The following is a 72,089-nucleotide window of genomic DNA, read 5'->3' as shown; positions in this document are numbered from 1 at the left end:
ACACAGTGAGAGGAACGGAAAACAATTCTTTTTTTTTGCAGGGAAAGATTCACTCTAAGTTTACATCTATTGCCAATCTTCCTCTTTGTTTTCCTCCCCAAAACCCCACTGCATGGTTATATATCCTAGCTGTAAGTCGTTCTAGTTCTTCTATGTGAACCACCACCACAAGATGGCAACCAACAGATGGGTGGTGTGTTTCCAGGACTTGGAAATGAACCCGGGCCAGTGAAGTGGAGCACACCACACTTTAACCATTAGGCCATCAGGGCTGGCTCCACAATTCACTTTAACTGAGTGGAGACACATTAATTGCTATGAAAATGTGTGAGTGTGTAGCTGATTTATAAGCACATCGTAGAGCAATTATGAAACCCAAAGCCATGCTTGAGGATATATGTGCCTCAACCATTGTTATCTGTTTCTATTAATTTAATAGAATGGATTAGCTTGATTGGGTGCATGTAGACCAAAGTTTTAACTCTATGCCCTACAACTAGCTTTGAAGTCCAGCTCCTCGTGCCAGCTCCCGGTACAGGGCAGTGGCCCTGAGAAGCCTTACCTGGTCCACAGTCTAACTTCTGGCAAGTGTGGTTGGTGGGCACTATGAAGTGGCTGCCCATGCATCACGAGCTGATGTACTCACTGTGGCAAAGCTCACAGCTGTCTGGGCTGGGCACCCAGGCATGCCCCTTGGCAGTGTGGTGGTCCACTGGACAGCTCTCACAACACTCCCCCCGAGGCAGGTAGCGCACCTGGCCATGTTTATCTGAACAGATGGAGGGGCAAACAAAAGAGGGAAAATGTGCCAAATTAACCATGAAGCTAATATAATGCAAGATATTTTATTAAAAAACCACGTAAATGTGTGCTTTGCCCCCAGGGGACCAGATGTATAAGAATGGATTTAATGAAAAGTACAATATCCAGATAGCCGTAGTTGAATGGGGAATCAATTTCCAATATTTAATATATTGGAGTGAACAGCAACTAATCTATGGGCTGTCACAGCAAAAGCACGAACCACGCCCTGCGGATAACTCAAGTCAGAATGTGCGTGACTTTCCCAAGGGCTCATTTCCGTGTCTGTGGAAGCTTGCGGACTTGGGGGCTATGGAGATCCCATGAGAATAAACAAATGCTCACTGATAGACATGTTTTTATGACAGTGCAATCTTTTAGACTGGTTTTGAATTCTGTTCTCAAAAGCACATGCTGTGTTAACTGTCTTAGGCCTGAATTTTGGCACGGCTGCCAATTCAGATGATGACAGCCTACTGAAGCTCTAGACCAAGCACACCTCTCTGACTCCTTTACATGCATTCTGGAAAGTTCCTGAGCTTCTGTCAACATTAGACTCTACAAGGAAATAATCAGCAGTACCTCCAGAGTGAGACTATGGGAATTTGCTCCTGGAGGGAATGGAAAACTCTAATCAATACAAACTATCACAATTAAAAAAAAGGATTATAATCAGTTACACACATAGATCAACAAGATGAACATAGAGGCACCTAGAGGTCTCCTACCCCCACCACCTCCTGGAGCTGTTGTTTGTGCTGCATGTGTTTAGGGAACACGTCTCCTTTGAATCAGGTCTCTAGTGTGCCCCTGCCTCTGAAGAGCAGCTGATCTGTGTTACCCAAAACAACTGGGATCCAGTGTTTACGCACCACGTGATCTACCACATGAACATCCAGAACCACTGACCTTCAAGATGCAAGGCTGCTGACTGTGGGGTTAAAGGTAACACTAACCCCGTGTTGCAAGTGCAGAAACTCAAAGTCAGTACAATATTAAATTGAGCTACGTGAAATTGCCAACAGTCGACTATTTTTTCCCCACAAACTCAGCAGTCTCCAATGGTCTAACCTAATGTTTCCTATTTAATTAAAGCCTAGTTCAAATGTGATTTAAATAGCACACCCTTGGATTAGGGCTCTGAAGCTACCTCTTTTCTATTTGTGATTTCACGCCAGAAGTCTGCTGGTTCCCGTGGGACAGAGAAAATAAAGGGGGCTTCCATAGAGGTGGGGAAACAGTGTCTGCTGTCTCCAAGTTTGACTTAGAACATCATCCTCTAAGAGGAGAGTGTTCGGGAGGATGTAATCACCACAATGTCTGGTGACTCTAAAGCTATAGGTCAATGCTGTAGAGGACGAAACCCTGATCTGGTGGAACCTGGAATCTAGGAGCCCAAGGAGGATCAAGCTCCCAAGTTGTGTTCTTCTCAGGCACGTTATGAAACCCTAGACAGCCCATTTCCACCAAGACTCATTCGGAAAAGACCCTGTCCTTCAGAGGGCAAACTTCTCAGACGTCAGTAGGAAGATCTGAGGGACAGCAGGGGGAGTCCTCCCCTCTCCTCCATCCAGCAGTTGCTGTGCCTCCCCCACCCCCTCACATGACGTCAACTCAGGCTCCAGAGGCCAGGGGCAGCCTGGCCTAGAGCGAACTCTGAATACCCATCTGATGAATGATTGAGTGAAGGAGTCAGTGAGTGAATTACTATTTGGCAATATTCCTATTTTTCACACATATCCAACTGGTTCAACAATCTTAAAATAAAAATGAATGACGATGGGTTCAGATATCAGAGGAAATGTTCTCCAATTACATTTTTATTGTTCAGCTGTGGCTTTATTATTTGACCTCTTTGGGTATTGTCATTTGGATTTGAAGGACAGAGATTGTAAGGGTCTTGGTATCTAAAATACAAGGACCCTACAAAGGGAGGTCCCTTCGATGCCTTGACCATGCCAGCTTTTCCCATGGTCCAGGATTATACCAAGGTTTGGTCGTATTTCTAATAGCCTGTGTAGTATGGCAGCTCACTTGGTTTTGGCTGATAATTTGGGTACCCCATCAGTTTAAATACCATGCACAAGTTATTGTCTACTTGCCCAGAGTCTCGGAATTTAAATTACTGCAATGATCTGCAGGAGAAGCTGGCTCTAGTAGTAGAAGGACTGATATTTTGTTAGGTGCCAACCCTTCCATGTGATAATATGAGACAAGAGTTAAAATGTAAAGAACTCCAAAAGAGGGTCAGATTGGCTTCATTTATACTGAAGAGTAATTAACTGTTTCCAGAGGATTTCTTGGCAGCTGGTTTTGTTAGGAGAGAAGGTGGACTGATGTGAAGGCATTGGATGTCTGCAGGAGGAAAGGAGGGATGAAAGTGGAAGGCAGGAGGGGAAAAGCATTGCTGGAAGGGATGAAAGAAAGAAAGGCCGAGGGACCCTGAACAGAAACTTGAAGAATTTACTTCACCATTCTGCTTACTGTAGCTGGTGTGCAATTGGTAGAATTTAGTTTTGGGTTCAGGTTGGTAGAGAATAAATCAGGAAGAGAATTTAGGGTGAATCTTCACCAGCATAGCTGGAGATCAGCATTTCCAAAAGGATTTGGACCTGAATCTTAACCAAATTACGATTAAACAGGAGGGGAAATTCCTACTGATGGGAGAGGCGTATGTGTGTAGATGGGATTCCCTCGCCAGAGGATTCAGCCTTTGATTAAAGCCTGTTGATGTGGAACTGCCTCATTCAGTAGTCTTCTTTAGCGCTGGCTGCTGTACGATAGCTGTGCTAACACATGACCTACGGACATCGTGCTCTTAGGAGGAAAGAACCCTGCTAATCGGAGCTTCTCAGCAACACCCTCTCCAGGAAGCCTCCTCTGCTCACTACAGCTGAAAGCAATGTTTCCTCTCTGACCTGCCGTAGGATTCCCACCATCAATTTTATCTTTTATATTTTCTTATTTTATAACATGAGGACACACCCCTCTCTCAGACTGTAAACTCCTTGACGCAAGTTTCATGTTATCACTTATTGCATTTTCCATGGCAACTGTTTATAGAACTTGTACATGGGAGCGGCACAACAAATTTTGTCATCAGTGGATTAGACGCATACTTGCAAAGAGAAAGTACAGAAGAAGTGTCAAAGCATGTATGTGAGGATTGTCCAAGTAGGTGTGGGATGCCTAGAACATTTTAGATATGTGTTTAGCATTCAACCCATCCCTTAATTTTGTCCTATTGATACTGACCCTGATATCAGTTTCCCCACATTAAACCCAGCATATATGGGGTTAAAAGCAAAACAACCATTCCCTGCTTGCTCTCTGGCTTCCTGGCTCCAGAATCCACTATTCTCCATGGAGACAGACACCATCAAGGACAAGCACCTGGACTATCTTCTCCCTCAAAGAGATACAGGCTGGTGGGAAAGCTGATGACCAGCAAGGTCATGAGCTCCCTCCTGTCTGCAAGGAGTCTCAAGGCCAAAGACAGGCTGGTGGGAAAGCTCCAACCAGCAAGGCCATATGCTCCCCCTCCCCTACCTAAAGCCCCAAATAAAAACCCTTCCTTCTAGCTTTTCGGGGAGTTTGGGATTTCAGCGTTAGCTGCCCTCTCTTCTTGCTCAGCACTGTGCAAAAATAAAATTTCTACTTTATTCCACCACATCCGGTGTCAGAGATTGGCTTGCTGCACAACGGGTGAGCGAACTCACTTCAGGTTTGGTAACAATTTGGCAACCCAGATGGGACAATGTCCCAGGTGGACGTCTTGCCTGTGGCACACTGGCCTCTGGCTAAAGGCCTCTCTTGGAAGCTGTCCTGCAGCTGCCTGAGCCCCTTGTCTCAGGGACAGCCCCAAGCAGCTGGCTGCTAGCCAGACGTCCTTGGCCCATGGCACTTTTGCTTTGGTGGTGGAAGAAACTAGGTTTAGGACTTAGGAAGACGTCTCTTGTAAGTAGCTGGTAGTTTTCGTCTTTGTGTTAACCTTTTCCAACAGGACCGGCCGGAAATAATGGGTACCTTGGCAGCCCTCTGGGCTCCGTTTGTTTTGAAGTCACCGCGACGTCCTGGCCAGATTTTGGTAAGTCCCCTGGGTGTGCACAACCAAGGTCCCTTGTCCTTGCTCATCTGGGAAGATCTGCATGGCGCATCTTCATTTGTTGGGCGCCCCCAAGTGTAGGACACGGACTAAGCTGGGACTGGAAGCACTTTGGTTTTTGGTTTTGGTCTTTGTTTTGGTTTCCGTTTGTGGCCAAGGGTTTCTGGGAATGTGCCCTTGTTTGGTATCTGTTGTTGTTGTCTGTTTATCTGTCCTTTTAAAAGTGTCAACATGGGAGATGCTGCATTTATCCCACCTAAGAGCCCTTTGGGAAAAACTTTGGCTGATGGGTGACCTGTAGCTATAAGCCAATGTCTAAAGAGGGATGATTTTCTTTTGTAAGACCATGTGGCCACAATATTCTTTAGACTCTGGAGGGGAAAAAAAAAAATGGCCAAACGATGGATCCTCAAGTTGGGAAACTTTTTAGAGAGCTCTTATGATAAACAGCTGTTTTATTCGTACCTATGAAAAGACCAAATTAAGAGGAAACTATAATGACCAGTCTTAAGAACTTAATGAAACTTGGGGTCTCAGCTTCTCGTAGTCTTACAGATGCTAATGAAAATGTTAAGTTAGCAAAGAGAAATCAGAAAGGGAAGAGTCACAGTACTCATCCCAACGGGATAAATGGAACAGATATGGATGAAGTTAAAACAAAGGTTTTAATGAAACACTGCCTAAGGTTGGATGGGCTAAAGGGACCCCCCTATAGGCTCCCCAACATTAAAGGACATCAGACAAACCTATTCTATTTACCCCAGTTTGAAAAATTTAAAAGGTCAGGAGGCAAAAATCAGAGTGAGAAACCTGACCAACAATTTTTTGAGGCAACAGTTAGGTTACTAAGATTAATAAGGCTATAAAGATTAAAGTGTTTAAGTTAATATTATATGAAGGGGTTATGTCAACTTTGCCTGGATGTTTTCTTTGGGAATAAATGTTGTGTCTAACTGGGAATGCTTCCGCTGAACAATATTGTAATACCAAAACCTTTTAATAGAATTCTAATGTAAGTTATAATTAAAAGTATAAGGGTTAGTAAAACTAAGATAAAGTTTTGTAAAAATTTATATACTTAAACGGGTCAATTACAGTTCACCCAAACTGATGTATGCAATTGGAAAAGCCAGCTGCAACAATGGGGAGCCTGTTTTAATCTTTTGAGGCTTCTAAATAAAATTAGAAATACTTTACTGCCTCTTTAAGAGAAAATAATTAAATAATTAAACATGTCAGCAGCCAACCCAAATCTGCTGCTGTTGTCTACTCTTTTGCCAAGCTTCCCAGCAAGCAGAGCTGAGCTTCAACTCCCCCAAAATCCCTGATCTAAAATTGAAGAAGTAAAAATAAGTAAACTTTTGAGATAATTTGAATTGTAATGGCCATTCTGAAAACCTGTTTCAGAAGAGGATTCGAAATCTCTCATAATGGAAAGCAGTCTTTAATGAATATGCAAAAACTTCTAGAGACAAAGTTATTTAACATGATATAAAATGATCTTTGATGAATAAAAGCCTGTTTAAGTTTGCTGGTTTCATTTAAAATGAACATGTCCTCAAAGTTATCAGCATTGGCTGTGATGCAGACATACAGCTTGGGTTTACTGGTCAAATGAGCTCATGTCATCTCTGTTACAAAATTTATCAGCAAAACTCCTAACTCAGTATAATAGCTAATTTTGTTTAATGTCTCATGGAGTTTTTGTAGATGATCTAAATATAATTGTTAAGAATGGGTAAACTAAATAAATGTAAAAAAATAAAAGTTTTTAGAAAAACTTTTTAATTATAATTATATATATAATTATATGTATAATAATTATATTATGATATATGCACTTAAAACAACTGAGGATAATACTTCACTGCTGTAATGTCACATGAAGTTTTTAAGAGTAATTGTTAAAACTGGGTAAGAGTTTTAAGTACAATAATTATGTTTTATAGTCTGTATACTTAAAAACAGCTTCCAAAATCTTTTTGGAAACTTAAATTTTATAACTTTACTAAGTTAAGTTAAATAATAATAGTTTATTGGGTATCTAGGTCATTTCCACATAAGACAAAATATTAAAGGTTAACTACTAAGCATTTATTTGTCTGCCTTTGGTTTCTTATATCAAAGAGACTAAAAAGTGCTTAGGTTTATTAATAAACATGTTTTATGTATGCTGAGAAATTTTCTATGAGGAAACATATATTTCTAAAAGGTCTGTATACAAGGAAAGTAAAATATATGTTTTCAGTAAAAAGATATAAAGAATGGAAATATTTTTGTTTCTTGAGTTGAGAAAGATAAATTTGTCCTAAAGTGCTGGGACAAATTCTGAATGTAAAAAAGTAACCAAAGGTTTGTAAAAGTAAAGCCCTAAAGAAATGTATATATGGTCAAGTTGTCCAGGATTAAAGTAAATCCAATTAAGTAAATAAACTTATATGTCAAAAGTAAACTGATACAAAATTAAAACTTGGTTTCCTCTTTCTTAAAAGGTTAATTTTCCTAAATTTTTAATCTGCTCTTGATAAAAAGATTCTAAAAGTTTTTTTTTTACTATTTTAACTCTGTTTCCCCTTGACTGTTTCTGTTGTCACTTCGAATAGATACCTGAGCATGGTTTTGCAGTGAACTTTGTATCCTATCTAAACAAATGTTTTAAAGCTTTTAATATTTTTGACAAGCTTCCCCCCCCACACACAAATATTCAAGTCTTGAATAAAAGCTTTCTTTTGACCTGGAAGAAGAGGGAGAGTTTCCCTGGGGATTTTCAGAGGGCCCCTGGGACTTCTTGGAGAAATTTGCTCTCTTCCTATAAGAAAAGAATGCTAAACTAATAAGGCTTATTTTGTATGTTAAATTACATGAAAAGCATTGTCAAATAAGTAATAATAAACTTTCTTAAATGGTATTATGTAAATGAGTGTTATTGATATAAGTATTTTCAAAATTATCTGATCTGCTCTGATTGTCAGCTAGAATCCTGGTTATTATCTCAAAATGTTGTATATCACAGACATGGTCAAATGCCTCTGTCAACTACCATTTTTGAATGTTTTGTTATTTATAAACAGTGGCTGTTTTACTTTGATGTTTTTGCAAATATGTTTCATCTTCAGAGAAATTCATGGAAAGGACTCTGACACTCTAGAATACAGGTTTCTAATAAACGTTCAGGTTGTAAAACTAAACTGGGTAAAAATTACAGAACTCCAACAGAGAAACCGATGACCTCACAAACTGCTGACAGAAGATTAAGATCAAGAACCAATTACACAGGACAGAATAAACTGATAGGAATGATTATAACTTTTATGACTTTTTAATTGAGATATTACTATTTTTAATGTTTTGCTTTTTTTCAGAGTTAAGAAAACCTTTTTCTCTATTCTCTTAAAGAACTATGACTTACAGCAATTTATAAACAAAACTGAAACATTTGTCTTTTCCTCCCTATCTGAGCCCCCCAAAACACAAAAACTTCTGATAAGTAAGTATTCTTATTCCTATGGCAATATAGTTGTTTGCATAAGTACAATAAGAATCTGTTCTTCTTTTAACAGGACACAATTGGAAACAGTGGTTATATTACCAAGGCTTTGACTGGAACATCATGTTTGAAAAAACATACGGGCTTGGATATAACAAGACAGCTTTTGAGGAATGAAGGTTGACATTCTGGAATAAAGCCACTTGGAAATATTGGCCTGGTACTGTACTTATGGGTTCTGTAACCTGGTAAGGTTAAGCAAAGAATGTCGCTCCCTCTGGCAGGTACAAGGAACCTCAATATTTTGGGAAGCCTCATGAAGAGAGGGATTCACCCAAATCTGTAGGTACTGCAGGCAGAATGTGATAACAGGTCCTTTGCTTGGCTTTCTTTGAGAGACCTTTAAAATTCAACCTGAGATTCCTTATAAGGTTTCAGCAAAGCAGATTTAAAAGAGCCTATATGATCAATTACTATTCTTGCTGTACTTATGTAAATAATTATGCCAAATTTATTAAAACTGGACATTTTGCAAACCAGTTAGTCTTAATTTGGCTATGTCTAGTGAAATTGAAGATGATTTTAGGGAGGAAGATTATATTTCAATGGAAACTATAATACATATTTATAAATATTGGATTTTAGTTTTTTCAATTATCTTTGAAATTTTTGTTTTACTTCTGTTAACTGGACTGGATCTTGAATTCTTCATCTCCTGAAATATCTGGCTAAAAACCTCCAAACTAACATTTTCAGGGTTTTTTTTCTCATTATTTTCATTTGGAGTCATTGAAAACTAAATCTGCCCTTTGTCCTAAAGCCTTACAAACTGAAGCCGGAGGACCTAATATAAACTTAAGAGAGATTCATGTTTACTGCTGTGTAAGCCACTCAAAAAGCTACCTGAGTGCCCAATGACATCATCAGAGACATTTCAAACTGCAAAAGATGCTTCGACCCTGACTTCTAGGAATCTTGATTGGCTGGCCCCCAGGCTCAGAAACTGGTTTATAATTTGCTCCGATCATTAACCTTGTTTTTCTCTTTTTGTTTCTCTTGAAAAACTTCTTAATAAATACCTGGTTACCTACTTACATGATACAGGCCTACCTTCAGGAGCCCACCAGCATCACTGCCTTATTAAAAGACTGGTTCAATGAGATGAAACGACCTACGCCCCATTTCAGCAGGAAGTAGCTAGATCGGTCGCCACCCCAAATCCCTCAAGACTGAGGGATGGACATAAAATAGGGGGGAAGTTGACACCGATCCTGATATCAGTTTCCCCACACTAAACCCAGCATATATGGGGTTAAAAGCAAAACACCCATTCCCTGCTTGCTCTCTGGCTCCCTGGCTCCAGAATCCACTATTCTCCATGGAGACAGACATCATCAAGGACAAGCACCTGGACTATCTCCTCCCACAAAGATATACGGGCTGGTGGGAAAGCTGATGACCAGCAAGGTCATGAGCTCCCTCCTGTCTGCAAGGAGTCTCAAGGCCAAAGACAAACTGGTGGGAAAGCTCCAACCAGCAAGGCCATATGCTCCCCCTCCCCTACCTAAAGCCCCAAATAAAAACCCTTCCTTCTAGCTTTTCGGGGAGTTTGGGATTTCAGCGTTAGCTGCCCTCTCTCCTTGCTCAGTGCTGTGCAAAAATAAAATTTCTACTATCTTCCACCACACTCAGTGTCAGAGGCTGGCTTGCTGCACAACGGGTGAGCGAACTCACTTCAGGTTGGGTAACACTATGTATGAAGATTGAGTTGTTTTAAATGTGAAAGAGATTTTAGACGCCATCTGGTTTATGTTCCCCTTTCTACCCTCAAGGAGAGACTTAAAGAGGCAAAGTGACTGGTTTGAGATAGATATACTTTGTTTACATAAGAAAGACAATAATTTTAATTTATACAAAACAATATGTTCTCTCCCATTTTTCTGTAAGTGCCTGATACTCTCATTTTGTTTTCCATTTTTCTGGGTTTTATTACAAAAAGAATAAAGATAAATAATTCTCCTCCACCAGAAAAACCATGTAAGTATGATGACAGTGGTAACTGACAGCCTCAGGATCAGTGAGACAGCTGGGAGGGGTAGGGACTGCGGAGAAATGGAGAGCAGCCGCCTCTGGTCTCCAGCTAACCATTTGGGGCGTGTAGGCCCAGCTGCAGATCTTCCAAGTTTTCAAGAGAAATGAAGACGCAGGTTTATATTTGAAATTTCCCAATTTATAAATTTGGTTCAAATTTTAAAAGTACTGTGTAGTTCAAATGAAATATGAATCTGTCCCACATGAGGTCAAAGTAGGGGACAGGCATATGAAGGGACGCTGGAGAGGAGTCAAGGGTCAAACTACAGTGGACATTTAAGATCATGGAATATAATCCAATGACAGCAGAAATTTTTAGAGATTTTAAAACTGGGACAGGGCTGGCCTGGTGGTGTAGAGGTTAAGTTAAGATGCTCTGTTTTAGTGGCCCAGGGTTCGCAGGATTGGATCCCAGGCAGTGACCTACACTGCTCGTCAAGCCACACTGTGGCTGCATCCCACATACAAAATAAAGGAAGACTGGCACAGATACTAGCTCAGGGACAATTTTCCTCAAACATGAAAGAGGAAGATTGGCAACAGATGTTGGCTCACGCCTAATCTTCCTCACCAAAAATATAAATAAATAAAATAAATAAAGAATAAAACTGGCAGGGCCTGGCTCCTGGTGGAGTAAAGTTCTGTGTGCTCCACTCTGGCAGCCCAGCTTCACAGGTTCAGATCCTGGGTGCAGACCTACTCCATTCCTCAGCCATGCTGTGGACATGTCCCACTTACAAAATAGAGGACAATTTGCACAGATGTTATCTCAGGGCTGATCTTCCTCACCAAAAAAGAAAATAAAAAATAAATAAAATAAAACTGGGATATAAAAGGACATATTTGTGTTTTGAGATGATCACTTTGTTCCCATAGGGCTCTGATAATTTCTAAATGGCGTAGCTCAGGGCTGAGGAGACGCTGACACAGCCTCTATTACGATATTTCTATTAAAGACTGAACAGGTCTGCCTTAATTCCCTAGCTTTTCACTTTTACCTCAACCAGTCTTAGCTTTACTGTCTACCTCCTGTCTGACATCACGTTTGCCTGCCCTTTCTTTCTCCTTCTCTGGAAAGACAGCTCTTAGCTCCTCTCTCATCTCCTAAGGGGCTGCGAGTCTGTGTCCACAATAACGTGAACTTGTATCCTGACAACAGGCAGAAACGTCAAGGTTGTACACACTCTCTAATGAACAGCTGTCTAATCTCAACCCCTCGTCCCCAGAGGTGAAGCTCTGAGATAAACCAAATGAGCTTCAGCGGGAGAACAGGTTTGAAGCAAGGAAGGACGAGCGAGCACCAGACTCCCTCACCTGCTCCACTGGAGGAGCAGCTGGAAGGCTCATTTCCTTGGCATCCTTGGCAGGTGTAGTGGCATGGATGGCATGGGCTCTTCAATTCATATTTGCCTGAGGGACAGTTCAAAACACAATGGGCCTCATCAAAAATCCTAGGGGAAAGGCAGACTTTTCGAGTTTGTAAGGGTGACTTTCTGGAATGGCCTTAAGTATAAACACATGGTGCTATGTTTTGCTGTAAAGACTTGATTTCATTGTTCCAGGATCAAGGTGAGTGCCTGGGACTGACCATCCCAGAACATGTGGACTCTTAGTCACGTGTCCATCCTTGGCCCAAGACTTGGACCCACCAGCAGGCCTGCCAGAACCGGCTGGGGATGCAGTCCTGACTCTGGTTCCAGAGGAGCTAACTGGTGCCTGTGGGGACTGAGCCCATACTGTAGGCCGCAGCCACACACAGCGACAGGCAGATGGAGGCCTATGACCTTTCAAGACACTGAATGGGCTTTTGAATCCAGGGGCCTTGGAGAAAATTCTTCCTTTAGTTATCAGCAAGCCTGCACTTTGCAAGGGCAGTGTCAACTCCAATGGCTTTTGAAGGGTAGAAGGAAGCGGCATCCTGTAGCTTAGGCACAACTTATAAACCTGGCCTGTGCGTTGGCAAGTAATCAATGAACTGGGGTTTTTAGGGTCATTTTTGCAAGTGTTTCCTGATGTGTGGGGTACCACAGCCTCTATTTTCTGACCACATTTGCAGTCACCTACAATTGCACTGCAGAGGAATTAACATGTGAGTTTATAAATCTTTGGTATTATGTACATACTATATCTATCATAATGTTATGGTTAGTGTTTTCACAGTTTAGCTTCTTTCCTTCCTTTCAAAGTAATTCCAACAGCAAATGTGATTAAGTAAATTGTATCTAAGAATTTTGCTCAGAAAAATACCAACTGCTTACCAAGTGCAAGAGTCAGATAGGTAACGTGAATAGATGGATGAGCTGGGGAGCTGCACCCCCGGAGTTCCTAATTCAGTAGGTCCTGGGGGGAGAGAGCTGGGAATTTGTAGTTTTGACAAGTTCCTGGGTGATGCTCATGCTGCTGGTCCAGAGAACACACGTTGAGATCCACTGCTCCACCTTCTGCGCACTGACAGTCTGGATTACTGTGGAATTCCCTAAATGATTCCTGAGTGATGCAGCTGGTGCCAAATTGGTGTCTTCTAGAGCTTCCTTAGAGTAGTGGTTACTCTATCAGTTGAGAGGTTAACTGAGCACTAGCACCCACGTGCCCCTGAGGGCATATGCTGCTGTCCAGGCCTGGGAGAGCTGAGGCCTGCAGACAAAGGCAGGGCTTCCTTCTCTCTCTCCCTCCTCTCTCCACTCAGGCTGGACATCACATGGAAGGCCGGGTGTGGGCTTTGAGCAGATTCGTACTGGGGTGCCCCTGGCCTGTCCTAACCTTACTGTTTCCATAGCTAGAGCCAGCCCTAAACTGGGGAGAGGCATCTCAGTCCCAGGTCTGGAGGAAGTGGGGTGGGGAAGGCGTCCTGGAGAGTGTGCTGCTTGCAGTCTTCCATCTCCTTCCCTCCTGAAAGTCTGTCATTTTCACCTGCTGGAGACAGAATGGGGTTAAAGCCAACAACATAAGACAGAAGGTCACTGCATTCGTGGAATCTCAGGCCCTCAGGTTCTGGTCACCACACCCAGTACCACTGGAGGGAACAATCCTTTTGGCCCCTGCAGAGCGTGGAGTCCCTGCCCTGACAGACACACCCATCTGGCTGTCCTTCAAGACAGATCCCTGCTCCATGGTGGATAATGAGCAGACTGTGTGTCCAGCCCTGACTTTTAGCTGATAGCGCTTTCGCCAACTGGGAATGTCCTGGCCCCACCCTGGCTCTGCTTCCTGAGCTAGAAGACTTTTCAAGGAATGATTTATATGTGACTAATTAAAAAAACAAAACTGTCCCTTTAAGAAAAACTGTTAAGAGCTTCCAGAGGTTTCTAAACAGGGAAGATACTTGATGTTCTGATGAAAGAGAATGGGGCATGTTTGTGAGGGTTCATTTTCTTGCTGAGTTCAGCTAAAAAGAGGAAGAAAGTATATCATCATTTTGTCCTTTAGAAAAAGATAACACATTGTTTTAAGGGGAAGTTATCTCTCTTGAGAGAGGCGATCTGGAACTCTCAATGATGGGAACATTTAAAACCATCCATAAACTTGGGGTGGGCAGGGGCGAGGCAGCTGGTGTGATACTGCCCTGTTTCTGTAGGGAAGGCACTGCCCTTCCCACTTGAGTGCCTCATTTTAAGAAAGTACAAGCACGTGATTGAGCTTGAAACCACCTCCCTCCACCCCTACCCTGAGGAAAGCACAAGGGACATACCGTGTTTTCCTAAGAACATGGTTCTTTCTAAAGATTGAGAGATAGGGAAAAGAGTCATGCTTAAGTGGAGGAAGTGAATTCCATCATCTCTTGCCCTCCCATCCCTCTCGAGAAAAATTGTTAAGGAACATGAAGAAAAGTACCATTTCAGGTGGCACAGATTTCCACCAACACCAACAAATCTTCCCCAGTGGAGGAGAATAGATACCTTGCTCTGGGCAACTTGGGATGATGAAAACTTTTCTTTAAAGACAATTCAAGCCAGCTCAGGGTCACTAGTCATCCAACTTGTGGATTTTTTTTTTTTTTTTTTTTGAGGAAGACTAGCCCTGAGCTAACTGCTGCCAATCCTCCTCTTTTTGCTGAGGAAGACTGGCCCTGAGCTAACATCTGTGCCCATGTTCCTCTACTTTATACGTGGTATGCCTACCACAGCATGGCTTGCCAAGCAGTCCCATGTCCGCAATTGGGAACCGAACCCGCAAACCCCAGGCTGCTGAAGCAGAACAAGCGAATTTAACCGCTGTGCCACCAGGCCTCCCCAAGCTTTTGGGAACCATTCCAGGTCCACTGGGGCTCATGACAAGGAAGAAGGTGGCTGAACCAAGTGCAAAAGTGCTGGCAGGGGTGACGTTCTCAACACTGGCACAGAATATTCCAGAAGCCCCAGCGTGTGTGTGTGTGAATGTGCGTGTGTGTGTGTGATGTGAACTGGAATGGAAGAGATGGCAAGTCAGGGTTAGCTGGTCCTCTGTGCTGATGGGTGGCTGGCCCCCGTAAAGCTATCACAAGGGCACTTGATGTAATTTCTTGGAACTTTAATGTTGTAACAGAATGAAATCCAGCAAAAAGTCTTTTTTTCCTGAATTCCTTGAAACAGATTGCATCAAACATTTGAGGATGGGTCAGAACAGAGGTAACTTTTAAATGCTTTTCATTAGTTCGTTGACTCGAACTCCTCCAGGACTGGGTCGGGGAATTAGCTTGGGCAACGAGGACCACGGCATTGCAGAGCTCCACACGTTAAATGGCCGGGGCAAAGGGGCACTTGCTTCCTCCAAGGTCAGTTCTCCTTAAGGAGCTAAACCCAAGGGTTTATGGAAATGTAAAACAAAAACTAGAAGATGAAGAGAGGGCTTTTAAATTTCCTATAAAACAACTTCAAGGTTAAATTATTATTTTTCAATTTTATTATGGAAAAATTTAAACTTACAGAAAATAAATATATATACAAGACAAAGCAGTACCCGCCACTGTATTCATCACTGAGCTTCAACAATTATCAACACATGGCCAATCGTATTGCATCTATGTCCCACTGGTTTACTTCCCTCCTGTATTGTTTTGAAGCAAATCTATAAGTTTAATGTTAACATTCCCCTCTCAGTAAAAACTCCTTTAGGGATGATCTTTTTTCTACCAGGACTAGAGATATCCAAAAGCTGAAGAATAGGAAGAACCTCGGAGAGACCAACTGTCCTGGTTACTGTCTTTCTCCCCTTACCCTTACCCCGCCCCAGATCCATTTGTGCCATTCTCTGTCCTGCTGGGTCCTGGCAGTGTGCCCACTTGGGGCCGCATCCCCAAGCTCAATTCCCTCCCTTGTAAGTGGTGTTTCCCATTGGCCTCTGGTTAGTTTCAGACAAGGGGAAAAACCTGCAGGAGGTCTGAGGCTGGGAGGAGAGAGAGACTGGGGTATTTATTCCTCCCAGAGCCACAACTCTGCTCCCTCCTTCCATGGTTCTGGAGGGGCTGTGTCCCCACAGCTCCAGTTTCTGTCAGTTGTCCCCTCTTCCATGATTGAGGCTTGTGCTTCAGGCCTGGGGTGTTAAAGCTGCACCACTGCTGCCTGTCCCTGAGCACTTCACCATCCCTTGACTCTGACCTCCTGAGTCACCTGTAAGAAGTCATGTACCCTGCACCTAACTTGGACATGACAGAAAGCAGATGCTTACGACTCTTGAATGGACCTGATCTCACCCAGAAAATACTTAAGGAAAATACTTTGCTGCCCTTTCAAGACAAAGAAGTCATCATCACCATCTTTCAAAGTTGTTTCTTTCTCCCCATCTTCTCAACCCTGTTCCAGGAAAATGCAGATAAGAAGTCACGTAGTTCATTGCCACCATATGATGCCCTTTCTTGGACATATTTGTAAGTAATGGACATCAAGGAAGAGAGATGGGGAAAAAAATGGAGTGCTCAGGGAGATGAGAAGAAATTGTCTATAAGCCATGCAAAGAACTCCCTTTTAACTCAGAGCACGTAGAAGGCCACTGCAGTCTGATGTGGCCAGGTGGTCCCAGGAGGCCTTTCGTGTCTTCTCTCTACATGGTAGGCAGGATGGAAAGACTCACTGGAGCTGCCCTAAGAGGGTCACCTGAACTGAGCTGTCTAAACCTATAATGTTTGCTTGCGGCCAAATTCTGGCTGTGTGTATGTATATGTGTGTGTGTCTGGCCTCTGGGATATCTGGTATTTATTTCCTCTTCCTCTCCCATCCTGGGCCAATTTGCCTTATCATGTTGATTGCACATCTTTGTCATTATTCTGGAAATTAGGCCATCCCAGCTGGCTCAGACAGAGACCCCTCAGCTCTGAGTTGTCCCACGATTGTTTTCCTCAGGGGCACAGAGGCAAACATCTTCACAGGCATCTTCCTTCCGAGACTTTCCAGTTGCACTCGCTTATAGGATTGACAAATTCAGGTTTTTCCTGCTGTCTTAAATACTGTGCCACTGTCACCCTGAAAAAGCAAACGGTACAACACGTACCGTGCGTGGCTAGCAAGACCACCAGATCACATTTGGGCCCCTGTCCCTTGTTCCAGGTGCTGGCGGCTGCCTGATGGTACATGTACCTGAGAGGGCCCCATCTGATGTCCCCTATGTAGCAGTGAACTCAGCAACCACAGCTCAACCAGCATCCTCACTGCATGGGGTCATTGTCACAAGGTCACTGGCCCCAGGATGGAGAGTGAGACTATAGTGGGGAGCTAGGGAGACGGGATCAAGGTCCCTGCTGTTGCCTGTGGCTGTGACAGTACCCAGCCCGTGGGACTGCAGCTGAAGCGGGAGCTTAGATCAGGCTCCTCTGGGGAGGATTAAATTCGGTTCTCGTTTCTGAAGAACTTCCAGGTGTGAGCCTGGCATTGTCACTTTGACCAATGAGTGTTAGAAGAGAGATCAGAACCCTGATCTTCTGTGAAGAGCTCTTCAGGAAAAGAAATTACATACCACCCGGAGCTGACTGTATTGTTGTTTAGTCCCACTGGAGTCCCTGGAGCCTGCGAGCTCACGCCAAGCTTCACTAACGTCTGTCGATGACTTTGGAAAGTGGAATCACCGTGATGGCGGTGATCCTCGCTCCTCCTTCCAGCTCCGAGCACGAAGCAAGTCTTGGCTTTGCTCCTGCCACTTGCTTCCTCTCCCCTGGCTCTTGGTCTCAGACTTGTCCAGTTTGTTCTTCCCTATTTACTTACGGTTTGGTTTGGAGATCAGGATACTGGCTACAAAGGTTTAGAGTCTGGGAAATAATTTGCCAAAGTAACATCCCAAAGGCTACTTCCTGGCTGGTTGGATTAAGCTCTCGTCGCCCTAATACAGTAGGCAATGGTAGCATCACTAATGGTGGGCGACCAAGTGTTTCGTGTCCCTGATGTGGCGTAATAGGAACTGTGCCACATCTCCTCTGATGGATTTAGCCAGGAAAGGACTGAAGCTAATCTTTTGGATCTAATTTCCAGTGTGCAGGGAACGTGGGAATGTGAGAACAAGCTTAAAGACACATAGTGTGACGAAGGAACAAGGCAAATAAATCCAGAGGATGGACCACAGCTGGATAACTAGTCTGCTCTCTGCAAGGACTCAATGATGTGCATAAGAGAGGCGGTCTAGGTTAAAACTTAATGAACATAACAACTCGATATAACGTATGGTCCTGGATTGGATGCTGGTTTAGATATACTAGCAATAACACACATTTTGGGGACAACGGGGGGATTTTAAAAGTATTAGATTAGGAGAAAATTTATTGACATGGACAGATGACTGATTATATCAGTCTATACATGTGACATATATGTGTATGTGCAGAGGGAACATGTGGAAGGATAGACACACAGGTGTTAACTGTGGTGAGCTTGGGGGATAAGAATATGATGTTTTAATTTTCCTTTTTTTCCTTACTGACATTTTCTAATTTTTTCTTGCTTTATTGAGATATAATTAACACATGACATTGTATAACTTCACGGTGTACAGTTTGATGATTTGCTAAACATAAAGATTGTGAAATGATCAAATTTTTTTAATTTTGAAAAGATATTGCTTTTATAGTGACAAAAAGTTGTTAAGCAAACAAACAAACCAAGAAATACCTTTTCTGGCAGCAATAATGCAAAGGGACCTGGGTGTGGGGTCAGCCCAGCTGCTCGTGGGCTGACACAGAGGACAGGCGAGCACCTCCCCGCCCTGCCAGCCTGGGCCTCATGGGGAAGACCCCAGTGGGGACCATGAGTCTACAGCCACGTAGCCCCACGTGTTTCATTTTGAGGTGCAGGTGAACTGTTTAAAATTGGCCACGATATAATTGAACGTGCAGAGTGGCTTCCCACTGAGGATGGTTTTTGAGGGGCGGGAACTGTCGGGATGGAGGCACAGGACACGCTCCTGGGAAGAGCAGGCAGTGAAGCCAGCCCGTTCCTGCTGGGCCACTCTTTGTTCTAGATCGGAAGCACCCTCAACACAGGTCTTGATAACTTTGCCCATCACCTGGCAAATCCCTCAGGGCCAGGTTTCATGGGTGACATTTTCCTTGGTCAAAGCTTTTCCTGAGAGAAGTATTATGTAAGAGGCAGATGGATGGCACAGAGTTTTTCTTCAAACAATAAAAGATATTCTATGCTGAAATAATAACCAGAAAGTTCTGTGCTGAAACCAATGGGTGCCTTCTCTCAGGCAGGTTAGAGATGCTGGATGACTCCTGAATACTCAGATGAATGGATGAGGGAGCAGCTTCTCTGATCATGTTTTGATGGTAAATGCAGGATGAGGAGAAACAAAACCAAAATCCGGGCGAGGAAGAGACAGAGGGGAGATGGCTTGCAGCACAGTGACTTCAACCAGGACTTGCAGGGTCACGGCTGCCCTGCGGGAGGGAGTGGGAAGGCCCAGGGTGCACTCTGTTCTTTAGCCAGTCGGTTAAGTTCAGCTCAGATCATCCGGCATGTCCCGCTGACTCCGGGACCCAGAGAGACCAGGTCAGCAAAGCTGCTTCCACATGTGCGGATTATGGTCATGACATGCAGATGGTCACCTGGGAGAAGACTGATGTTTCCTACAGAGCAGCCCTGTTTGTGAAAGGCCGTTTGCTGATGCGCTTGGCAGGCTTTTTCACCCTTATGATGTGCAGTTTAAATTAGTTAGTGAAAAAAACCTAAATGTGGAAAAAGTAGAACTATCAGGGAGAAACTGACGTTTACCTCTTGTGAGGTCGTTCAGCATCATGTGCTGGGGCATTCTCTGGCAACTCAGTACTGACCTTCAGGATCGTCCGACTCAGCACGGTGATAGCACTTAACACCGTGGACTCCTTTTCACCACCGTGCTAAAAGAGTAAGATGTCAAATGTATTAGCTTGAAACATGATTTTTGTAGGTCGAATATGGCAAATGGCAGCAATTAGACTCAACCTAATAAGTGTCCTTTCCCTTAGAGGGACTTAGACATGAGTTGGGAGACAGAACAGTAACTATCAACCTATGCAAAATAAATAAGATCTGCAATTAAGAAGACTTTACTTGAAGTCAATAACACACATGTTAGTAATTCTTTAAGATTTTTCCTGACTGACTACATGACAGTGAATCTGTTCCCCTAGATGAACCATCTGGTCCAATTTGTAAGTCACAGGGGAAATGGACTCACTGACTATATGCAATTCAGTTTTATCCCAGAATATTATTATCTGCCTTAACCACCCACCTTATTGCCGAGAGTTGATGCTGGAGGTTTTCCAGAAACAACTCTACCATCACATGACCAAGATCTACACCTACGGTCAATATTTAGCAGAACATGCTGAAGCTCTGAAGGCGAGTACTGGAGAAGGGTGAACGGTGGAGCTGCTGCAGCATCTCAGACGAACAGGCAGCTTCCCAATGCGGCTGCTTTGGGGCACACGGGGCTCACTGGGATGTGTGAGCTCTGGTTGTGGTTCCTTAAAATCAGACACCTTACCTGACAGTCACACCTTGTAAGACGGCGCTCAGGGTCTCCAGAGTCCCGGGAGAGGTATTTGGTTCTTCTGCCTGAGTCTTTTCAGTCTCCTGCCCTAGTTGTCTGTTCCTGCCAGGTTCTGTTCCAGGTTCTAGAGAGACTTCCCCTGGATCATCTGTTAGGATTTTTATTTTTTGTTTTCTGGGCCTTTCTATTGTAGTAATCACAGTGCTTTTCAGACAGTTTTGTCCTAATCACTGCTGACTCTCTCATGCAGAGTCCGCTGAGCTGCTGGAGTCACACGGCACAGTACTGGCCTGGTATTTCTCTCCCAGTTATTGGTTTTTCTATTCAATAGGGTAGAGGAAAATCATGACATTCTGGACGGTGAATAAAAGATCAAAATTAGTCTAAACTGTCCTGAAAGTCAGATAACAAAAGTTCAGGTCTCAGTTCTGAACTGATTCTCTGTGTTACCTTGGGCAAGTTCATTAACTCCTGGTAATACTAGTTTCTTCCTTGGGAAAATGAGGGCATCAAAGTAGATGTTCTCCCATTACCATTGACCCTAAAACAATACGTGTCCATGAAAACCTTGTATATCATTAAGCCATTATTTAAATTATTCTATAATCCTTAAACATTCACTTTTGTAGAGAGTGAAAGAGAGAAGACAGCTCAGAAACACATAGGTTGGTAAGAAAATCCAGGTTTTAAAATGTTGATCGTAATTGAGTTATATAGAAATAATTTAGATTTCACCTTTTTTAAAGATATTTTTATTTTTATAAGAAAAAATTGTAATAATATGGTTCAGGGGATTCTGGAGTGTTGCTCCCTAAAGTTTCTCAATTCCTTTCTACATTTGAAATTCTGCAAACGGAAGTAGTCATTTGTTTTGGAATAAGTTCGTGATCACCTTGAGGTTCCCTTTGGTGTGTGAAGATTGAGGAGGTGCCCATTTCGCTGCCTTGAATAAGAGACAGAGAGCTTTAGGCAGAGGAATGGCATCTGCAGAACTTTGGGCACTAATTAGGTTTAAGATTGGTAGGAATGTCTCAGTTTGTGGTCTTCGGCGTCAGACATCATCAGTGCCCTGGCCTGATTTGCTCCAGCATGAAGTTTGGGCTTGAGCATCCTTGCTGGTGACCTCCTGCTACCTTGTGGCCAGTTTGGGCTTCAGCGTTGTGCATTGTCCCCTAGGTGCACAGGCCACCCTAGGCTGAGTCTGGGCGGAGAAGCAATATGTGGCAAGCATTTCCAGGCTTCGGGAGTCCAAGCACAGTTCTGTGGTTTCTGTTCATTATAGAGTCTTCTCCTGATCATCAAATGTTTGCGTTGCATCCCAGCCCCAAAGGAGAGTCAGCAATCCTCTCAGTCTTTCAGAGCGCTCTCCTGCTGAGGGGCTGGCAGAAATGGGAAAGGTTAAGTGCTGGGAATGTCCGATCTTGGTTCTGCTCCTAAATCAATTCTCACCTCAGGTAAGGCCCAGGTTCTTCCTGGGTCTGCAGATTAATCTGTTTGTCCTTGGGAAGATCGACTCACCCCTCTGTCCTCCACTGACAGCTACAGTGTTTTACCGGGTTACCACATGCCTGTTACTGCTTATCAAAGCGTCCGGATGTGGTAGGTCCTGTTTTTATCCTCATTTTATAGATTGACTGAGGTTCAGAGACATTAAGTAGTTAGTCCAAGGTCACTCAGGTGATACACGGTAGAACTGAGACCCAAATTAAGTAACTCGACTCCCCCGGTAACCCCTCTGCCCTGTGTCTGTGAAATGAAGTAAAAACACCTCCTGTACTGCACACAAAGCAGATGCAAGATCAAAGGAGATGAGGATGCAACTGAAAGCATTTTGTACTGCAAACGATCTACCCAGGTGTTGGGTTGACTTTTTTTTAAATTACCATTGTTACTATCATTATGCATGCTGTGGAGATTATTGCCAATGGCAGGCCACAGTTTTCTATTTCCTAAATGGAAGAGAAGAGCAACTTCTTGGAGAGACATATCCAGATTGATTTAAAGGTTATTTGCATTGCTATTAATGATGCTTTCTAATCTTCTCATTCTCCCATTTACTGCACAGTTTCAAATGAAGCTGATCCTAATTAGAGATCCCATTTGTGGAAAACTAATTTGTTTGTGAATTCAATATATAAATGAAAAGGTGGCTTTGAGCCATTGGGGGACAACAACTACATCAGAGTGATAAAGTTTTGAGACTTTGGTGTGTAGTTAGGTAAATGGGAAGGTTAATTTAAATTAAAGGGAGAAGAAAAGGTGTTCGGTGACCCTCTCCAAGGGATAAAGGGGACTTCATGTTGTGTCCTGTGTCGTGAGACTTGAGTTACTGGGAATGACTGGGTCTCCCCCAGGCATATCCTCATCTGCATTTTACAATGTAAGTGCAGTATTTGCATCATGAAATGCAATAACGCTCGGGGTAGAAACCAACCAAACAAAAGACCATGTATCCTTGTTTTCTGAAAGCTAACATTGGGTTTTAGGGAAGCGTACGTCAATAAAACCCAGCTATAAAGTATAAGAGACCATGTTGGATGCAAAATATGTGATCCTCTGGTTTAGGTTTTGCATACTTGCCACTCATCTCCCACAAATCATTCTTTCAACAGCATTAATCCAGAAAGAGACCCGGGTTGACTAGCAAGTCTATGGAGGGCAAGAGCATGCTTGAGGCAATGGTGCAGACATGAGGATCCATCTGTAAGCACCTCACTAGAGAGTCTGAACATGTATCCTTGTGGCTTCACGGGTGCCTGCCTTGCTGCCCCAGTACAGGAATGGTGTGCTGGAAACCACTTTGTTTTCCTCTGTCAGATATAAATTGCTTTTTTTGGTTCTGTTTTTGATGAGGAAGTTTGGCCCTGAGCTAACATCTGTTGCCAAATTTCCTTTCAGTCACATGTGCTACACTATCACAACAGGCAGCAGCCATGACATCCTTCCTCTGAGAGGCAGCAGGAGCCTTTTCTCCAGCCCCAGATCTCTCTCTCTCCAGCCCTTAGAGGATTCCTCCTGAACAGACCTTTCAGCTGCTGTGGCTTCTGCTCTGAAATGACGTTTTTCACCAATCCTTGCCTCAAAATTAAACAGAGAGCATCTTTTGTTTTCCTGAGCATCTCTGCACAGAATGTGAGTCAGATTTTTCCAGCAGGAAGAGGATTTTGTCTTTACTCACCTCAGACAAGGAGAGGACCCCGAAAGTTTGTAATTACCTTGCAAGGAAGCCTGTGACCCAAGCTCCAGAGAGAGGGGACCAATCGTGCAGACTCAGGTAGGAGTGAATACGCGCAGTCTTACTGTTAGATTCTAGGCTCTGGCACTTTCCTCCTTCCTGTCCCCCCTCAAGCCCTCCCCTTCCTCATCTGCAGCTGGAGAGGGCAACTTTTAAAAGGCAAGCTAGCATGATGACAAGTTCTAATCATCCAGCCAGAAAGGGCAACTGTTTTCACTTCAGTTCCAATCCTTCAGAGCAGCTCTTTCTTGTCTAACTGGAAAAGCCAATCCTCCCAATAATGTTGTCCTTTATCATAATGAAGAGGACGATGAATGTGATAGAAGCTATTCTGAAATCTTAGAGAAAATAATAGTTGGGCCATTTCCCTATATGACTTTCTCTACATGCTCCAAGTTCTACTCCACCCAGGTAGAAACTCAAGTGGCCAGACCAATTGTACGTTGCCCTATGGATTTTCTCTCCTGGCCAAATGCCAACCAAACACAGCCTCCTGCCCTCTCCCACTGTGAGCCTCAAAGAGGCCCCAGCAGTGGCCCAAACTTGATTCTTGCTCCAAATTTTGTTTCACTGCCCAGGCTTCATTTCTTGGAGATCCCAAAGGCAAGGCTTAAAGGAGGAAGGAGGCAGGGAAGACAGCTAGTCACCTGGATCTCTCCTTGGGAGGCACATACCATTCCAGAATTTTCCTTCCACCTGGATCTGGGCTGGACCCCCACAGATCCCATGCAGCAGCTTCTGTCCTTCTCGGCAGCTGCTGCACTTGTCATAGCCAAGACCTGTGCAGGTTTCCCAGGCTCGGTGGCAGGGCTCACATTCTCCCACCTCTGGGTCCCCATGGAGGCCAGGGCCACATTTCCTCACACGCTGCTGTCTACCTAGGAACACATAGAGGAAGCACAAAGGCAGAACTCTGGCTGGCTTAGCTCAGTGCTCTATGCAAGGCCACGTTCTAAACAGGCTGAAGAGAATCTCAGGAACACTTTTATTTGAGTTTATTTTAAAGATACCCATTAGCATTAGTTTATTTCATCCAACAAATCTGTCTTACCAAGTCCAACACTTTAACTCCTCTTTCAACCAAGAATTTAAATTGACTATCAGCTCAAAGGAGTAAGAGCATAAAGAACTTTACATTCTCAAGGCCTTGAAAAACTACACATAAAATGAATCTCTATACAGAGAACCACTGGAGATGATCGTGGGCTGTCTGCCCCACTCTCTCCCACAAACATTCACAGCACTGGGCTATTATTCTTCAACTGGGATACTCACAGTATATTTCTTTCCCAACCATGCATTTCCATCAAAGTCAATGAACTGACCAAAACCTAAGACAAATGATCTTTGTTTAACTTTTACAGTGCTCAGGAACATACAACAGGGACTAAGTCCCAAGGAAAGAGTCATAGTTCTGAATATTCCAGGTGACTTCAATTCCAAAGTATTTTTCCTCAGCGTCCCTCACCTCATCCCCCATTTGGCTCTTGTTTCCATCAGCTGGAGGGTATTTGAGGTTCATTAGTGAAATGCGAGCTGTGCTTCGGTAATAAAAGCAGAAGGGAGTAGTCCTGGCTAATGCTTATTTTTTGGTTTAATTAAAGTAGACTTTTCCACACAGTTATCAACATGGGATGGAATGGAAACATCAGCCTTTATGAGTCAGGCAGACTCATGTTGTCTCCGTTACAGAATTTGTCAACAAAGATAACTTAAACTCCTAGCTAATTTTGTCTGCTATTCCATAGAGATTTTATAGGCAGTGTAAATAATTGTTGTAAACAACTAAACTAAATAGATGTAAAAAGGTAAAAGGTTTTGGGAGAACTTTTTAATAATAATCATGTGTTCCAATATATATATACATACAACAGCTTAAAATGGTGGCTAACTGCTTTGGTCTCACATAAAATTTTTCTAGTAATCTAGATATGATTGTTAAAAACAAATGGCTTAAATATAAGTGAGATAAGAGTTTATGGATAAACTTTTAACAATAATTATATTTTGTAACACATGCATTTAGAATAACTTCTAAACTCTCTTTGGGTAAGTTAAAACTTTGAAGTTTTACTCGATTAAATTGTGATAAAAATTCATCAAATAGCTAGATAATTTCTAAGTAAGATAAAATATCAGATAAACGTTAATCTACTTTTGGCTTCTTATTACAAAAAAACTAAAAGATGTTCAGGTCTATTAGTAAACACATCCTATATTTTGTTAAAAGATTATAATATGAAGAAACATGTTCCTAAAAATTATAAAAAGTATTTATAAATATGCCAAGCTACAGAATACTAGTGTAAAACACAGTATATAATTACTTCTTCATTTTCACAGACAAAATCAAAGTCCATGAGGGCTAAAAATTCTAATTAATATATGTGATTAAAGCTACTAAAAGTTAATGAGGGAAAGATCTTTGTATTCAAAGAAAGTAAAATGTATGTTTTCAGTAAAGGATACATAAGGACTACAGATATTTTTATTCGTTTTGTTAAAAAATATAAATTTGTCTAACAGTACTAGAAAAAAAAAGGGAAGGAAGACATGGAACAAATTCTAAATGTAAGAAGCAAGTGACAGAAAGTTTGTGAAAGTAAAAACCACAAGAAAAGAGTTTCATACGTAGTTAGTGGAGGTAGCCTTCAGGGTGCTCAACACCTGAGATATGACAAAAGAAATGAAAGATGACCCAGAGACGCAGTTGCAAGATACCCTGCTCATGGTGATCCTCCAGTCTGCTCAAGGTCAGCCAAGGGAGAAGGAGAAGATGCCATGGGTGAGTGACCCTGGCCCCTACCATGAGACCAGAGGCCACCAATGAAGTTGGGGCCTAATCAGTGGCAAGTGCAGACAGGAGGGACATGGGGATTGTCCTAACCAACCCAAGAGAGGGAAGGGATCAGACAAGACCAAGCCATGGCAACTTCCCATGACTACAGATGATATGTAATGGGCCATGGGGCTCCCCAGTTGGCTCCAGGCAACCAGTCCTCATCTCCCCAGAAGGGCCATGGGTAACCTTAGCAGTGGGAGGAGAGCATGTTGAATTTTGCTTGATAATGGCGCCACATTCCTGGTGTGAAATACCCGGAAAGGAACCCTTTCAAAAAAGAAAATGTGATAGACAAGGAGTATCAGGTAGAGGAGAGACCAGAAGGTTTCTGGAGCCCTTGACCTGTGACATAGGATCCAAAACATTAAGATGTGCTTTTCTATATCTGCCAGAATGCCCTCTCCTCGGAGGGACATATTATGAAAACTAAGGACCTCAATAAACTGGGAACAAGACAAAATAGAAATCCAAGTTCCCAAAAATTGGGAAGTTGAGCTCATGGCCTTGTTACAAGACAACCAGTACCTGAAAAGGAAGAAATTCCCTCAAACATTCTAAGCTGAATCAGCTCAGAGTTACGGACACAAGGACAAATGGGACAGGCAGCTGGTGCCATACCTGCAAAGGTGGACTTAAAGCAGAATGGTCACTGGCCTCTGGGAAAACAATATCCCCTAAAGTCAGAAGCCATAAGAAAAACCCTTCCTGTAACTGGCCAACTGTTAAAACAAGGAATAATCTGGCCATGTAGATCCCCATGTAACACTCCCATTTTACCCATTCAAAAGCCAGGAAAAGGGGAGTACAGATTTGTTCAAGACCTTACGGCTGTCAACAAAACAGTCCAAGACCCACATCCTGTAGGACCTCATCCTTACACCTGCTGGCTAATCTCCCTGGGACAGCGTGTTTCGTACAGCACTAGATTTAAAAGTTGATTTATTTTACATGCCATTGGACCCCGAGTCCCAAGAGTAGTTTGTGTTTGAATGGGAGGAACCAGACTCCCTCCAGAAACAACAGTGCTACTGGGCTGTCTTACCCCATGGATTTAAAACCTCCCCTACAATTTTTGGGGAAATCCTGGGCTGAGATTTAAGGGAATTAAAATTAAAACTAAGCACTGTGTTATGGTATGTGGATGACATCCCAGTAGCTAGTCCTTCTAAGAAAATCTCTGATGAGAACACGGTGACCATGTTAAACTTCTTAGCCAGTAAGGGATATTGAGTGTCTAAGGGAAAAACACTGGTATCTAAAGAGACTGTAAAGTATTTGAGGTTTATTATATCAAAAGGGCAGCACCACCTTTCTCAAGAGAGGAAAATGGTAATATGTCAACTTCTCCACCAAGAACATGTAGGCAGCTATGAGGATGCTTGAGATGGCTGGGTTCTGGCACATGTGGATCCCTAATTTGGAGTGATTGCTAAGCCTCTCTGTGACAAATTACAGGGGCCAGAAACAGAGCCATTTGAAAGGGATGAGCTATGTGACTAAGCTTACAATAAGCTTGGAAACTTACTAATAGAAGCACCTACACTGGTCTTTCCAGACCTGAGCAAACCATCTGACTTGTACCTTCATGAAAGAGAAGGAATAACTCTGGGAGGATTAGCCCAAATGTTGGGACCTTTAAAGAGAATGATAGCCTGTTTCTCAAAGCTGCTAGACACCTGTTGGCAACAAGACGGCCCTCATGCCTGAGAGCTGTGACTGCCCCCTGCCTGTTAATCAAGGATATGAACAACTTAGAGCCATGCCTGGTGACCCACAAACTTACCTTAGACCAGCAGGAAAAATTCTACTCCTTTACTGGCCCCTATGACAACGCCTACACTCAGGAGAAAGTAGTTACAGAATATGGACCTTTGACCCACGCCCTCAAGAATGAGGAGCAGGATAAAAGTAGAGGAGGGATTCTGTCACCAGCCACGGACTCCAACCCTCTTCTCTTGTCCTGCCTAAACTCTAAACTTTTGTGTTTGACCTAATTCTTTTGTCTTCTTGAAAGTTGCAGACATTCTTCTCTCCAGCAACTTTGGGGTCTTGAGCTTATGTGGTTTCAGCTATGCACGAGGAAGAAGCTCTAAATGACAACCACCCTGGACCCGACCGCTTTGAACTGGACCAGACCCGCCGAGACCGCAAGCACAGGAATGCCACCTATGCCAAGAGGCGAAGAATTGTACTAAAGTAACCTGCCCTCATTAACATTGTAAATTCTCCTCTGGGAGGGGCAAAGCAGCTGTTTTGAGATCATGCGTTGCATGTAAAAGCAGGATTTCAAACCATGCATGTGCAAGCTTCTGCCACCTCTACTTATGATGATAAAACTTCCCCTTTGAATATTAATTCCCTACTCCAAATAAATGTACCCACCTCCCTGTGGTCAAGGAACCATAGATTTTGTGAGTTATTTCCTTTGGTTTCCATTTTCTTTCCTGCATGCCACAAACAAAATTTCTGCTTTGTGTGACAACTACTTCACATGTAGGTTGATTAACTTGCCAAGAAGGACACTCATGTTTCATCCAGTAACATACCCACCACCCCATAACAAAACTCTGAAGAGAAACAAAGACATGCTTACAATTCTAGAACTTTCGGAGAAAGCCATATTACAACCTGCTGGTTAATAGCTCTCAGATCCACAAAATCCTACTTTACTTTTCAAGCACCCAGTGAAGTCTGTCAGCCTCCCACTGAAAAATATGGCGGGCGAGGACAGGGAACCACCAGCTTACTCAGACTTTATGGAACTAGAAGGGATGACAGTTCGTTGGATTTTTTTTTTTTCCAAATCAACCTTTAATAACAGCAGCTTGAAAGCTAATGGAGGCCCTCATAGTCCAGTGAGAAACACCCTCGTCCTATGATTTATTTCCAGCTTTTGGTTAGTTCTCCATCTCCCCTGCTCCATTTCCAGGAGCACATTTTCTCAGCTCTGTAACCCCTCAAGGGCTGGCACATGCAATTCACCAAATCACATCCGTTTGGCAAAGACAGATAGAAGCGATGACTGGTTTTAGTCTAAAATGAAAAGAGTTTCCCGCTTCTATATTGTAGGACATGCACTTATGTGTTTGGTTGTTTGCTTGCCTTAGTTACAAAGCCCCATCCAGCCTTAGCTGCCAGTTTAGTTCATGATTTTGGTGTTGACTTCTGCCTGCCTTTTGGTTTTTGTCTTCTTACAGGTATCTGGAAAGGAAGCATGGCAGATTTCAGGACTTTTCTCAGAAACACAAAACCAGCTTTCGGTACATCTTCTGGGGCATCTTATTAGCTGGTAAGTAACAAAGGGGATGGAATCGAGTGTCTCTTTTTGCCGATACCTCAAATATGAGCTTTCTGTGGAAAGAAAATAAGTCTGCCCCCTGCCCTGGACCTCATGGAATCATCCAGAGAGGGAGAGAATCAACCAGGAAGCCACTGGTGGGGGCTCTCAGTGGGTGACACCTATGCAGAGCTGTTCCCTGTCCAGTTTTTGTAGCAGCAGCTAACATTTTAGGTCCCCTACTCCTGTGGCTTTTGTGGCTGTGGTGTGGATTTGAGGGTTGGTTCATCAAATCCAGGTAAGTGGAAAACATGGTGATAATCACAAGGTAGAAACCTAAGGGCAGGGGAAATATAAGCAATTAATACTCTACACAAACACAACACGAGGAGGAGCCTGGGGTCAGGTAGCCTACTCTTCTTGCCTGAAGGCAAGACCGTACTGTCCTCACAGATGAGCAGGTCTCCAGTTTTGCTCCCTCCCAAACAAAGGGCTCTGAAGCCCATTTTAAAGGGTACTCCTGTCTATAAGATGGGATACTCCCACCCAAGTCCAGAGAGTTTAACCCAAGACCACTGCTCCCCGAGGTCAGTGGGTCTGCTGGTGCTCACACCGCAGGAATGGGGAACAGCTATAAACTTTCTGTGTCCCAGGCCAGATGGTGTCTCAGGCTTTGCATACGGCAAAACCCACATAACTCTACGTTATGGGACAAAAGCACACAGACAGTGTGGCTGTGTTCCCATGAGACTTTATTTGTAGAATACAAATACAAACATACAAATACAGATGTACTGGCCACTTACAAAGCACGTGGCAGCCCAGATGTAACATCAGACCATGTTTGCTGACCTTTAACAGGAAACCTTGTTGTTCTTATCCTACAACCTCTTCTTCAAAAGCAGCCCCCTTGGTAATTGCCCCACCCCATTCCCTTTCCTGTAGAGATCCCGGGACACTTAGAGATTGTTGGTGGGCCTGTTTTCCTACTCAAGCTTAGGCCAAATCTGAGCTGCAAACCAGGAGAATCAATATCTTTAGTCAGTGGTGGCTTCAACTCCTGGCCTTTCTCTGATGGAAGCTCGCCTGCCGAGTCTGAATGCCAGAAAAAAGTGGTTAGTACTGAGTGAGAGGCCCAGTGATGAAGCGTCAGGATTCGAGAACTCACAAGGTTCTGTGAGAGAAAAGGACCTAGCACGCTGTCCTCCTAGGGTTCATGGTGACACTGTTATGACTTGCCTGGAAAAACAACACAAGCCACCAAAATCCGCTACTTATAGTCAGAGGAGCCCACAGCCCTATTACAAGCACCCCCGCCTTCAATGCTTCCTTGACTGAACCCCCCTTGGCGGAGCCGATTGGTGCTGTGGCTGGTCTCCAGCTGGTGCTGATGGTCCCCATCTGTGTCTGATTCCCGGCAGGTTACCTGGCTGTGGTGATCGCCGCGTGTGCCCTCAACTTTCACCGAGCCCTTCCTCTCTTCGTGATCACCGTGGCTGCCATCTTCTTTGTGGTCTGGGATCACTGTATGGCCAAATATGAGCATCGAATCAAAGAGCTCCTGTCTCCTGGCAGAAGGTTTCTGGACAGCCATTGGTTCTGGCTGAAGTGGTAAATGCAGTTGGTTCTCTTACTGCTGTTGAGAGCGATCTTTGTCCTTTTGAACACTCTTCCAAAACTGTGTTCTGAAATTGCTTCCTCACTTATGGGATATTGAAGCTAGAGACAACCTAGGGAATAATCTGCTAAAATGCCTTCCTTTTACAAACAGGAAATCAAGGCCTGGATAAGGGGAGGACTCGTTTGAAATGTGTTCAAATGTCCCTACAAACTGCCTTAATTGCAAGTTCCACTAAGTGATAAGATGTTGTCCAAAGGATGGGATGGTTCTCACTTGGGGAGGTGACCCTCTCCTCTAGGCATGAAGCTGGCCTCTTTGGGAGGAAGGGTCTGTGAATTACTAAAGCCAACCCTCTCCTACAGGAGCCGGTGGCCTGCAGGTGACCACTCAGGGTGTTTCTCGCAGCCTCTCTCTGTGGGACCTCCTCTCCCTCCAGGTGGCCCTGCTGGGTAGGACCCAGGGCCCATTCTCCCCAGCATGGCCCACCTGGGATCTACCAGGAACCTTCACACATCCTTGGCCTAATAAACCAGGATGGTGCAATCCCAACACAGCACCCTTTCTGGTTCTGCCATCCAAGCCATGAGTCAGCCTTGTCATGCCCACTAGATTCCCTGGGGAGCTGAATCCACTCTGAGGTCTGACTTGGCTCTCTGGGACTCAGGTGAGGTCCCCCAACTGCAGAGAATGCATTTCAAATTCTCCCTTCAAGGGAAGAAGGTAATGCCTCACCTGTCTTCCAAACTGGAGGTGAGACTCCGTGTAGATCTCTCAGAAAAACCACCAGACTTCTCTCCAAACATCCTTTCTTCTCTCTGACCCCTTTATATATCCTTGAAGGGCCCAAGGGTTGTGAATGAGGGGGACACATTGCTTGATGTTTTGGCTATCTGCCTTTATAGACACAACAAAAGAGGGTCTGTTGCAATTTCTGGAAGTATAACTTCTGGTGCCAGAGTGTGTTACTCTTAAAATATTTTGTTTGTTAGTTTAAGCCTGATTAAGAGTTTCAAGTTAGCACTTGGATGCTACAAACAATGCCACAAATACAACAAAAGATGCCCCCTTTCTGGTTCCTCAGGGTGATTTGGAGCTCTCTGATCCTGGGAGTTGTTTTCTGGCTGATCTTTGACACTGCCAAATTGGGCCAACGGCAGCTGGTGTCCTTTGGTGGACTCCTAGTGTACGTTATCCTGCTATTTCTATTTTCCAAGCACCCAACCAAAGTAAGTATCAAATTGATCTCTTTTATTTTTTTCCCTCTGTTTTCTCATGTGTAAATTGCTCAAAACAGTCAGTGTGAGAGAATTTAACTATTAAGTATTTTCTGTAACTTGCTATGATATTTTGAGTGGCTAGGTGGCCCTTGTTCCTGAACTTTCATAAAACTGTCACTTTCTCATTTTCATTCTCAGTAATTTTCATTTTTTTTGTTTTCTTAGTTTCAATTCATTTATTTATTTTTATTGCAGTAACATTGGATTATAACATCATATAGCTTTCAGATGTTCATCGTAATATATTTCAAATTCTGTGTAGATTACATCATGTTCACCACCCAAAAACTAATTATAGGCCATCCCCTCACATGTGAGTCTAATCACCCCTTTCGCTCTCCCCCTTCCCTCCTTCCCTTATAGTAACCACCAATCCAATATCTGTTGCTATGTGTTTGTTTGTCGTTGTTTTTATCTTCTACTTATGAGTGAGATCAAACCATATTTGACTTTCTCCCTCTCACTTATTTCACTTAGCATAATACCCTCAAGGTCCACCCATGTTATCACAAATGGCCATATTTCATCATTTCTTATGGCTGAGTAGTATACCATTATGTATATATACCTCATCTTCTTTATCCATTCGTCCCTTAATGGGCACCTATGTTGCCTCCCAGTCTTGGCTATTGTGAATAATGCTGCCATGAACATAGTGGTGCAAGTATCTTTATGCATTTGTGTTTTCAAGTTCTTTGGATAAATACTCAGCAGTGGAATAGCTGGATCATATGGTAGGTCTATTCTTAATTTTCTGAAGATACTCCATACTGCTTTGCATAGTGGCTGCACCAGTTGGCACTCCCACCAGCAGTGTACAAGGGTTCCCTTCTCTCCACATCCTCTCCAACATTGTTGTTTCCTGTCTTGTTAATTATAGCCATTCTGACCGGAGTGAGGTGATATCTCATTGTAGTTTTGATTTGCATTTCCCTGATAGCTAATGATGTTGAGCATCTTTTCATATGCCTGTTGGCCATCCATATATCTTCTTTGGAGAAATCTCTGTTCAGATCTTTTGCCCATTTATTAATTGGGTTGTTGGTGTTTTTGTTGTTGTTGAGATGTATGAGTTCTTTGTATATTTTGGATATTAACCCCTTAACTGATATATGATTTGAAAATATCTTCTCCCAATTTTTCGGTTGTCTTTTCATTTTGTTGATGGTTTCCTTTGCTGTGCAGAAGCTTTTTAGTTTGATGTAGTCCCATTTGTTCATTTTTTCTTTTGTTTCCCTTGCCCAATCAGACATGGTACTTGAAGATATGCTGCTAAGACCGATGTCAAAGAGCATACTCCCTATGTTTTCTTCTAGAAGTTTCATGGTTTTGGGTCTTACAATCAAGTGTTTAATCCATTTTGTGTTGATTTTTGTGCATGGTGTAAGGTAATGATCCACTTTCATTCTTTTGCATGTGGCTGTCCAGTTTTCCCAGCAAGATTTATTGAAGAGACTCTCCTTTCCCCACTGTATGCTCTTGGCTCCCTTGTTGAATATTAGCTGTCCATAAATGTGTGGGTTTCTTTCTGGGCTCTCAATTCTGTTCCATTGATCTGTGTCTCTGTTTTTGTGCCAGTTCCATGCTGTTTTGGTTACTATGGCTTTGTAGTATATTTTGAAATCAAGGAGTGTGATACCTCCAGCTTTGTTCTTTTTACTCAGGAATCCTTTGTCTATTCGGGGTCTCTTGTTGTTCCATATAAATTTCAGGATTCTTTGTTCTATTTCTGTGAAAAATGTTGTTGGAACTTTGATAGGGATTGCATTGACTCTATAGATTGCTTTAGGAAGTATGGACATTTTAACTATGTTAATTCTTCCAATCCAAAAGCACTCGGATATCTTCCCATTTCTTTGTGTCCTCTTCAATTACTTTCAACAATGTTATATAGTTTTTGGTGTAGAGCTCTTTCACCTCTTTGGTTAAGTTTATTCCTAGGTATTTTACTCTTTTTGTTGTAAATGGGATTGTATTCTTAATTTCTCTTTCTGCTACTTCATTGTTAGTGTGTAGAAATGTCACCGATTGTTGTATGTTGATTTTGTATCCTGTGAATTGACTCTATTCATTTATTTTTTTTCTTTTAAAGATTGGCACCTGAGCTAACAACTGTTGCCAATCTTTTTTTTTTTCCTGCTTTATCTCCCCAAACCCCCCCTGTACATAGTTGTATATCTTATTTGCAGGTCCTTCTAGTTGTGGGATGTGGGACGCCACCTCAACGTAGCCTGACGAGTGGCGCCATGTCCGTGATTCGAACCCTGGGCCACCGCAGCGGAGTGCGCGAACTTAACCACTCTGCCACGGAGCTGGCCCCTCATTTATTAATTCTAAAAGTTTTTTAGTGGATTCTTTGGGGTTTTCTATATATGAAATCGTGTCATCTTCAAAGAGTGACGGTTTCACTTCTTTTCCAATATGGATCCCTTTTATTTCTTTTTCTTGCCTGATTGCTCTGGCTAGGACTTCCAATACTGTTTTAAATGAGTGGTGACAGTGGGCATCCTTGTCTGGTTCCCGTTCTTAGAGGGATAGCTTTCAGTTTTTCTCTGTTGAGAATGATATATGCTGTGGGTTTGTCATATACAGCTTTTATTATGTTGAGGTATTTTCCTTCTATACCCATTTTATTTAGAGTTTTTATCATAAATTGCTGATGTATCTTCTCAGATGCTTTCTCTGCACCTATTGAGATGATCATGTGATTTTTATTCTTCATTTTGTTAATGTGGTGTATCATGTTGATAGATTTGTGGATGTTGAACCATCCCTGAATCCCTTGAATGAAACCCACTTGATCATGATGTATGATCTTTTTAATGTAGTGTTGTATTCGATTTGCTAGTATTTTGTTGAGGATTTTTGCATCAATGTTCATCAGTGATATTGGCCTGTAATTTTCTTTTTTTGTGTTGTCCTTGTCTGGTTTTGCTATCAGGATTGTGTTGGCTACCTAGAATGAGTTAGGAACCCTCCCCTCCTCTTCAATTTCTTGGAAGAGTTCGAGAAGGATAGATATTAAGTCTTCTTTGACTGTTCGGTAGAATTCCCCAGGGATGTCAACTGGTCTTGGACTTTTATTTTTGGGGAAGTATTTGTGCTTTTTTTTTGTATTTTTTTAAGGATCGGCACCTGGGCTAACAACTATTGCCAATCTTTATTTTTTTTTCTGCTTTATTCCCCAAACCCCCTCCAGTACATAGTTGTATATCTTAGTTGCAGGTCCTTCTAGGTTGGGATGTGGGACGCTGCCTCAACGTGGCCTGAGAAGCGGTGCCATGTCCGCTCCCAGGATCCAAACTTAACCACTCGGCCACGGAGCCGGCCCCCTTGGGGAAGTATTTGATTGCTGTTTTGATCTCCTTACTGGTGATTAGTCTATTCAAATTCTTTACTTCTTCTTGGTCCACTTTTGGAAGGTTGCATGTTTCTAAAAATTTATCCATTTCTTCTACATTATCCAATTTGCTGGCATATAGCTTTTCATAGTATTCTCTTATTATCTTTTGTATCCTGAGGTGTCCATTGTAATTTCTTCTCTTTCATTTCTGATTTTATTTGTTTGAGCCTTCTCTCTTTTTTTCTTGGTAAGTCTAGCTAAGGGTTTGTCAATTTTGTTTATCTTTTCAAAGAAACAGCTCTTGGTTTCACTAATTTTTTTCTGGTTTTTTTAGTCTCTATTTCATCTATTTCTGCTCTGATTTTTATTATTTTCTTCCTTCTGCTGATTTTGGGCTTTGTTTTTTCTTCTTTTTCCAGTACCTTTAGATGCATTTTCAGATTGTTTATTTGGGAGTTGTCTTCTTTGTTGAGCTAGGCCTGAATTGCTATAAACTTCCCTATTGGAACTGCTTTTGATGTATCCTTTGGCATGTCATGTTTTCATTTTCATTTGTCTCCAGGAATATTTTGATTTCTCTTTTGATTTCTTCATTGTCCCAATCATTGTTCAGTAGCATTTTGTTTAATCTCCACATTTTTGTGGCTTTTCTGATTTTCTTCCTATAGTTGATTTCTAGTTTCATACCTCTGTGGTCAGAAAAGATGCATGCTTTTATTTCAATCTTAAATTATTGAGACTTGTTTTGTGGCCTAACATGGGATCAATCCTGGAGAATGTTCCATGTGCATTTGAGAAGAATGTGTATTCTGTGGTTTTTGGATGGAATGTTCTGTATATATCCACGACTAAGTCCATCTGGTCAAAAGTGTCACTTAAGGCCAGCGTTTCTTTATTGATCTTCTGTTTGGATGATCTATCCATTGGTGTAAGAGGAGTGTTAAAGTCCCCTACTATTATTGTGTTACTGTCTCTTTCTCTTTTTATGTCTGTTAATAATTGCTTTATATATGTACGTGCTCCTATGTCGGGTCCATAGATATTTACAAGTGTTATATCTTCTTGCTGGATTGTTCCTTTTATCATTATGTAGTGCACTTCTTCATCTCTTGTTACAGTTTTTGTTTTAAAGGCTATTTTGTCTGATGTAAGTATTGCTACTCCTGCTTTCTTTTCATTGCCATTTGCATGGAATGTCTTTCTCCATCCTCTTGCTTTCAGTTTGAGAGTGTCTTTAGGTCTGAAGTGTGTCTCTTGTATGCAGCATATATATGGGTCTTATTTTTGTATCGAATTAGCCACCCTATGCCTTTTGATTGGAGCATTTAATCCATTGACATTTAAAGTAGCTATTGATAAATATATATTTATTGCCATTCGGTTACTTTTTCTCTTCTGGGTGTTTTAAGAGTTCTTCTCTGTTCCTTTCTTTTTCTCTTGCTCTCTTTCCTTGTGGTTTGATGGCTTTCTTTAGTAATCTATTTGATTTCTTTTGTCTTACTTATTTGCTTACTTACTACAGGTTTCTGACTTGTGGTTACCATGAGGATCCTATGCAATATTCTATGTATATTACAGTCTGTATTGAGTTGATAGACTCTTTAGCTTGACCTCTTTCTAAAAGCTCTACTTTTTCATTCCCCTCCTCCCACGTTTTATGTCTTTGAAATCATATCTAATCTCTTGTTTTGTGTGTGTCTATCCATTACCCACTTATCATTGAAATAGGTAATTTTAGTAGTTTTGTCTTTTAACCTTCATATTATCTTCACAAGTGGTTGATCTGCTACCTTTACTATATTTTTATCTTTACCAGTGATTTTATTGCTTGGTTTTCTGGGGTTTTTTTTTTTTGATAATTTTTTATCCCTATTTGTGGTCATCGCTTTCCCACTTAAATAGGTCACTTCAGCATTTCTTGTAGAACTGGTTTCTTGGTGATAAACTCCTTTAATTTTTGCTTGTCTATGAAGCTCTTTATCTTTCCTGCCAATCTGAATGACAACCTTGATGGATAGAGTATTCTTGGCTGTAGGTTTTTACCTTTTAGTATTTTAAGTATATCATGCCATTCTCTTCTTGCCTGTAGGGTTTTGGCTGAGAAGTCCGCTGATAGCCTTATGGGCTTTCCTTTGTTTGTCACTTGTTGCCTTTCTCTTGCCACTTTTTGGATTCTCTTTTATTTTGGACATTTTAATTATAATGTGTCTTGGTGTGGGCCTCTTTGGGCTTATCTTTTTTGGAGCTCTCTGTGCTTCCTGTACTTGGATATCTGTTTCCTTCCTTAGGTTAGGTTAATTTTCAGCTATTATTTCTTCAAATAAATTTTCTGCCCTTTTGTCTCTCTCTTCTCCTTCTGGGACACATATAATATGAATGTTAGTGTGCTTGATATTGTCCCAGAGTTCCCTTAGACTGTTCTCAATCTGTCTAATTATCTTTTTTCTATTCAGCTTGGGTGATTTCCTCTAGTCTTTCATCTACCTCACTGATCTGTTCTTCTATATCCTCTACTCTGCTATTGAGTCCCTCTAGTGAATTTTTCAGTTCCAGTATTGTAGTCTTCATTTCTGATTGATTCTTTTTTATATTTTCCAGTTCTTTGTTGATGAACTCATTGTGCTCAGCTAGTCTTCTCCCAGTATCTGTGAGCATCCTTATGAGTTTTTGTTTGAACTCTTTGTTGGGTTGGTCGCTTATTTCTGTTTCATTTATTCCTTTTTCTGGGGCTTTGTCCTGTTCCCTTACTTGGAATGTATTCCTTTGTCTCCTCATTATGCTTTTTTCTCTGTGCTTATATCTATGTATTAGGTGAGTTGGCTATGTCTCCTGATCTTGGAGAAGTGGCCTTGTTTAAGAGATGCCTTTTGAGGCCAAGCAGTGTGCTTCCCTCTCCTCACCAGTCCAAATGATCCAGGAGTGACCCCTTTGTGTCCTTCTGCTGTGGCAAGATTGTTCTTGATGCAGGTACCTGGGTAGTCTAGTCTTTCCTTCCCGGGCCAGCTGTTTGTAAATCTGGTTTGGGGAGCCTCAGCACTGTTGGCTGCAAGGTCTAACAGCACACTCCTGTTACAGTTTTCCTCTTAATTGTGTAGGTACCCAGAGTAGCTGGTTGCTAGGCTCAGGGGCTTACAGTTGCAATAGGCCTCAGGCCTACAAGGCTGTTGTCAGTTATCTTAGGAATGCAGCTGAGAGGAGCTGGACCTAGGCACAGGAGCACTCAATTGTTTCAAATTATGAAGGTGGGGCTGATCCTTTTTATGGCTATTTCTAAAGCACAGGTCTTCTGCCACTGATAAACCTCACCCCCTACAGGACCACACACAGCATCAACACAGTCCTTGTCCATGCACACTTCCCAACCCCCTGGAGTGTAGGCTGATGCACCACTGCAGAGGACCCCCTACTCTCCAACAATTCCCCCCACAGTTCACCTGGTCCTCACATAGGCCCTACCCCACAGAGGCAGACTCACTTAACTGCCTGTAGAGGATAAAGGCACCCAGTCAATGCAGGCCAACAAGTAGCCTGAGGGCCTGCTGTTGGGCAGGGCCAGTCCCTAGGCTGGGCTGCCTGCCCTGGCTCAACTGGATTAAATCTGCACTCTAGTGGGTGTGAGTGACCCCTTGGCAAACAGGCCAGAGGAAGAACTCCAAAGGCATCTCCCAGGGTTGGTGTCAATATGCCTGGACCAGGTCACAACCATGGTCACCACCAATGTCTCAGTCTCTGTAAAAGTCTCTCCTCTCACTGAGATGCACCCAGAGCCCAACAGATGAGTCTTCGCCAAAGGACTGTCAGCCTTCTCTCTGGTGATTTTAGCTTGCTGAGATGGGTGAGTTTGTGCATGGGCCTTTTAAGATCCTGGTCTTTTCAGCTGTCATCTGACAGCTTTTCTGGGGGTATTCCCCGCTGCAGTTAATACCCAGCGAAGCCAGATAGTAAGACCCTTGTCTCAGTTGTGCTGAATGTGAAGGATGCTTATAGCAGTATGGTCCCCGACTCTGGACCTCAGTCCTCCAGAGAGGGCTGCCTACCTTAGGGTGTCTCCCACCTGGCTGGCTGCCAAAGTCCTCTGCTCCTGAAGATGGCTTATTTTCTCTCCAGCAGGAATTTCTGCCTCTTCTGCCTTAGTCAGGACTGTCCCTTGTTGTGTGGGTTCTTTTTATCCAGTTTTCAATTTTCTATCCAGGGTAATTTTTCCAAAAATAGTTGTAAACTGTTTGTGTTTGTGGGAAGAGATGAGTTCAGAGTCTGCTTATGCTGCCATCTTGATGAGATCTCTCATTCTTGGTAATTTTCCAGTTATACTTTCAGTGAGATGTTCTGTGTTGTCAAGTCCAACTTCTACTCCTGTACCCGAACTCTCCCCAACAAACACACATTCAAAGAAAACTCATCTCTTTTGATCCAGATTTCCCCAGACCAGTAAATAAGCTAATATTCTACCATTGGATTCTGCAGTGTATCAAATTTCTATTTGTGATTTTGGCTATTTTATTCCAAAACTTCGTCCTTAAACAGTTTTGTTCACATTGAATTTCAATCTTATCCTTGTTCTGTCAGTCAGTAACTCAATACGTGGGCAAAATTTCTGAGACATCAGTTGTTCACAAATGACTCATAATGGCAAATCCTGGAAGATTTTACTGGCTGAAAGGTTGACCCCTCAAAAGAAAGCACTAGTCAGAGACCAAAGTCACCTAATGTGATCCAAATTCTTTGCCCTGTACACATCTCTCTGTGTTCTATGCCTCCAATCCCATAGGTATTTGCAGGCTGCTCATCTCTGCACCAAAATGAAAGCAGCTGATTGTACACGACTCTGCTCTCCCCGAGTCCGTGTTAGAGATAATAGGTTACTTTTACAGCGAAATGAGAGCCCCTCAACAGGGTGGAATTTCTTTCACTTAATTCACTTACAGTTTGTCAGGTCAACAAACCTAGGACACACAAAGAAGTCATGTTCTGCCTCTCCTTCTTCTAGACAGGGCAAATAATTATATATATTGAATATTTACTGCATGACCATCAAGGCTAGATCCTTCCTCCTTATGGCACTGCTAAGACTACTCTTTGGGTTTGAGTTGTTTTATCATGACATAATGGTTCCATACTCCCCTGAGACTGAAGGCTTGAAACTCAGGTTTAGAAAGAGGGAATACCACCCTGAGATTTCTGGGAATGATTCTATCAAGGGACTCTTTGCTCATGACTGCTTGGGCCTCCCAGAGAAGGTGGGTCACAGGCCATGTGTAAGAAGGTTCTGAGGAAACAGTGAGGCTCTGGGCATTTATGCTGAGGTCAGCATTCATCCTCTAACAAGATGCGTCTCTTTCCATCTTTCTCCATAGGTTCGCTGGAGGCCTGTCCTTGGGGGAATTGGGTTACAGTTTCTTCTTGGGCTCATAATACTAAGGACTGGCCCTGGACTTATGGCTTTTCAGTGGTTGGGCAAGCAAGTTCAGGTAAGTTGGGTTCAAAAGAACATCTTACTTTTATAGTGCTTTTAACATTTGAGTATAATCCTCAAGACATGTCAGAAATAGGTTTATTTGCATGAGTTGACTGAAATTTCAATGTCATAGCATGAGTTAGACAAATAATTTTATGTGGAAAATGTTAATCTGTCCAGTTTATTGATATTATTGTTGCCCCTCACCCATACCATCCACTACATCTCTCCCCTATCCCGGTTGCCTCCTTCCTCCTGCCCAAGGGGTGTCACACTTCTAAGAGGGTTCCAGAAACAGAGAGACAGGCTCTCTTTGCATCTAGTTGTCAGCAGTGCCACACATGTGCCACCTATTGCTTCTGGAGAAAATTACCACACCCAGCTTACTCTTCAGCATCCTAGAGTCAGATTGCATGTTAGAAATGCTGGGAAATCTGTGTAAAGTTATAGTTCAAAATACACTTCCGTGCCACCTACTGGAGGGAGAAAAGCTGAGAAAATTAACTCTCCAAGTCTATCCAACAAGTTTGCTGGGTCCTCACCCTCTGCAGAGCCTGGTGGGTCCTGGGAACTGTAACCACCACTTCAGGGGTTGTAATGGTCTCCTCTTGCCCTTTCTTTATCTCAGACCTTCTTGGAGCACACTGACGCTGGTGCTTCCTTTGTCTTTGGTGAGAACTACACAGACCACTACTTGGCATTTAAGGTAAAGCCAAATCCTTTTCTATGGAGTCGCTTCCTTTTCAGTAACTTCTCAGTATTTGTAGATATTCAGATAGGACCCAACTACCAGAAACCAGGAGTATAGCTGCTGGGCACGTCATACGTGCACAGCACACCACTGTCCTTTCTCATGACAATTTTATCTGAAGTCAGTGGTATATAAATGTTTACTTTGTCACCATAGCATTAAGGCAAACATCTAGAGGAGTCAGAAATATTGGAATACTTTTGGAGGGCTTGTAGCATGGCGTGAGATACTTATGAAAAACCATGTGGGGCAACAGTATCTGAGATTTCAGGGAAAATATCATGAGATACCAGGCCATGAACAGGCATATGGCCACTAATGTTTTCTAGGTCCAGGATCAGTGACAGATCTGTGCTCAGGAAACCTTCAGTCCCAGGCCAATCAGGACAACCGGTCACCCACATCAGCCTCTGTCCTTCCAGAGCCATCCTCGTGCTAAACGGTTCCCATTTTCCTTCAGCACAGCCTTTGCCTAGGGAGGCCTGGGGGCTGGGCCTTCTCCCAGCCAAAGAAGGGTGTTGTTTTACAGGGGAAAGGCAAGCTGGCCCCATGCCTGGGCCTCATCAATTCTCCCCTGGGGCTCCCACAAGCCCCGGGAAGTCACTGTCCTCTGGGAAGTCCCTACAAATGCCTGTCCGTGAGTCAGAAAGATGACTTTGGCTTTTTCTTCAGCTTTCCTTTTTGTGATATATGATTGTTCCTACACTTCTAAACTGTTTCCTCACTTAGAGACTCCAAATTTACCTCGAAATTACCCCAGTTTCAGTTAGGCCAACTGTTAGACTGGATATTTTCTTAAACTGCTGATTTGATGCCTTGGTGCTGAGATAACTAAGCCATCTCTGAAAGGTCAAGTGTTTACAAATTGAGATGGAAATATGCTGATATCATGATCTGAATCCAGAATTGGAAAAACTAAAGTCACAAAGAAGGTGTGACTTGCTGCCCAGACTGCTCCAGTGTCTCAGACTTCCGCCCACTCCCCGCAGGGCTGTAGCCTCCATCCTCTCTACCAGCACAGAATCCCTGTGAGCACATTTGAGAGATGAGCCCTTTCGATTCCCTGATGCTTTCAGCAAGGCTCTGCCCACCCATTAAAGCCAACAAAAGCACATAAGTGCGTGAGCTCTGAATGACGGCGCAGAGTGTCTTTTAACATATAGTATTAATAGAGTTTCCTAAATTGGATCCTGTACAAATCATCCTCAGTCATTCCGAGCCTCTGGTGGCATCTTGTCCCTGGCCATTTAGCTGGGGAGCAGAGGGGAAGGGGTGTGGAGGGGTAGGGGTGGGGAGGGACTGAGACTGCAGCTCTGTGTGGTGTCTGCAGGGGAGACACGGCTCCCTGTAGACACACAGGCTGTACTGAAGGCACCCAAAGAGCATCAGGAAAATAGGATCTAGGAAAGGACAACCTTTGTGAACACAGAAGTAAGCTGGTTTCCAAAGTTTAACCGTTTCTTAGTGATCAAATGTTTATAAGTAAAATAATTGTGATTCTAAAAGCTCAAAGAGTGGATGCTTCCTCTATAGGAGGCACTGTGTGTGAGGACCTACTATGCTCTGTCTGATCTGTGCAGCCACTTTGAATAAGGATCTGAGGTTGCTCACACTTAATCTTGACCCAGGTTACTCTGCTAATAAGTGGCGAAGCTCATGACTGTTTAATATCAGAACAAGAACATCTGCCAGTGGCCTTCAGTGTGTTGAACCTAATTATTACAAATTCTCCCAAACCTTCATTCCTTCTCTGAGACACTAAAGGAATAAAAGATCATTATAGCAGAGGGGAAAAATAATGTGAAGTTTCCGATTAAATATACTCGAGCTTATCCAAGCAAGTTAGAATAAGAGACTGTAGGTGGGGCAGCTGCCTGATAAAAGTGTTGTTTAGTTCGAGAGGTGTTTCCAGTATTTTTATGATGTTTCAGAGAGGAAAAAGGAGGTAGAAAAAAGGAGACTGATCTGAAACCTACTAATTCTCCTGAGGCCAACGTTAGCCCATGATTGCTTCCATCTCCCCCTCCAGTACCTGCCAATGCTGGTTTTCTTCACGGCCGTCATGTACATGCTCTACTACCTAGGACTGATGCAGTGGATCATTAGAAAGGTACGGGACCAGAGGGATGGGTGATAGATGTAGAGCCGATTATTTCAGGGACAAAGTCCTAAATACATTTTGTTCAGGGTTTTCCAAAGTGTCTTATCTTAATACCAAGACTCACCCTGCTCCCCCAAGTTATTGGATTCAAACCCAAACATCCTAGATGTGTCCCTAGAGGGAAGTCTATCTCAGGGACTTCTGACAGGGCTGACTTGCAACCCACTGGTATCTTCATGACACCTTAGCAATTACTTCTTTAGCCACAGAATTGACTCCCACAAGTCCCACACCTGCTGGGGAAAACAGCACTGTCCTCCATCTTGGGACCACCCTGTGCCTTATGCAGAGTCACTGCTTGTCCGCAGGAGGTTCCTAAAGGGGGCACTCTGGTCTGCAAGCTGCTGGGAATCAGAGCAGGAAGGGGAAGTTGCTTTTTGCTCCTCAGGGAGTTTTAGAGGCACACAATTTTTTTTTTAAAGTCTAAAAAGTTAATCTCCTTCCTGCTGGCCCAATAACTGTCAGTCCTACAGTCACACGTTAGACCAGAAATCTATTAAACGTGTAAGCTAGTTTGAACACACACGAGAGCAAGGCCATGCACACAGGGTTTGGGCACAGCCCAGCCCTCCTTTGATCCCTGTCAATGAATAAAATGGAGAGAGAGAGAGAACCAGAATACCAGCAGAATTCAGAATTATAGCAAGAGCACCAGGGTCCGCAATTTTCCAATTGTCTATTTAAACATTCAGAACTACGGTGCTCATGTCTACGGAGAAGGAATGCCACAGGAAGTCCCCATCCTGAGGTGTGCGCACGACAGTCTCTGGTTGGAAGGGCCACTGCGAAAGTGGGATCATAAACCACATTCGATTGAGCGTTAAGTAGAAAAAAACCAAATGTCAACTACACCCCACTACTTATTAGCTGGGTGGTTTTGGACAAAAAAGCTAAACTGTTCTGTGCCTCAGTTTCCACTTCTATCAAATGGGCATAATTATAGGACCTTCCTCAATGGGTTATTGTGTGGATTAAAGCATTGCTCAGATCAAGGGCTCAAAACTGCCTGGAATGCAGTAAACCTGCCGTTAATGTCAGCAATTATTATAACTTACAACTAGTTCACAACGTTTCAGGAGAAATTCATTCATATAATGTTGAAAGTATGTGCAATGACTCAGACTTACCCCTCCAATAGGAGGGTGTGATTGGCCTGCTCTAAGGACTAGGTAAGATGTCCTCACAGTTAGCACATTGCTGGCCTGCCCATAGTTGTTGAAGGCCTCAGCATTTTCCTCCAAAGATTTTATCCCTACTCTGAAGTTTTGTGTATATAAATAGCTCTTCACTAACTTTGTCCCTTGTCCCCTTTTAGATTGGATGGCTCATGCTGGTTACTGTGGGATCATCTCCTATTGAATCTGTAGTTGCTGCTGGCAATATATTCATCGGATATGTAAGTTGTAATATTAAAAAACAAAAAAACACAAAACACTTGCTGAAATGGACATTCTTTCCAGAAACTGGAATAAAAAAATATGATGGTTTTATTTCCTTTAGTGTAGAGGGAAGAGTCTGAAAATAAGGACCTCTAAGTATTGAGAAAGGCCAGATTCCAGAGAGAGAGAAAAAGAGGAAGAGAAAGAGATCCCTTCCAAAGTTCTCAGTGCATGAACACAGCATTGGGTTTCTGGAAATTTGATGGAGGGGACAAAAGATTGAGGCATTTTGTGAAAGCATCGGACTTCTCATGCATAGATTCTCAACCAATCTTTTCTGAGTTTATAGAATTGTTGAGGCCTCTGGCCCACCCTTCAGAGGTGAGCAGCTCATTCACTCACATGGAGCTCACCACTATCTTGAGCCTGCAAACCCATAGCAGGCAGCCTCACATGCTGTAGTGTAAGGCTGGGGCAATGAAAGAGACCAGGAAAGGCTCCCACCTACAACCGTGCAGCTGTATAGATATCTCAGTTCATTCTCAACTTGTCTGAACTGGCCAACAGTCTGTCTTTGCTGAGCCTGCGGAACAATGCTGACTAGCAAAAGCATTTCACTCCCTGATCCATCCCATGGTTAAATGCTCTTTTGCCTGAAGTCCATTTAAGCAAAGAAATATGATGCAAAAGGGATGTCTCTCAAAACAGTGGCATTCCTAAGGGGTGGATGAGTGAGAAATAGTAATAATCAGCCTCATCACTCTGCACTTGGAGCTTCAGGCAGAATCTAGTCACATACCAAGGAAACCAAGTGTGAGTGGTCGCAAGCATGCCTGCCCAAGTCGGATTTGAAGCAAAAATAGTCCCCCAGAAAAACACATGGCCCTGGATCCCAGGCCTACGACTGCTCCAGGCAGCTGAGACTTCTTCTTGGCCAGCCCAGCTTGCTAACCTGGAGCAAGGGCTTCATAGCAGGGCCCATGCTTCCTTCCCTAGGTGTTCAAATTATTATAATTACAGTCATAAGATCTCTCTGGACTAATTAGGGCACCATCTTGAGTTGATTCCTCCTACCTGTGGAGTAAGAGGGCTCAAGTACTGAATTTCTATTCAGTCCATAAATAGACGCTCAACACATTCACTCTTGTAGAACAATTAGAAATAATAGGGGAAAATTGTAAAATTGCACACATGCTCAATTTGATACCTAATATGCTAAAGTTCAGCTATTATTTATGAAGAGCCCCAGGCTGCAGGCCGCCTGCCCTCCTTGAGGGGACTCAAGCCTTTACAACTACACGCTACCTGATTCCTTTCCAGCCAAGGGCAAGAAGGGGGTCTCTGATTCTCAATTAGGGAAAAGCCTCTGGGCACCTGTCCTTGTTTGTTTTTTCTGCTTGTGTCTCTATTTCCCTGTGATGCCAACAAAGAGGTTTAAGGTCTGTTGAGATGAAGCTGGAAGATGGGAAGTCACAGAGGCTTCAGAATCGCCAGTTCTCAAGGCCAGGCCACTGGGCAGAGTTACTTGACCAATGGTGTTCCAACCTTAGAAAAGTGTCCCCAGCCAGCAGAGTCCAGTCCCAGGCTAAGTGGGGGCATTGTGTGAATGGGCCTTGCACACTCTGCAAACTTTACGAACCATTCAGTATGCACACTCACCTAGAGTTCAAATGACACAGACAGCTAGGGTTTAGGCTTTCAAATTCCAGCATGCATCAGAACCACCTGCAAGGCTGTTAAAACAGGATTGCTGGCCCCACTCCCAGAGTTTCTGATCCAATAAGTCTGAGAATTTGCATGTCTAAGGAGTTCCCAGGTAATGCTGATGGAGCTGGTCTGAGGTCTTCTCTTAGAAATACTGTTTTATAGGATGGAATTTTGAGTAGATTGGCATACCCTCCTAAGACTTAAAAGGTAACACTTAATCTGCTCGCTCTTTGTTTCCAGACAGAGGCTCCACTGCTGGTCGAAGGGTATATAAAAGACGCCACCAGGTCTGAACTCCATGCAATCATGACCACTGGGTTTGCTACCATCGCTGGGAATGTCTTAGGCCCATACATTTCTTTTGGGGTAAGAATATTTGGGGATTAATTTATGGAAAATACAACCTCTTCTTTCTTTGCTATTGTCATTTTTTTTTCTTTGCCATTGCTGCTGGATAAGGAGGCCAAAAGACAGTCGTTTTTGCTGGATGGCTGCTCACAGTTCCTTTGGCATTTGAATGGAGTCCCCAAAGGAGCTTTGGTGCTTCACTTTTATATCCCTGCCACCTAAATGTGAATCCTATCCAACCACAGCAGAATACATCATATTATGAGGCTACTTTGGCTGAAAATATAAATATGCAAAGAAAAAAACCCCCATTACACTAGTAAAGGCAATCTAAACCAGAGGTCAGCAAAGAATGACCCATGGGCCAATTCTAGATCACTCCTCTTCTCTTGTAACTGAATTTATACTGAAAACCAGCTAGTCCTATTTGTTTCTCTATGGCAGCTTTCATGCTAGAGAGTTGAGAAGTTGTGGCCCCAAAAAGCCAAAAATATTTACTCTCTGGCCCTTTACAGAGAAAGTTTTCTGACCCTGACCTAGAGCAGTGGTTCTCAAACCTTACTGCACATTAGAATCACCTGGGAGCCTTTAAAAGCCTGAATACCCAGGCCCATCCCCCAGAGTAATTAAACCAGAATCTCTTGGGGTGAGACCCAGGAATCAATATTTTTTTAAAGCTCCTCAGATTCCAATGTACAGATCATTGAGAGCTGGTGGTCAATAGCATAGGGATGGAGAGCCTTATGATAACTGGCGCATGTGCCCCAAGCACAGAGCCGAGAAGCCACACATAGATGCAACCCCTGTGAGACAAATGGGATCAACAGCAGCCCTGTGACCCAGGCGACTGGGCATTCTTACAAGATACACGAGTTTCACTCCAGGACTTCATCTGGGCCTCCGAGGCTGATGAGCAGGAAGAGGGAAGAAGGAAAAGGATGAAGGAGACCTTAGGAATAGCACTGTGACTGGATGCCAGGAGGATCCACTCTGCCACCACTGTGGGAACACCGCCTGCAGAAATGTGCTGGGTGGAATGGGAGTCGGGGTGGGGGGGTGCTGATTCTGGAATTCTGAAAAGATAGGGAAGAGAATCCAGGAACAAGAAGGGTGTGAGGAGGGGAAGGGAAAGAGTTTAAGTAGACCTGCAGTGAGGAGAGCAGAGATGGCTTACCGATCACAGGAATTCTGCGTAAATGAGTGTTACGTAAAGGCACAAACTTTCAGAAGACCACAAGGAAGACAGAGAGGTTTGTATCCATGCTCCCAGCCCCAGACATCCCCATCTAAATCGAGATGTAATGAAATATGGGCTCTAGGGACTGTTTGAACATTCCAAGGGACAACAGAGGTGCAGGGATCTGTGAAAGCTCCTATAGCACGGGACTAATTCTCTTCGGAAATGATTGGATTTTGGTTTTGTGCTTCTCCCCAAGGATGTGGTCAATTCACACAAATTCTTCCCTCTGACTGTCACGGTGATGCCACCTTGGCTCCCTGAGCTCCTCCAAGCCTCCAAAGAAACACTGTTTTCTGGCATAGACGCAGTTCCTGCCCTTCTCTTCCCTAGTGAGGCTTTTGGGCCATTCTTCCTGAACACAACAGAAAAGCTAAACCTAAGCTGCCTTCTTTCTCCTAAAATCACAGATTTCACCCACTCACTTAACTGCTTCAGTTATGTCAGCACCCGTGTCATTGGCTGTGGCTAAACTCTTTTGGCCTGAGACAGAAACACCTAAAACAACTGTCAAGGATGCCATGAAAATGGAAATAGGGTAAGTGACACCTTCACTTCGTTAATGACTATACAAGCTGGGGCAGAGAGAGGGTCTGAATTCAAATTACAGCAAAAAATTGACAGAGCAGACTGAATTATGCTATTAAAGTGAATTTAATTTCCCAGTGACTATTAGACTTCACTCCAAAGAATTTTGTTCAACCTTTGAACCCCTTTTTTTGTTCATTGAAGTATAGTTGGTATACAATATTAGTTTCAGGTGTACAACATAGTGATTCCATATTTATATATATAAAGAAATGATAACCATGGCAAGTCTGGTAACCATCTGTCACCATACAAAGTCAGGACCGTATTATTGACTATATTCCTTATGCTGTATATTACATCCCCATGGCTTATTTATTTTATAATTAGAAGGTTATACCTCTTAATCCCCTTCACCTGTTTCACTCAGCCCTTCTGCCTTCTGGTGAATATCATTTTGTTCTCCACAAATTTTATGTTTATTCATTTGTTTTTTAGATTCCACATATAAATGAAAATATAGTGTTTGTCTTTCTCTGTCTGACTCATTTCACTTATCATAATACCCTCTAGGTCCATCCATGTTGTCACAATTGGCAAGATTTCATTTTTTTATAGCAGAATAATATTCTATTGTGTCTATATACCACATCTTTATCTACTCATCTATCTATGGGCACTTAGGTTGCTTCCATATCTTGGCTATTGTAAATGATTCTACAGTGAACATTGGGGTGCATATACCCTTTTGAATTAGTGTTTTCATTTTCTTTAAATATATGCCCAGAAGTAGAATTGCTAGATTGTATGGTAGTTCTATTTTTAATTTTTTCAGAAATCTCCATACTGTTTTCCATAGTGGCTGCGCCAATTTGCATTCTAACAACAGTGTAGGAGAGTTTCATCTTCACCTACACTTATTTCTTATCTTTTTGATAATCGCCATTCTGACAGGTGTGAGGTGATAACTCATTGTAGTTTTGATTTGCATTTCCCTGTTGATTTTTGACATTGAGCGTATTTTCACCTGCCTGTTGGCCATCTGTCTGTCTTCTTTGGAAAAATGTCTCTTGAGGTCCTCTGCCCAATTTTTAATTGGATTTTTTGTTTGTATCCTATTGAGTTGTATGAGTTCTTTATATATTTCAGAGATTGATCCCAAATCAGATATGTCCTTTGCAAATATCTTCTCCCATTCAGTAGGTTGCCTTTTGGTTTTGTTGATGGCTTCCTTGGTTATGCGAAAGCTTTTTAGTGTGCTGTAAGGCCATTTGTTTACTTTCGTTTTTGTTGCCTTTGCCTGAGGAGACAGATCCATAAAAATATTGCCAAGACCAATGTTTAAGAGCTGACTGACTGTGTTTTACTTGAGGAGTTTTATAGTTTCAGGTGTTACATTGAAGTCTTTAATCCATTTTGAATTTACTTTTGTATGTGGTGCAAGAAAGTTGCCTCGTTTCACTCTTTTGCATGGAGCTATGTAGTTTTCTCAACACCGTTTGTTGAAGAGATTGTCTTTTCCCCATCGTATATTCTTGCCTCCTTTGTCATAGATTAATTGACCATGTAAGCATGAGTTCATTTCTGGGCTCTCTCTTCTATTCTATTGCTCTCTATGTCTGTTTTTGTGCCAGTACCATACTGTTTTGATTACTATAGATTTGTATTATAGTTTGAAATCAGGGAGTGTGATACCTCCAGCTTTCTTCTTCTTTCTCAAGATTGCTTTGGCTGAAAACCTAAGTAACTGAATGTCATTGCATTTCCTTGACTTCAGTGTAGATATTTTATTTTAAATATAATGTAGTGTTCATTTAGACTTGATTTAGGACTCTTGCAAAGCCACAGAGAGACCATTTCAGGAAGTTTCTTATATGATAGGGAAAGAAGCTGTGATATAGGTATCCTTAACCCCTCTTTGGTTCGTTTTCTTTTGCCATGTGCAAAAGAAAGAAAAAGGGGTGGAAAAAACAAGGGATTTAGGATGTTCAAAAGCATTTCACTTAATAACAGAAGCCATCAACCAACATGTTTCTGAGATTCACCTCTTGTTTGTATGTGGGTAAAGTCATAATCATGAATGAAAAAGCAAGTTGTCAAAGAATATATATATGGAATATGTATGATTCCACTTATAAAGTTAGCAAATGTGTGAACCTACACAATGTATTATTTAGGGATGCAGACATATAGGGAAATTGACAAGAAAGGGAATGATAAGAAACTTCTAGGGAGCCAGGTACCTATGAGATTGAAGAGGATGAGATTAAGGAAGGGAACTGGTGGGGAGGGGACTCAAGGGTGAGGGTGACCTTCCATTTCTTAGGTGATGGATGTTCAGACCTTCCTTGAATTATTAGTGCTTATTCCATGAATATTTTATAAATATTCTCTGGTAGCTACTTTTAAATAGATATAATTTTTAAAGCCTATAATCTTTTATCTTTTCCCAACTTTTTAGTTATAAATGTCCCCAAATTAAAAGAGTAGTATAACAGTTAGACACCCATATGCCCATCACCTACACTCAGTAATTATAAATCCTGTCATGATTTCATGATTTCATGGAATCCAGGTGAGGATTTTGGCCAAGGCGTGGTCCTGAGAGTTTGTCTTTTCATCCGAATGAGCTCTGATTTCCCCGTATCTACACCTGTGATGTCCATCTGCTGACAACTCCTTGGTAATTCTGCCATTGCTATCTTTTGATAAAGTGATTCGAGGAATCTCCTAGAAGCCATATCACAGGGAGCATCTGCATCCATCTCCCTGGTGGCACACATCGCTGTGAATCTGATAGCCTTCCTGGCCCTGTTGTCTTTTGTGAACTCAGCCCTGTCCTGGTTTGGAAACATGCTTGACTACCCACAGCTGAGTTTCGAGGTATATTCTATCATGTTTCTCCTCCATTTTGTTTCTGCCTATCTTGGTTTAAAAATAAAATAGGTTGGGGTGGGCCCAGTGGCTTAGTGGTTAAGTTTGCACAATCCACTTCTGTGGCTCGGGGTTTCGTGGTTTGGATCCCACTCATGGACTACTCACTGCTCAAGGGGCCTTTCTGTGGCAGCATCCCACATATAAAATAGAGGACAACTGACACAGATGTTAGTGCAGTGACAATCTTCCTCAAGCAAAGAAAGGAAGATTAGCAACAGATGTGAGTTCAGGGCCAATCTTCCTCACCAAAAATAAATTTAAAAAGACATAAAATAACATAGGTTTGTGAATCACCTTCCCTAACTGCCTCTAGTGCACTCTTTCTTATACCAGCACAAACCTTTCATGTATCCCCTATCTTCCCACCACTGCTTCTCTGACTCCTGTCAGACTCCTTCCCCCAACATACAGTCGTTCTCTCCATCCCAAGGATCCAGGTCACTTCATGTGACGAATCCCAACCTTGACTCCTATTGGACGAAGATGGACAAGGGCATGTGAAAGGATTTCTATGCCTGCAGGACACACAGACGAGGAGGGAACAATCTCGTCACGAGGGTGAGGCAGAAGAATGGGAGAAAATCACAACTCTAATAAAGTATCTATTTTTTGTTTTTGTAGATAATATGCTCCTACATCTTCATGCCGTTTTCCTTCATGATGGGAGTGGACTGGCAAGACAGCTTTATGGTTGCCAAACTCATAGGTTATAAGACATTCTTCACTGAATTTGTGGCCTATGAGCGCCTCTCAAAATTGGTGGATTTAAGGAAAGAGGCTGGACCCAAATTTGTGGATGGTGTGCAGCAATATATGTCAGTGAGTAAATATTTTCATTTTTCAGTGCACGTCTTTATCACATATATACACTCAACAAATAGTTACTGGTGCCTCTGTGTGTCAGGCCAGGGACCTGGGGTATATTGAAAAAGAGAACAAATTCCAGAGCACATGGAGCTCATAATGAAAATGGCAGCTGATAATTTTCAGTTATGTTGAATTAATCATTGTGTGTCTGTGTGTGTGTAGAAACACAACTAGTCACTACCATTGAGATCACTTACTGTTGAGCACCATGGATCAAACCCAGAGTCATATGAGCTGAGACTGGAATCAATCCATCAACAATTATCGAATGCCTTCTGTGTGCAATGCACCTAGGAACTGAGGCCACAGCGTTGAAAGTGATGAGGCCTCTGCCCTCGTGGGGCTCAGAGTCTAATGATCAGGAAGCTCTCTTCCTTTCAGCTTAAGGAATTCTATGGACTCTGAGAAACTGCCTAAATGGAACCTAGAGCCTGGACATCCTAAGGAAGTCGTGAGACACAATCGCTGCTCTCCACGTGGATAAGGGAAGAGAAGCAGCACAGGGTCTCTGGTCTGAAACTTTGAGACAAGCACCCTAAAACTATGTCAGGACTTCAGGTCAATAGCCTGCAAGGAGATGCCCATGTCCCCTTGGCCTTGGATGGGATAAGGGAACTCAGGCGAGGCTCTTTCTTGGGCCATATTTGCAGCTGAGTCTCCAACTTCTATTTTCCTAACAAACAGAATTGTCACACATGGAAACTCCCAGGGAAATGGTGAACGTTTCTGACCACCACCATTATTCCTGGAAACAATCCATGTGGACTTAATGTCCTAGGCACATATTGGGCTTTAAAAGGAAAGGGGAGGGAAAGCATGCTGCCCAAGCTTCTGAGATGGCCCACCTCTGAACAGCCCCCACTCTCCAGCCTCCCAAAGACCAAACATGCACATTTACTCCCATGTGTTACACTAAATAACAGCACACCCCAGGAGAGTGTTGACTTGTGTGTTCTAATCAGGGCATTTGCCCCGCACATCTGATGTGCACGGTGGCTCTGTAGGTATCCTGTTTCTCAATTGTTCATTCTACAGCTCACCACGCCTCGGCACTTGGCTAAATGTCCCTATTGTCTGGATGCCACCACAAAGCAGCTTGCTTCCCTGCCAAAAGTATACAGTAGGCTCAATTAAGTGAAATGCTTTTCAGTCCCCAACTGCCAGTTGCCAGGAGAAAGTAGTTTTGTTAATGAGCAAAGCAAGCTCACAGGCCTGGCAGTGCTGAGCAGGTTTGTGAGCAGGTTAGTAGGAGAATAGAGACAGGCCAGTAGAGCTGATTCAGGTTGGGGGTGGGCCCGACCAGGGGCAAGATCAACAAAATGGGGATGAGTCCCTGCAGTTTGTGTTTACCAGCCAACAATTGGTGGGGGTGTCCCCCTAGTCTCCTGGAAAAGGCACCATGTGACCGAAGTGTAAGATCTGGGTCCATGAGACAAAAATCCCATGTTATCATTGAATTGTGCCCAATGCTGACCTCCATCTAAAGTAAGAGGTTAGAATGTGTACGTTGCACTTTATTACTCCATTTTCTCTTTCTTAAAGATAATACTTTGCATGTTTTGCAATTTGTTTGATTTTGTAAACAAAAACACGTAACACATTTCATGGCACAGGAGTCAAAAGGTACAAAAAGGTGTAAAGGGAAAAGTGAGTCATCCTCCCTATTTCTCTGGCACTAGCTCCTCTCCCTGTGCCATATTGTGCTCACTGTCCTTAGCCTTGCTTCTTGCACTTAATAATGTATCTCAAATGCCTTTCTATACCGATGCGTGTGACACAGTATTCTAGGTACAAGCACACCATAATTTATTTTTAACGGGTCCCTTGCTGATCAACACTCTTATCACTCTTATCAATTTTTTCTATTGAAGTGGTACTACAATGACGGTCCCTGTACATATGGCATCTTTGCTCATGTGCAAGGAGAGCTGTAGGATGTACTATTAATCTCCTAGTGCAGTTCTTTCCATCACATAGTCTTGCACATTTATGGGCAGAGACAAAGTGGAATCACCCCAGCCTGCTTTTCCTCTTCTTATAAAACCCTACGTGGCCCCATCTGTGTGCCCCCCTCCGCAGATCCCCAGAAAGGAGAGAGAGGACTCTCGAGCACTTCACGCCCTCTCCCTCCCCATGGTCTCCTAATAAGCTGGCCTCTTTTTGAAGCCAATAGAAGAAAAAGCCCTACACAGAGAGTGGGACAAGGACGAGCTTTTCCAGAAACAGTGGACTGCTCAAATACTTGATATATTTTATTTTCCTGCCTGCTATATGCACACTGATTGAAAACATCAACAAAGGAGTTCTCAGAAACCATGAAAAGAAGAAGGGCCTTATCAACAAAAACTTACCTTGACCACTTGACTCTTGAATGTGGGCTTTTTAAAAATCCAGTTACTGAAAGATTAAAAAAAAAAGGCACCACCAATTTTGAATGAAGCATTGGCCTGGTTTGTTCTTTGAACCAAATCATAGATTTTTCAGAACTTGGGGGAAATAATTATTGCCTCAATTGTGAGGGTGCCTTTGCCAGATTGGCTGTGCCTCCGGTGAACAGTGAAGTGCCCTGGCTCTTCCAAGCCTCTGCAGTCAGTCCCTCACCCTGAGAAAGAACCATCTGGCCTGAGCAGCACCTCTTGCCTTCAGAATAGAGATGGAGGGCCGTGTTCACACTTGGACGAATTCACCTTCCATCCTCTCACGGCCCTGTGAGAGGACAGTCCATTCTCCCACCTCCAAGGGGCACCTCATGTTCCTATGGGCTGGTCAGAGCTGAGGAGCAAAGAAAGGCAAGCACACCCCACGGCCAGATGGAAAGGACTCCTGTGAAATCTGTAGAATCCTTTCTACTAATAGCATTCCATTTACAGTATATCATTTTTACTAAAGTATAATTTACATAGAAAAAAGCCCAATTTTTGGTGGACATGTGAGTTTTGACAAATGTGTCACCTGTGTAACCACAACCACAATCAAGATGTAGAACATTTCCTTCTCACCTAGAAAATCTTCCTCACGGCCGGATGTCGTCAACAGCCCCCACCCCCACCCCCACCCAGTCCCGGGTGTCCACTGATCTTTCTTTCACAATAGATTACTTTTGCTTCTTCTAGGATGTCACATGAGTGGACTCACTTAGCGTTCATGTTGTTGCATGTATTAGTTCTTTTCCTTTTTATTGCAGAGTAGTATTCTCCTTTATGGGTATCCACAATTTTTTTATCCATTTGCATGTTGAAGAACATTTGGGTCGTTTCTAACGTAGGACTATTAGGAGTAAAGCTGCTGTAAATATTCATGTACAGCCTTTGTGGGCGTAGGTCTTTATTTCTCCTGGGAAAATCCCTGGGAGAGGGACTGCTGGGTCGTGCAGGCAGTGGATGTTAACTTGAGAAGAAGCTGTCAAGTATGTTTGTATCTTTTCTTTTTTTTGAGGAAGATTAGCCCTGAGCTAACACCTGCTGCCAATCCTCCTCTTTTTGCTGAGGAAGACTGGCCCTGGGCTCACATTTGTGCCCATCTTTCTCTACTTTATATGTAGGACGCCTACCACAGCACGGTGTGCCAAGTGGTACTTTGTCTTCACCCGGGATCTGAACCGGCGAACCCCTGGCCGCCGAAGCAGAACGTGTATACTTAAGCACTGCGCCACCGGGCCAGCCCCGTATGTTTGTATCTTACAAACAGGCTGGGACAGTTTACATTCTCACCAACAATGTACAAGAGTTCCAAATGCTCCACATCCTCCCCAACACTTACTATTGTCCATGTTTTCAGCCACTTTAGTGGATGTGTGGTGGGATCTCATTGTTTTAACCTGCATTTCCCTGGTGATAAACACTATTGAACATCTTCTCACATGCTTAGTGGACGTTTGCATGTCCTTTGTGAAATCTCTTGACAAATAGAAATGGCAAGCAATAGGACATATTGGAGCATATGAGGAAGCCATTTGGTGTAAACTTAATTCGGCCTGACTTTGTTTTTTCCAAAAGGGTCTGACTGCGGCGGTTGAGCTCGCATTGTATATCTGCTTTAAACATTTCCTATGACAAAAACAAATGGCCTTAAGATAAAGGTGCAACTTCCCCCCACATTTGCATTTCCTTAGGGATAAGCATCTTTCGGGAGGCTGGGAACTGACTGCTGTGCTCACCTGTGACCATCCAGCTCCAGACAACAGACCTGCCACCCTTCTGTGTCCACCTAGACAGCAGACCTACCTGCTTTGTCCATCAATGGCTGTGCCCACAGAGCAGTTTCACAACTATTGTAAAAGGGACATTTCAATCATATGGGAAACATCCTCTTTGGGGGTGTATAACCACTCTGTAGACCCCACTTCTTTGGTGCTCTTTCTTCCTTTGGGAAGAAAGGCCCTGGGCCATGGTCCTCACATTTTAGCTCAGAATAAACTCACCCAAATTTTCATTTATAGATTGGTTATGGATTATTTTCGTCGACACTCTGTATTCGTTTATTAGACGCTTGTCTTCTTATTATTGAGTTACAACAGTTCTTTATACATTCTGAATAAGACATTTGTCAAATAAATGTGAATATTTTCTGGGACCAATTTTGTGTCTTCAGCAGCTGGTCCTGTGCCTGGCACATTGTAGCAGGTGGCCAGGTCACACTGAATATTAAAAGTTGTCATTGAGCAGAAAGTAGCATTTGTAGAGGCCAAGACCACCCATTCCAAGCCCTTTGTGGAGTCTCTGAATCCACACAGCCCCATTCTCTCCATCCAAATTCAAGGGGAAATGGAAAGAAAGAGTCTAGGAACCAACAGGTGTTTGACACCATGCACTTATTTGTCAGTATTGATTCTGTTGTCAAAATAGGAAGCCCAGTTAGGGTGTCAGATTTACTAAGCTGGTCACACCGTGTATGCATCTGTGTCTTTATGCTTCTTTACAGATTCGTTCTGAGACAATTGCCACTTACGCTCTTTGCGGCTTTGGCAGTATCAGTTCCCTAGGATTAGCGATCAATACTCTCAGTAAGTAAAAAGAATATTCTTCAACAACAGATGTGATGTGAACCTGCTTTAGATCTCCACATTGCTCTGTAATATTATTCATGTCAGGAAAAGAAGGCCCTACAAGAGCAGTGAATCATTAGGGGTCTATTTGTTATCCCTGCTCTGCAGTGTAGTTTCCCTGTGTAGACCCAAGCTAACATCGGGAAGAGTCTGCCCAAATGCACAGGTGCTTCTCCAGCCAGGGGTGACACATGGCTTTCAATTCACGTGCCAATTCCAATAGACTTATAATGGCCACCTGGAGAAGGATTCCGAGGTCCAATGGAAGTCAAGTGGAAAAACGCTGTGATTAGTGAGTGATGTCTGCTATGGGCACAGACGAGGATGGTGACAGATGAGTTGCAGATGTTTGGGATCCTCCATTGTGATGCGTTTTCCTTGCTGTGCCCTCAACATGCTGTGTGTGCCCTTTGGATGAAAATTAGGACTTGTTTCTTCTGTAGAGAATGGAAGCCTCTGGGCCTTTCGGTGTGGACAATCTTCTTTTCCTCCCACATCAGAGGACTTCTCTGGACGTGGAACTCATCACTAAGTTCGTGAATCTTGAATTTCCCAGCTAAGCTAAAAAAAGAAAAGTCAGCTGATCTGAGACTCCAGCCCCAGAACAATTCTCAGAGGTTGGGAATTTGGAATTCTAATCAATAAGCTTCAACATTAACCTCATATCTGCTTCCATGTTTCCCAGCAAATATAGCAGATTTCAGAAGGGATGACATCGCTGCAGTGGCAGGGAGAGCTCTGATTGCAGGGACCATCTCCTCCTTCATCATGGGCTGCATTGCAGGTACTGCTTCCATTTGTTGTGTCCTGTCCTGCTGTGCCCACAGCTCTCAGGGGGCGGTTCTTGCAACTTATGTGCAGCATATGCTGTGCAGAGAGCTCAGAGGCAGAGCTGTGTTAAGCATGTCATGAAGTGAAATGTGTGGAGTGTGGTGGAGAAGCTAAGAATGGAAGGAGACTTCAGTGACCTCGTGAATTAATAAAATCCATGGCATTCTGTTCCACTTCTAGGCATCCTTTCCAGCACTCCTGTAGACATCAACTGCCATCACATTTTCGAGAACACCTTTGCCTCTGGCTTACCTCAAAACACAACCGATGTGGTGTCCTGTTGCCAGAGCCTACTGAGCAGGTATTGTATTCTGGATCATAACCTCTTTATATCCATTATTAATTTAAAAATTAGACCTAAAGACCTCTTCCACTTATCTTTATAACTTCATAACTTACTTTATTTAAATATGAGAACCTCTGTGACAATTCTAACAGCCTTTCATTTTGACGTTTCTCGGCTAAGACTAGGACCCGTAGCCATCTAGTGTCACTCAAGCATTTCACACGCCCCTGCTGTGTTAGGCACTTGGTGTGAATTAACTCTCTCATATCTTGCAGACACAGTGTAAGTTAGGCACTGTTGCTTTTTTAAGCATTATATAAAATCAGGGCATGGGGAGGCTATGTCGCTGACCCAAGCAAAATGAGTGCAAGCACAGTCAAGATAGAAAGACCCCAGAAAATCTAGGTCTTTCTGCTCACAGAGCCCATGCACTTAACTAGTACTGTAGTACTCTAGTACTAGTTACTAGGTGCTGCCTTCCTTTCAAGGGGGTCAAGCAACGCAAGCTGTCCTGACAACATGGTGATGGTGATGGGCCATGGTGCATGAGGCGCTGCCAGTGCCCCATGCTGGCCACCCCCTCCCTGTACAGTTTCTATTTGCAAAATCAATACCCCAACCCCATCTGCCCTTCTTAACATGCAAGGGTTTTATAAGGATTAGTTCTATCTTTCTTTGTTTATTCTGGAGGAACTAGGGTGAGTCCTGAAGCCAAACAGGATTTGAGAGTCAAAACTCTTTCACTGGGGCCTGTGTCCCTAACCCACCCTAACCTGAATGTGAGGGGGGGAAGTCAGCTTGCTGTCCTATGCTATTTTTAATGTGTCATCTTCTGCTCATCTACACTTTCTGTCTTCTAAGTCTCAGCTAACTGTTTCATTCTACTTCCTACCAGCACTGTTGCCGTGGGTCCCGGGGAGGTCATCCCAGGAGGGTACCACAGCCTGTCTTCTTTGAAGACCTGCTGTGAATTGTTGAAGCCATCAACACTGAACTGCACTTGGATCCCTGATCAACTCTGAGCTCAGCTACTTCTCCAACAGAACTCTAAGTAGAGATACTGAACTTTCTACTTCGGGGAGAAAAGAAAACACTATTCTCCACAGATTTGTACTTCCATCATGGAGTCAGCTTTAACTGGAAAGAAGAAACACAGGAGTGAACCCTTCAGATCTAGAGCATCTCCCTCCCCTCCTCAGCCCTGTCCCCACTGAGAACTACTATAGTGTCCCAAAGTGAGGTGTTGTCTCCAGTCCCCCAAATGTCTTCCAATCTTAGAATTTTAGGACATTTAACCAGAACGCAGGTATAAATGATGGCACACAACAACTGGGCTGTGACTCGGCCATACTCATTAGTGTGAGTCTCTGAGTAATCCAGAGTGACCCACTTTAAAATCATCTCATGCGAGGTCTCTGCTTTCATCCTGGCTGAGCTGAAATAGCCTAACAGGGAATCTCAGATGGAAGAGGACCAGTCACATATCACCCACTCATTACCTGCCCTGAGGAAGTCCCACAGAAATCAGGAGTCCTTCAGGAGAGCGCCTAGACCATTCCAAAGTTAGGTTTTCAATGCCGTGTGCTTTGAGTTATACCAGTCAGCTTAAGCTGAACTATGCTGCAGTAACAAATACTTCAAAAACCTTGGTGGCTTACACGTTTATTTTTCAATCATATTATGTGTTTAATGGGGGCCAATTTTGGCTATATTCCATGTTGTCTTCATTTCCAGGACCCAGGCTAAAGGAGCAGCCCCTATGTGGGGCATGTTCGTCTTATGGGAGAGGGAAAATAAAGGTGGGGACCACATGATGACTCTTAAAACTTCTGCTAGGAAGTGACACCCTTCACTTCCACTACATTCTATTATCCAAAGCTAGTCATGTGGCAAGCATGAGTCAATGGCCATAGATGATTTATCCTGTCATTGGGAGCTATAGCGAATATTTTGAAGAAATAATATGATGTACCACATGGGTACATAATATCCATGTCTACCTTTGAGAAGTCAACCTGTTCTAGGGCATAACTGTAAGCCTATTCATGTGCGAATTTGATTATGTTCCTGGTGACAAGACTGGAAAATGGTGCTACTCTTTAGTCAAAATCCACATAAGGACTATTTGAAGAAGAAAACCTTTCACTGATACTTCCAGAAGAGCATCAGCATCAAACTTGTTTAATGGGTATCAAAGAAGAACCTTAACGGGTTCTGAGACATAATGTGTCTCAGAAGAAAATTCAGAAATGATGGTGGGCTGCTCTTTAAGGAAATGCTCATCATCAATGCCCTTAAAAGCATAAGGATCACATTTTGTGAGAAAACGCAAACAGTAATGACTGGATTAAAAGGTGTTTCATGCAAAAGAAAGCATGTGAAAAATGTTTTGGAATACCTTAGGTTATTTATATGTTTTCCCTTTTGTTCATGCATAAGAGTAATTTTTTTAATTGCATGTGTGAATAGTTGCTTTTTGTGTGTGTGATGGTAGTTGGTGGTGGTGGTGAAGGAGGGAGCTAAATGCCTACAGGACTCTTAATCTCTGAAGTACAGTATGCTAGGATATTTCTAATTATTCACCATTTGAATTTTTCTTGGAAAAATTTTTCTTGAAACTCAATGTGTCCTTTCAGTATTTAGACCTTCACTGAGCATCATATACTTACCTGTCTTTCCCTCCATTCTCAGTGCTCTGGTGTCAGCCTTCATAAAAGCCTGTGGCACAGTGTGTCAGGGATGCCAGTTATTCACGTGTTGGATCTCCTTTTTATGTTATCGCTATTATTTTTCTAACTCTTTTTTTTCTCCTTTTAACTCTTTGCATTTTTCTATTCTGTTTTATTCCTAAGAATCTCTTTCTGAGAGAATCTCTTTGCTCTTTCTAGAGTGTCTTTCTGGCCAACTAATTTTCAAATTCTGTCTGTTGTCATTACTGTTTCTTGGCTATTTGTAGCTCTTCTCTGCGCTCCTTTTTTCTTTTTTTCCAAGAAAAACACAGTGCCTTTTTTTTTTTACTATTTTCTTTTTCATCAAAAAGTATCCAATCTTAATAAAAAGTGATGATGTTATACACAGACACACATCCTTCTTCCTACCCTGTTCACCCCAGCTCTCTTTCTAGTACCACACACCCCTGAGATTATTATTGTTAATTAGCATATGCACCTTTCTCCAAAATTATATAAGAAAATGGGGAAGTTGCTGTTTCTACAAAACTAGAATGAGCTTAACATACCACCTTCAACTTCTTTACACTTGGCAATACACTTTGGAAATTCCTACATGTCATTATATATTGTTCTAGCTCTATCCCTCCTTTTCCCCTAGTGTGTGTGTATAATTCTACATAAATCAGATAATGTACATGCTTGGGATGGGAGGGAGTTAGACCTTTAATTTTCTTTCCACTTGCTTCCCTCCTCCTCTCTCCTGCCCTGGCCCACCACACACAGGTAACCCAGGTTAAATAACTTGATGTTTTTTTAACATCACTGTACTTTTTCCTGCCCTTTTTTTCATGTTTAGATAATATTTTACAAACATATCCACCTATTGAGGATAGGGATGATTGTTTCACAATACACATCTTCCTTGACTTACAATGCAGTTATGTCCAGATAAACCCATTGTTAGTTGAAAATATGTCAAAATTGCATTTAATGCTCCTAACCTACTGAACATTATCACAGCCCAGCCTACCTTAAACATACTCAGAACACTTACATTAGCCTAAAGTCAGGAAAAATCACCTAACAGAAAGCCTATTTTATAATAAAGTGTTGAATATCTCATGTAATTTGTTGAATACTGTACTGAAAGTGAGAAACAGAGTGGTTTATGGGTACAGAATGGTTGTAAGTGTATCGGTGGTTTACCCTTGTGATCGTGGGGCTGACTGGGAGCTGCCACTGCCCAGCATCATGAGAGAGTGTTGTACCACATAGAGTATCGCTAGCCCTGGAAAAGATTAAAATTCAAAGTACGGTTTCTACTGAATGCATATCAGTTTCACACCATCATAAAGTAAAAAAAAAAATCATAAGTTGAACCGTGGTTAAGTTGGGGACCATCTGTACTGGATTACCCACATTTCTATGCAGTTTACTTTTCTTCCATAACAATACTTTGTGGATAGTCCAGTGCACTGGCAAAACTTTCTTCTTTTCAAATGCTTAATAACAGCCCATGATGTGTATGTATATTTATAAGCCAGTCCTCTATGCATAAGTATACACTTTGTTTCCAGTTTTTTTTTTTGTTTTTTGGCTACTTTGAACAGTGTTTTTCCATTTTCTGTACATATTACTGCTTTTATTTTCTTTAGCTGTGCTATCTGATCAAAATATAGTGCAAGTCTCATGTTATTTAAAATTTTCTAGTAGCCACATAAAAAAGTACAAAGAAACTGGTAGAGTTAATTTTAACAATATATTTAACCCAATATATCCAATATATTATTTCAATGAGATATTTTACATTCTGTCTATTGAATTAAGTCTTTAAAATCTAACATATATTTCCTACTTAGAGTTTATCTTGAGACACTAAATTTTCATTGGCAATACTTGATCTGTATTTAGATTTCATAAAACTTAGAGTTGAAAAGTAAATTTATGGGGTGGGCCCCATGGGCAAGTGGTTAAGTTTGCATGCTCTGCTTCGGTGGCCCAGGCTTTCACTGGTTCAGATCCTGGGTGCAGAAATGGCACTGTTTGTAAGGCCACACTGAGGCAGTGTCTCATATGCCACAGCTAGAAGGACCCACAAGTAAAATATACAGATATGTACTGGGGGATTTCAGGAGAACAAGCAGAAAACAAAGATTGGCAACAGTTGTTAGCTCAGGTGCCAATCTTTAAAAAAACAACAAGAAAAAAAGTAAATTTAAATACCCTGATTGTTCCAAACACACTTAAAAGTTTTCCTGTGGAGAGGAGTGACGTCAGTATCATGGTGGAGTGATCTCTTCCCCCAGACACTCCCTTCTAAAATACAACTAGAGGGACATTCAAACACCAACAGAGGTCACACACACAACACAGGAGACATCTGGGAGACCCACTCAGCCATACTCCTGAAGGTGATGGTGAGGCTGGATCCTCTGGAAGAAGGTGAAACTGCTTAGCAGGAGCTCTGTGGAGAGAGTAGACCCACAGGTAGAGGAGGGCACAGTTGGGGAGAGGTGCTTTGTTCCTGACTGGTGCTCCAGGCCCATGTTCACTGGGGGCATGGCGCAGTGAGAGAGGGGCTGGTTAGACATGGTTCAGCTGGGGAGCATCGCTCTCTTCCTGCCCAGTGCTCCAGCCTTGCTCTTCAGACACACAATTGCAGGGAGCACTGCACAGAGAGAGAAGCAGTGATAAGTGGAGCCCCCTGAGCACCCAGAGTACCACGCAGAGAGAGAGGCATCGGTTGGGGAGGCATGAAGGTGTAAGAAAGTGCTCCTTACCCTGCCTTGCACTCCAGTCCTGCTATTACCCAGAGCTCCACATGGAGAGAGAGGCAGAAGCTGAGGGAAGCACACGAGAAAGAGAGCACCCCACCCCTGCCCAGTGTTCCAGATCTGCCATAGGCTAGAGCATAGCACAGTGAGAATAGCAGTCAGTGGCTGGAGCTGGGGATCCCCAGATCATCCTGGACCCAGAATACATGGCACCTGATCTTCACCCAGTGGAGGTATGTGGCAGCAGTGACCAGATAATAAATTCTTGCAGAGGCAAAAATCCACACTATTAATCAATGTGAGAAACTACATTAAATCTCCAGCCCAGAAGGAAGAAGACAAGTAGCCAGAAGCCAATGCCAAAGACACAGAAATCCATAACCTAAATGACAAAGAATTCAAAATAGCTATCATAAAAAAACTCAACAAGTTACAAGAAAACACAGAAAGACAAATTAACAAGTTCAGGAACTTATTCACAAAAGAGATTGAACCTTTAAAGAAGAACCAATCAGAAACATTGGAGATGAAAAACACAATGGATGACATTAAAAAAATCTGGACTCCCTAAACAGCAAAACTGACAATATGGAAGACCGAATTATCAATTTAGAAGACAATATTATAGAAATGATTCAGAGGGAGGAGAAGAGAGAACTAAGACTAAAGAAATGAAGAGGCTTTCAGAGAAATATCTGACTCCATTAGGAAATGCAACTTAATGATTATGGGTACTCAGAAGAGGAAGAAAAAGAGAATGGAGCAGAAAGCTTGTTCAAAGAAATAATAGTGGAGAATTTCCCAAACTTGGGAAAGGAGATGGAAATCCACGGAAAAGAAGCTCCCAGAACTCCCAACTGTGTTAATGTAAAAAGATCTACTGCAAGGCATATAGTAGTAAAGCCGGCAAAAGTGAATGACAAAGAAAAAATATTAAGGGCAGCAAGGCAGAAGAAAATAACTTACAACAGAGCTCCTATGAGGCTTTCAGCAAATTTCTCAGAAGAAACCTTACAGGCTAGGAGAGAGTGGAATGATATATTCAAAATCCTGAAAGATAAAAACTTCTGGCCAAGAATTCTCTATCCAGTGAAAATCTCCTTCAGTTATGAGGAAGAAACAAAAACTTTCCCACATAAACAAAAGCTAAGGGAGTTCATCACCACAAGACCTCCACTAAAAGGAATCCTCAAGAAGGCTTTCATGCCTGAAAGAAAAAAAAAAAAAAAAAAAGAAAATAGGAAAAGGACTACAAAGCCCTGAGCAAGGAGATGAATGGGCATGCAACAATCAGAAATCGGCAGCTCTCCATCAGATCAGGTTGGTAAACACTTAATTCTTACTTCAAGGATAAAGAAAAGGAAAACATGAAAATAAAAATTATTTCATCATCTTAAGCACAAACTCACAACACAAGATGGAATAAGATATGACAGTAATAAATTAGAAGGGGAAGAGCAAAGGATGGAATCAGCATAGTCTAAGGAAATAAGAGGGAATCAGAAAATGGACTATCTCATTTTTGAGACTTTTTATACGAACCTAATGGTAATCACTAAACAAATAATTAGAACAGGGACATATATGATAAAAAGGGAGAAAATGAATAAAACCAACATAGAAAACTATGTAATGAAATCAATAGCCCAATATACATGGGACAAGAAATAAAGGATATGCAGAAGAACCGGAAAACATGCAATAAGATTGCAGTATCAAGCCCTCATATATCAATAATCACTCTAAATATAAATGGACTGAATTCTCCAATGAAAAGACACAGAGTGGCAGGTTGGATTAAAGAACAAGACCCAAGAATATGCTGCCTCCAGGAAACACATCCAGCTCTAAAGACAAACATAGGCTCAGAGTGAAGGGATGGAAGACAATACTCCAAGCTAATGGCAAGTAAAAGAAAGCAGGTGTTGCCATACTTACACCAGACAAAGTAGACTTCAATATAAAACAGGTAAAGAGACATAGAGGGGCAGTATTTAGTGATAAAAGGGAGTCTCCAGCAAGAAGACATAAAACTTATAAATATATATGCACCCAACACAGGAGCACCAACGTGCATAAAGCAACTATTAACAAACCTAACATGAGATACTATAAACAACACAATAAGAGTAGTGGACCTCAACACCCCACTTACTTCAATGGATAGAACTTCTAGACAAAAAGTCAACAAGGAGATAGTGGAATTAAATGAAAAACTAGACCAGATGAACTTAATAGATATACATAGAGTACTGCATCCAAAAACAGCAGAGTATACATTCTTCCCATGTGCATGGAACATTCTTAAGGATAGACCATATATTGGGGAACAAGGCAAAGCACAATACATTTAAGAAGATTGAAATCATATCTACTATGTTGTCTGACCATGATGCTATGAAACTAGAAATGAACTACAAGAAAAAAGCAGGAAAGGAACAAAAATGTGGAGACAAAACAACATGCTACTGAACAACAAATGGGTTGTCAAAGAAATAAAAGGATAACTCAAGAAAATATTTGAAGGCAAGTGAGAATGAAAACACACCATACCAATTCATATGGGATGTAGCAAAAGCAGTCCTAAGAGGGCAATTTATAGCAATATAGGCCCATGTTAACAAACAAGGAAAAGCTCAAATAAACAATCTTAAACTACACCTAACAGAATTAGAAAAAGAAGAACAAAGCCCAGACTCAGTAGAAGGAGGGAAATAATACAAATTAGAGAAGAAATAAGTGAAATTAAAACAAAAAAGACTGTACAAATGATCAATGAAACAAGGAGCTGGTTCTTTGAGAAGATAAACAAAATAGACAAACCTTAGCCAGAATGCTAACAAAAAGAGAGAGAAGGCTAAAATAAATAAAATTAGAAATGAAAGAGGAGAAATTACAACAGATACTACTGAAATACAAAAGATTATAAGAGAATATGATGAAAAACTATATGCCAACAAACTGGACAATCTAGAAGAAATGGATAAATTCTTAGACTCTTATAACCTCCCAAGACAGAATGAAGAAGAAATAGAGAATCTGAATAGGCCAATCAGAAGTAGAGACTGAAACAGTTATCAAAAATCTCCCCCAAAATACAAGTCCAGGACAAGATGGCTTGTCAGATGAATTCTACCAAACATTCAAAGAAGATTTATTACCCATTCTTCTCAAACTATTCCAAAAAATTGAGAAGGATGGAAATATTCCTAGCACATTCTGTGAGGCCAACATCACCTTGATACCAAAGCTAGATAAGGATAACACAAAGAAGGGAAATTACAGGCCAATATCACTGATGAATATAGATGCAAAAATCCTGAACAAAATATTGGCAAACTGAATACAGTATTAAAAAGATCATACACCATGACCAAGTGGGATTCATACCAGGGGCACAAGGATGGTTTAACATCCACAAATCCATCAATGTGATTTACCACATTAACAAAATGAGGAAGAAAAACCACATAATAATCTCCATAGATGCAGAGAAAGCATTTGACAAGATCCAACATCCATTCGTGATAAAAACTCTCAATAAAATGAGTATAGAAGGAAAGTACTTCAACATAATAAAGTCCACATATGACAAACCCACAGCCAACATCATACGCAATGGGAATAAACTGAAAGCCATCCCTCTGAGAACATGAACAAAACAAGGGTGCCCACTCTCAACACTCAATTATTCAACATGGTAATAGAGGTTTTGGCCAGAGCAATTAGGCAAGAAAAAGAAATAAAAGGGAGACTGGCCCAGTGGCTCAGTGGTTAAAGTCACGTGTTCTGCTTCTCGGCGGCCTGGGGTTCACCGGTTCAGATCCCGGGTGTGGACATGACACTGCTTGGCATAAGCCATGCTGTGGTAGGTGTCCCATATATAAAACAGAGGAAGATGGGCACAGACGTTAGCTCAGGGCCAGTCTTCCTCAGCAAAAAGAGGAGGATTGGCAGCAGTTAGCTCAAGGCTAATCTTCCTCAAAAGTATAAAAATTAAAAAGAAATAAAAGGAATCCAAGTAGGGAGTGAAGAAGTGAAACTCTCGCTGTTTGCAGATGACATGATTTTATATATGGAAAACCTTAAAGAATTCATCAGAAAACTATTAGAAATAATCAACAACTACAGCAAAGTTGCAGGGTACAATGTCAACTTACAAAAGTCAGTAACATTTCTATACTCTAATAATTAACTAACAGAACAAGAACTCGAGAATACAATTCCATTTACAATTGCAACAAAAAGAATAAAATATCTAGGAATAATTTAACCAATGAAGTGAAACACTTATACAAAGAAAACTATAAGACATTACTGAAAGAAATCAATAATGACATAAAGAAATAAAAATATATCCCTTATTCATGGATTGGAAGAATAAAGATAGTTAAAATGTCCATACTGCCTAAAGCAACCTACAGATTCAGTGCAATCCCAATCAGAATCCCAAGGACATTCTTCACGGAAATAGAACAAAGAAGCCTAAAATTCATCTGAGGCAAAAAAAGATCCTGAATAGCCAAAGCAAGACTGAAAAACAAGAACAAAGCTGGTGGCATTGCAATCCCTGACTTGAAAATATGTTGCGAAGCTATAGAAATCAAATCAGCATGGTAGTGGTACAAGAACAGATACACAGATCAATGGAACAGAATTGAAAGCCCAGAAATAAAACCACACATCTATGCACAACTATTCTTTGACAAAGGAGCCAAGAACATACACTGGAGTAAGGAAAGCCGCTTTAATAAATGCTGCTGGGAAAACTGGACAGCCACCTGCTAAAGAATGACAGTAGACCGTTATCTTTCCCCATGCACAAAAATAGACTCAAAATGGACCAAAGACTTGAAGGTAAGACCTGAAACCATAAAACTTCTGGAAGACAATATAGGCAGTGCACTCTTTGACATCAGACTTAAAAGGATCTTTTCGAATAACATGTCTATTCAGACAAGGGAAACACAAGAAAAAATAAACAAGTGGGACTTCATCAGACTAAAGAGTTTCTGGAAGGCAAAGGAAACCAAGATCAAAATTAAAAAGCAACCCACCAACTGGGAGAAAATATTTGCAAATCACATATCTGATAAGGGGTTAATCTCCATAAAATATAAAGAGCTTGCACAAATGAACTACAAAAAACCAAACAACTCAATCAAAAATTGGGCAGAAGGTATGAACAGACATTTTTCCAAAGACATACAGATGGCCAATAGGCACATGAAAAGATGCTCAACATCACTAATCATCAGGGAGATGCAAATCAAAACTACACTTAGATACCATCTTAAGAATGGCTATAACCACCAAGACAAAAACAACAAATGTTGGAGAGGATGTGCAGAACAGGGGACCCACATACACTGCTGGTGGGAATGCAGACTGGTGCAGCCACTGTGGAAAACAGTATGGAGATTTCTCAAAAAATTAAAAATAGGAATACCATATGACCCAGCTTTCCCACTACTGAGTATTTACTGAAATAACTAGAAATCAACCATTGAAAGAGACTTATGCACCCTGTTAGGCCACAAGCCCAGCTGGGCTAGGATGGCTAGGTATCGGGCCAGGAGACTGAAAAAAATGACCCAGAGACTGCGAACGAGATATATAATTTTATTGGGATTTACTAAGAGGGTGAGTGTCCAGTGGAGGCTGGCTGGACATAGATTTGCGCAGTGCTACCGCCCCGTGAGAGAAGCTTGCTTAAGTAGGCAGAGGAGCAAAGGCTCCATGCTTGCCAAGGGGCTGTCTTTGGTACAACCAGCTTTCCCAGGAACGGTAGCTCACATGGAGGGGCTCTGTGTCCCTGTAAGACACGATGTTCTTTACGTGAGATAAGGGAGGGTCCAGGCTGGCCAGGCATGGATTGTTACAAATCTCAGCAGCTGGGCAGCCTGCCCACAAGGAAGCCAGAGGGACACATGGTTGCAAAGGGCCTGGGGGCTTTTGCTGAGCAAGCAAGGCCCATGCTCTACACAGCCCTATGTTCAGTGCAGCGTTATTCACAATAGTCAAGACATGGAAGTAACCCACGTGCCCATCGATGGATGATTGGATAAAGAAGATGTGGTATATATATATACAACGGAGTACTACTCAGCCAGAAAAAAGACAAAATTGTCCCATTTACAACCACATGGATAAAGCTTGAGGGCATCAAGTTAAGCAAAATAAGCCAGAACAAGAAAGACAAATACCATATGATTTCACTTACATGTGGAATATGTACAAACTTACGGACAAAGAGAATAAATTAGTGGTTACTGGGGGAAGGGGGCTGGAGAGTGGGCACAAGGGGTGAAAGGGCATACTTATATGGTATATGACAAATAATAATGTACAACTGAAATCTCACTATGGTATAATCTATTATGACCACAATAAAAAAAATGAGAAAAAACAGAAGTTTTCCTGTGGAAACTTCCATTTCTGACTGAAATTAGTATCATTTTTAAATTAAAATTTTAGGTCCTCAGTTCCATATATGAAAGAGCTCCATATTTCAAGTACTAGTGGCTAGCATATTGGACAGTGAAATTCTATAGCATGATTTCCTAGGTGAATTGAAATGTGTGTAGATATTTGGTATTAATACATGTTGCCAGATTGCTTCTTAGAAAAACATATTGTCTTGCTTTTCATCTGCTTCGTGGTATAATCTTTCTGATGTGTTTTATTCATCTACTTCTGTGTGTATGTGTGATATTTTTAATGAAATATGTTCATGTAAGTCCCATGCTTATTTCGTGTTTTAACATTGTGTATCCTTGAGCCGAGGATGGGGTTACTATTCCTGAGCCATATGAGAGAAGACAGTGAGGGTAAGGACCCGATGAGTGAGCTGGTGAGCACTTTGGGCTTGTTGCCTCCAGAACCTTCTCAATGCCCTGTGAATGCTGTGAGTGGCTCTGGGCTAACTGGAAGTTTCCATCCTCCCAGTGAAACCACTTGATGGAGGTTTTTGGTGGTGGTGATGTCTTCACTCTTCTCTAGCAGACACAGAAGGTGGAAGGCTGCTTGCTCCCCCCAGTTCATCCTCCACCCACCCGCCCATCGTCTCCTAGGATGGCAAAGATGGAGGGTGTGTGTGT

General features: G+C 42.4%; 1 protein-coding gene and 1 long non-coding RNA gene across 5 annotated transcripts; both read left to right on the top strand.

Annotated features, from left to right (window-relative positions):
* Positions 1–4,388: 4,388 nt before the first annotated feature.
* Positions 4,389–8,605, top strand: LOC139078481 (uncharacterized). The gene is made up of 2 exons (XR_011531447.1): positions 4,389–4,506; positions 8,467–8,605. It is a non-coding gene; the product is annotated as an uncharacterized lncRNA (long non-coding RNA).
* A 14,659-nt stretch (positions 8,606–23,264) lies between these two features.
* On the top strand, positions 23,265–63,337 carry LOC103564432 (solute carrier family 28 member 3-like). 4 transcript variants are annotated; one of them, XM_070590792.1, is made up of 17 exons: positions 23,265–23,691; positions 28,509–28,690; positions 29,692–29,783; positions 31,193–31,382; positions 32,474–32,618; positions 41,367–41,480; positions 42,096–42,173; positions 44,248–44,328; positions 45,695–45,775; positions 47,706–47,831; positions 49,461–49,588; positions 52,293–52,461; positions 53,137–53,334; positions 58,303–58,384; positions 59,112–59,210; positions 59,438–59,558; positions 60,439–63,337. In XM_070590792.1, exons 2-17 carry the CDS (start codon positions 28,566–28,568, stop codon positions 60,563–60,565), a joined length of 1,956 nt encoding a protein of 651 aa, XP_070446893.1. In that variant the 5' UTR covers positions 23,265–23,691; positions 28,509–28,565; the 3' UTR covers positions 60,566–63,337. The 4 variants fall into 4 exon arrangements, 2 of the variants coding, with proteins under 2 accessions (XP_070446893.1, XP_070446894.1); XM_070590793.1 differs by lacking the exon at positions 23,265–23,691 and adding an exon at positions 25,260–26,437; XR_011531813.1 differs by lacking the exon at positions 58,303–58,384.
* Positions 63,338–72,089: the final 8,752 nt, after the last annotated feature.

The sequence above is a fragment of the Equus przewalskii genome, chromosome 22, assembly GCF_037783145.1.
Source record: "Equus przewalskii isolate Varuska chromosome 22, EquPr2, whole genome shotgun sequence".
Lineage (NCBI taxonomy): Eukaryota > Metazoa > Chordata > Mammalia > Perissodactyla > Equidae > Equus > Equus przewalskii.
This window is presented reverse-complemented; position numbering and strand designations above follow the sequence as displayed.

Coding starts and splice junctions, on each gene's coding strand:
- LOC103564432 (XM_070590792.1), top strand. CDS start 28,566: ATGCACGAGGAAGAAGCTCTAAATGACAACCACCCTGGACCCGACCGC. Junction 29,784..31,192: donor CTGGGGCATCTTATTAGCTG/GTAAGTAACAAA, acceptor GATTCCCGGCAG/GTTACCTGGCTGTGGTGATC. Junction 45,776..47,705: donor GCAATATATTCATCGGATAT/GTAAGTTGTAAT, acceptor CTTTGTTTCCAG/ACAGAGGCTCCACTGCTGGT.